General features: G+C 50.9%; 6 protein-coding genes and 2 long non-coding RNA genes across 26 annotated transcripts in view; 5 read left to right on the top strand and 3 right to left on the bottom strand.

The window, feature by feature from the left end:
• Positions 1-4,445, bottom strand: part of LOC119822327 — a 12,744-nt gene extending 8,299 nt beyond the window's left edge. Inside the window, exon 1 of the long non-coding RNA XR_005286770.1 lies at positions 4,350-4,445. This is a non-coding gene — a long non-coding RNA (uncharacterized LOC119822327). The remainder of the gene's footprint in view (positions 1-4,349) is intronic.
• Positions 1-17,334, top strand: part of LOC119822313 (H-2 class I histocompatibility antigen, L-D alpha chain-like) — a 144,862-nt gene extending 127,528 nt beyond the window's left edge. For 4 of the 16 annotated variants that reach the window (XM_038341395.1, XM_038341399.1, XM_038341396.1 and 1 more), the window contains exons 6-8: positions 15,920-15,952; positions 16,097-16,144; positions 16,285-17,334. In XM_038341395.1, the coding sequence (XP_038197323.1) occupies positions 15,920-15,952; positions 16,097-16,144; positions 16,285-16,289 (86 nt within the window). In that variant the 3' untranslated portion in view covers positions 16,290-17,334. Of the gene's footprint in view, positions 1-1,829; positions 1,941-2,428; positions 2,511-2,669; positions 2,940-3,172; positions 3,449-3,973; positions 4,250-4,376; positions 4,494-4,674; positions 4,924-5,036; positions 5,231-15,919; positions 15,953-16,096; positions 16,145-16,284 lie in introns of those variants that run through there. The other 12 variants (XR_005286766.1, XM_038341416.1, XM_038341419.1 and 9 more) reach the window with 8 other exon arrangements.
• LOC119822321 (H-2 class I histocompatibility antigen, D-37 alpha chain-like) lies at positions 12,851-15,260 on the top strand. 2 transcript variants are annotated; one of them, XM_038341439.1, is made up of 4 exons: positions 12,851-13,202; positions 13,510-13,752; positions 13,915-14,184; positions 14,418-15,260. In XM_038341439.1, exons 2-4 carry the CDS (start codon positions 13,689-13,691, stop codon positions 14,726-14,728), a joined length of 645 nt encoding a protein of 214 aa, XP_038197367.1. In that variant the 5' UTR covers positions 12,851-13,202; positions 13,510-13,688; the 3' UTR covers positions 14,729-15,260. The 2 variants fall into 2 exon arrangements, with proteins under 2 accessions (XP_038197367.1, XP_041911580.1); XM_042055646.1 differs by lacking the exon at positions 12,851-13,202 and having other exon boundaries at positions 13,524-13,718.
• A 957-nt stretch (positions 17,335-18,291) lies between the features above and the next one.
• Positions 18,292-18,790, top strand: LOC119822323 (ubiquitin-40S ribosomal protein S27a-like). The gene has a single exon (XM_038341443.1). It carries the CDS (start codon positions 18,292-18,294, stop codon positions 18,757-18,759), a length of 468 nt encoding a protein of 155 aa, XP_038197371.1. The 3' UTR covers positions 18,760-18,790.
• A 5,527-nt stretch (positions 18,791-24,317) lies between these two features.
• LOC119822324 lies at positions 24,318-46,736 on the bottom strand. The gene is made up of 2 exons (XR_005286767.1): positions 46,667-46,736; positions 24,318-24,989 (listed from the first exon to the last, which is right to left on the bottom strand). It is a non-coding gene; the product is annotated as an uncharacterized LOC119822324 (long non-coding RNA).
• On the top strand, positions 32,478-39,251 carry LOC119822319 (class I histocompatibility antigen, Non-RT1.A alpha-1 chain-like). The gene is made up of 7 exons (XM_038341437.1): positions 32,478-32,551; positions 32,707-32,782; positions 35,866-36,141; positions 36,918-37,196; positions 37,390-37,665; positions 37,769-37,866; positions 38,829-39,251. Exons 2-7 carry the CDS (start codon positions 32,731-32,733, stop codon positions 38,880-38,882), a joined length of 1,035 nt encoding a protein of 344 aa, XP_038197365.1. The 5' UTR covers positions 32,478-32,551; positions 32,707-32,730; the 3' UTR covers positions 38,883-39,251.
• Positions 46,737-52,386: 5,650 nt separating the features above from the next.
• Positions 52,387-60,132, bottom strand: Gnl1 (G protein nucleolar 1 (putative)). Its single transcript, XM_038341382.2, has 12 exons — positions 59,955-60,132; positions 59,432-59,597; positions 59,003-59,139; positions 58,545-58,696; positions 58,366-58,437; positions 56,947-57,154; positions 56,706-56,801; positions 56,202-56,396; positions 53,429-53,607; positions 53,193-53,355; positions 52,857-52,997; positions 52,387-52,715 (listed from the first exon to the last, which is right to left on the bottom strand). The coding sequence occupies exons 1-12, from the start codon at positions 60,025-60,027 to the stop codon at positions 52,486-52,488; spliced, it is 1,812 nt and encodes a 603-aa protein (XP_038197310.1). The 5' UTR covers positions 60,028-60,132; the 3' UTR covers positions 52,387-52,485.
• A 658-nt stretch (positions 60,133-60,790) lies between these two features.
• Positions 60,791-66,058, top strand: Prr3 (proline rich 3). Of its 3 annotated transcripts, XM_038342318.2 has the most exons (5): positions 60,791-61,097; positions 61,442-61,519; positions 61,772-61,834; positions 64,212-64,502; positions 64,986-66,058. In XM_038342318.2, the coding sequence occupies exons 3-5, from the start codon at positions 61,801-61,803 to the stop codon at positions 65,090-65,092; spliced, it is 432 nt and encodes a 143-aa protein (XP_038198246.1). In that variant the 5' UTR covers positions 60,791-61,097; positions 61,442-61,519; positions 61,772-61,800; the 3' UTR covers positions 65,093-66,058. The 3 variants fall into 3 exon arrangements, with proteins under 3 accessions (XP_038198246.1, XP_038198244.2, XP_038198245.1); XM_038342316.2 differs by lacking the exon at positions 61,442-61,519; XM_038342317.2 differs by having other exon boundaries at positions 61,442-61,834.
• The last annotated feature ends 1,690 nt before the right edge of the window (positions 66,059-67,748 follow it).

Here is a 67,748-nt window from a genome sequence, read left to right as displayed (position 1 = left end):
AATTTTCAAAGAACTTGAAAGAATGGTACTCAGCTTCATATGGAAAAGCAAAAAACCCAGGATAGCCAAAACAATCCTGGACAATAAAAGAACTTCTGGAGGCATCACAATCCCTAACTTCAAACTCTACTACAGAGCTACGGGACTGAAAACAGCCTGGTATTGGTATAACAACAGACAGGAGGACCAATGGAACTGAATAGAAGTTCCGGATATTAATCCACACATCTTCAAACACCTGATCTTTGATAAAGAAAAAAAGATATCAAATGGAAGAAAAAAAGTGTATTTAACAAGTGGTGCTGGCATAACTGGATATCAACATGTAGAAGAATGAAAATAGACCCATATCTATCACCATGCACAAAACTCAAGTCCAAATGGATCAAGACCTCAACATAAAGCCAGCCACACTGAACCTCATAGAAGAGAAAGTGGGAAGTACATTTGAACTCATTGGCACAGGAGACCACTTCCTAAATATAACCCCAGCAGCACAGACACTGAGAGAAACAATTAATAAATGGGACCTCCTGAAACTGAAAAGCTTCAGTAAAGCAAAGGACACAGTCAACAAGACAAAACGACAGCCTACAGAATGGGAAAAGATCTTCACCAACCCCACATCAGACAGAGGTCTGATCTCCAAAATATACAAAGAACTCAAGAAACTGGACACCAAAAGAACATCCAATAAAAATAATGGAGTACAGACCTAAACAGAGAGCTCTCAACAGAAGAATCTAAAATGGATGAAAGACACTTAAGGAAATGCTCAACATCCTTAATCATCAGAGAAATGCAAATCAAAACAACTCTGCGATTCTATCTGACACCTGTAAGAATGGCCAAGATCAAAAACACTGATGACAACTTATGCTGGAGAGGTTGTGGGGAAAAGGGAACACTGCATTGCTGGTGGGAGTGCAAACTGGTACAACCCCTTTGGATATCAGTGTGGCAATTTCTCAGAAAATTAGGAAACAACCTTCCTCAAGACCCAGTAATACCACTTTTGGGTATATATCCAAAGGATGCTCAATTGTGCCACAAGGACATGTGCTCAACTATGTTCATAGCAGCTTTGTTTGCCATAGACAGAACCTGGAAACAACCTAAATGCCCCTCGACCGAAGAATGGATAAGGAAAATATGGTACATTTACACATTGGAGTACTACACAGCAGAAAAAAATTAATAACATCTTGAATTTTGCAGGCAAATGGATGGAGCTAGAAAACATTATTTTGAGTGAGGTAATCCAGATCCAGAAAGACAATTATCACATGTACTCACTCATAGGTGGTTTTAAAACATAAAGAAAAAAACCAGCCTACTAGAAAACAATGAGGACCCTAAGAGAGACTTACATAGATCTAATCTACATGGGGGGGGAAGAGAGAGAGAGAGAGAGAGAGAGAGAGAGAGAGAGAGAGAGAGGAGAGAGAGAGATGAGAGAGAGGAGAGAAAGAGGAGAGAGTGGAGAGAGAGAGGAGAGAGAGAGTGGAGAGAGAGGAGAGAAAGAGTGGAGAGAGAGAGGAGAGAGAGAGGGGGGAGAGAGAGAGAGGGTGGGGGGAGGGAGAGTCAGGGCAAAGCTCCAAGTCCTCAGAAATGGCTTTCAGTTTCTGAGAACATAAAGGTGTGGTTTGGATTGGAAGTATAAACTGCTGCTGGTTTCAGTCTTGCTCTCACTTGACTGGAGAGGAGTGTTGGGATCTCATTGCACTCTGCTTCCCTACTTTGCCACCACTAAATCCCACCGTCCTGCCTCCTCTAGCCCTTATCATTACTGTGGGCTACGTGGACAACAGGCAGTTCATGCGGTATGAAGGGTAAAGCGAGCAGAAGGAGCTGGAGCACTGGGGACCGACAGGAGCACAGACAGAATTTCCAAACCTGCCTTCAGAACCTGCTCCACCTCTACAACCAGAGTCAGGGCGGTGAGTGACATCCGGGTCAGGGTTCAAGACGCCTCACGGCCCCCCCCCCCCAAAAGGTCCCTAATTCCCTGATCCCAATGTTCGAGATTCCGCAGGGGGCTGTGGGTATCTGAGTTTTGCTTTGGGTTTGGGGACTGTTCCTGCGGGTGGGCGGTATCGGGTTGGCCGGGCTGGGTACGGGGTCAGGTGCCCACACTATCCGGGACATTCACAGCTGCCCACGAGTGAAGAGGACACGGGTCAGGTTAAAGTCCTAGGTCATGCAGTGACTTTTGACAGCATTTTCTGTATTAAAGACGGCAGAACAATGCCCAGCACTGTTTTCCGTACACACAGTTCCACTTTCAACTTCAATAGAGTTCCTCTCTCCGGACATAAATGATGAGCTCACAGCTCTCATTGAACACCGAGTTTCTAGAGAAACCAATCCGTGGCACATAGGTTCCAAGCACAACAGATTACAGGAATCGCTTCTACACCCTTCACAGGCTCCTGTGCTGACGAAAATGTCTTCTGCTTCCCGGTTCAAACTGTTAGTTAGCGCCATACTTCTGGTCCAGACACAGGCTAGTGAGTAAGGGGTGGGGAGACTGCGGGACGGATCAGGGAGCCGGGTGGGGGCAGTACCCCGTAAACTCATTTTACTGCCCCATCCATTGTTTCCCCTGCTTTCACCTGGCACCCTGGTCCCTGGAGCAGGGTCGGGGTCTCACCGCGCGCCTCCCCCAGGATTGCACTCCCTGCGGTATTTCTTCACCGCCGTGTCCCGGCCCGGCCTCGGGGAGCCCCGGTTCATCGCGGTCGGCTACGTGGACGACACGCAGTTCGTGCGCTACGACAGCGACGCGGAGACTCCGAGGATGGAGCCGCGGGCGCCGTGGGTGGAGCGGGAGAGGCAGAAATATTGGGAGACGGAGACATGGAAAGCCAGGAACACAGGAAAGCACTTCAAACTGAATCTCCAGACCCTGCGTGGCTACTACAATCAGAGTGACGACGGTGAGTGACCGCGGCCCCGATCGCAGACACCACCCCTCCACCTCCCCTGAGACAGGCTTGGGTCATCTTCACCCGCTGAGTCCAAACACCTGCCCAACCCTCTAACAGGAAGGACCCCGCAGAGTTTGGCTCAGGTTTAGGTTACACATTTGATTCTGAAAGATCGGGTTGTGGATGCACTGACAGGGGGCAGGGTGGCCGCAAGGTGGCGCTAACCACTGTGTCCCCACCAGAACCTCACACTCTGCAGTGGATGTATGGCTGTGACATGGGTCCAGATGGGAGTCTGCTCCGCGGGTACTGTCAGGAGGCCTACGATGGCCGGGATTATATCTCTCTGAACGAGGACCTGAAATCCTGGACCGCAACTGACACGGCCTCTCAGATCTCTAAACTCAAGTCAGAGAACGTGAACGAGGCCGACCACCAGAGGGCATACCTGCAGGGCACCTGCATAGACTGGCTCCATAGATACCTGCAGTTGGGGAAGGCCACCCTGCTGCGCTCAGGTACCTGGAGACCCAACCTCGCTTTTCCTCTGTCGTGTGGGGGAAAGGCTTGGGCATCCTCAGAGGACGAACACTGTCCAGCAGACACCGGGCTGAGGAATAAGGACTCCAGGCTGCTTTTCCCGTTGGGAGACTAACCCTTTTACAGCAGGTCAGCCTTGACGATGGCCCTGGACCACAGGAGCTTTTCCTCTCAGGCCTCCTTCTGTGCCCCACCCTCGGTGTCTCTGGAGTTTGACTCCAGCTTTTCTGAGTCTCCTGGCCCTCACTCAGCTCAGGACCAGAATCCCTTCCCCTCCATCAGTCTGCAGAGCCCTGAAGCCTCCCACCCCAAACTGCCACTCACATCTTAGAGCATCCCGAAGAGCACATGACCCCGGGGCCTGAGCTTTAGCTGGGGTCTACTAATATCAGGACACCCTAATCCTGTCCAGTTCTCCTGTCCATTCCCAGAATGGCCACATGAACACTGCTGAGTCCCCAGAAAAAAGCAAGATGTCTCATCTTCACAACTCTTTCCCTCAGACCCCCCAAAGGCACATGTGACCCACCATCTTGAACCTAAAGGTGACGTCACCCTGAGGTGCTGGGCCCTGGGCTTCTACCCTGCTGACATCACCCTGACCTGGCAGAGGGAGGAGGAGGAACAGACTCAGGACATGGAGCTGGTGGAGACCAGACCTTCTGGCGATGGAACCTTCCAGAAGTGGGCATCTCTGGTGGTGCCTTCTGGGGAGGAGCACAAATACACATGCCATGTGTACCATGAGGGGCTGCCTGAGCCCCTCACCCTGAGATGGGGTAAGGAGGGAGTGGGTGCAGAGCTGGGGTCAGGGAAAGCTGGAGCCTTCTGCAGACCCTGAGCAGGGTCAGGACTGAGAGCTGGGGTCATGACCCTCACCTTCCCTTCCTGTCCTTCCCTTCCCAGAGCCTCCTCAGTCCACGGTCCCCATCATGGCTGTCATTGCTGGTCTGGTTCTCCTTGGAGCTGTGATCATCATTGGAGCTGTGGTGGCTGTTGTGAGGAAGAGGAGGAGAAACACAGGTAGGAAAGGACAGGGTCTGAGTTCTCTCTCAGCTCCTTTTAGACGTGTGCTCTGCCTCATTAATGGGAAACACATCCACACCCCTCATTGCTGCTGTCTCTACTCTGGGTCTGCTGTCAGTTCTGGAAACTTCCTAGGGTCAGGGTCTTCTCTGGTCTTTCATAGCTTTTCTCCTCACAGGTATAAAAGGAGACTATGCTTATGTTGTAGGTAAGTGTGTGGGAAGCAGAATTGTCCCTGTTGCCCTTGGGGTGGAGCTGGAGCTGGTGGGGAGCCCAGCCAGCCCCTAATTCCTCCTCCAGCCACAGCCTCTCAGTCTCCTGAATGTATCTTGTTATTTCTTCTTCTGCAGACAGGGACAGTGCCCAGAGCTGTCTTGTCTCTGAATGTTTAAAAACGTAACACCCTGGGAGCTGGGATTGGGACTGAGATACAGAGGACAGGACTGGGTCCCAAGGTTTCTCAGATTTAGAGATTTTGATGAGTCATGGTGGGACTCTGAGAAGTCTTTATACTGACAATTCACGACTCTGGTCCTATAGCTCCTGAAATCTTCCTCGAGGGACCAAGTAAGAAGTGCTGACTCAGGAAACACCAGATCTCTGGGGATCATGAAGATCTGCAGAAGCCACCCCTCCCTACCAGTACACTGACCCTAAGTTCCTTTCCAGGACCAAGCTTCCTGTTCCCAGAAAAACAGAAGAGACTGTGAATTAATAAATAAAGCTTGCTTGAAGATCAAAGCAAAGCAGCCACGTTTGTCAGCCATACAGGCCAGGCAGTGGTGGCACACACCTTTAATCCCAGCAGCCATAACACCAGTTAGCCATAGAGGCCAGGTGGGGGTGGTACATGCTTTTAATCTCAGCACTAGAGAGGAAATAAAACAGGAGGAGACAGGTCTCAGCTCAGTCTCAGTCTGAATCTGAGGATTCCTGGAGGCAGGATCACCCGTTTTTGGTCTGAGGTAGAGGTAAGAGCCAGTGACTGGCTGCTTTGCTTTTCTGATCTTCATCTTGAATGCCAGTATCTGTCTCTGGGTTTTTTATTATTCATGCAACAGGGGACAAGCTCCATCTTGCCACCTCCCTGCTACCTGAATCACAGGTCCTGACTTCCCTACTGAAAATAAGATTCTGATTCTTAGCCGGGCGTTTCCCTTTGTTACTGTTTCCGGCAAATGGAAACAGTTTCAGCAATGTAAAGCAGCAGTGTTCTGCAGCGACAGTGACCACTGCACAGATGTGTGTGCTCCGTATGTGACATACTTTCATTCCTGCAGGTAGACCACGCTATGAGCCCACCCTCCCTCTTATGTCAATTTAGGTTGTTTTTAAAAGGGGAAGAGGGGCTGAAGAGACGGCATGGACAGTCCCGGGACTTTACCTGTGTCTATTTATTACTAGTCATCTAGTTTCCTTACTGCCCACGTGAGGCCACTAAAGGACTGGGGTGCAGGGTGGCTGGAGAGACGGCTCAGTGGTTGAGCGTTCGCTGCTCCTCCAGGAGACCCGAGTTCAACTCCAGCTCTCCTGAAACCCCAGCTCCAGGGGATCTGATACTCTCTTCTGGGCTTCATGGACACTTGCACTCACACGTGCATACACACATTTGGAGAGGGGCAGAAATACGCATGCCATGTGTACCATGAGGGCTGCCTGAACCCCTCACCCTGAGATGGGGTTAGGAGAGTTTGGGTGCAGAGCTGGGGTCAAGAACACCTGGAGCCTTCTGCAGACCCTGGGCAGAGTCAGGCTTGAGAGCTGAAACCATGACCCTCATCTTCCTTCCTTTGTCTTCTCTCCCAGAGCCTCCCCAGTCCACCATCACCATCATGGCCATTGTTGGTGCTGTGCTTGGAACAGTGAATTTAGTTTTTATCATGGGAGTTGTGGTGTGGATGAGGAAGAACAGAGGCATGGAAGGGGCACAGTTGGTTTTTTTTTCTGTTTTTTCATTCAGCACCATCAATAAGCGTGCACAGTGAATGGGAAGGCACACGCACACTCACACACACATGCACATACACACGACACACACGCAAACCATGCCCATCTCTGGTATCACCATCACCTTACTGTAAAACACAGGGACTGAAGGACAGACTCATAAGCCTGATGTAACAGATACATAAGCATCATGTAACTGATGGGGACCTTGTCCTCAGAGGTCAGAGGAGAAGGTCCCTGCTGAGGACTCACAGACTAGAAATTGGTTCACTCCCTGTACCTTCTTCCTCATGTCTCCTGACCCTCCCCTGTTCTGCTGTCCATTCTGGAAACTTCCTGGGGTTCAGAGCTTCCCTGATGTCATAGCTTCATTTATCACAGGTGGATTCACTGGGCACCATGATCAGACTCCAGGGAAGATTGGGGAAGGTTTGTCCCTGAGGACTTTGGGTGGAGCAGGAGCTGGTGGGGGGCTCAGCCAGACCATAATTCCTCCTTCAGACAAATTCTCTTGAGGCTCTGAGTGTGCACTGTTAATTTTTTACCATAGGCAAGAACAGCGTAGAGCTGTGATGTGTCCCTCACAGACTGTAAAAATGAGACGTTGAAGATGAAGCGGGGGTGGGTCAAAGGGGACATGAACGGCTCACAGGGACTCTGAGAATTTGCACCTCTGAGTGAGGGGTGGGTGTCGTCTTCGCAGTGACTCTTGTTCTGTAGTGCGGAGACAGCTGCCTGGTGTGCACTGAGAGACAGAAGACTTGGTCAGGCCTCTGCTGTGATGTCTGTAGGCAGCAGTGTGTGATGTTCCCCGTGATCTCAACGTGAAGACCTGAGGAGCCCGGCCCAGCCGTGCACACCAGGATCCTGTCACTACACCCTCCTGTGTTCCCTTCCCCAGCCAACCTTCCTTATCAGCAAACTGCAGGGGACATCGCCATCCTGTCAGCCCCATGCTGCCCTGAGCTGCAGCTCATGGCTTCACTGAAAATAAGAATCTCAATGTGAACTCGATGGTTCAGATTTTTCACCTGAGGTTTCATTGGTCGGTAAATTGAAGGGGTGATTTAGAAAATAAATGGCATCAGGGAGAACCTTCTGGAAACTGTGTTCACTATGCTGTGTCCCTGGTGGGATGAGATGAGGTTAAGAGCACTGGCTGCTCTTCCAGAGATCCTGAGTTCAGTTCAGGGTAGCTCATAACAATCTATAATGAGATCTGGTGCCCTCTTCTGGTATGTGTGCAGGCATGCAGGCTAAATAAATAAATTTTTAAAAAGTGTGTGTGGGGGGGGCCACCATTACCTCCCCCTGAACGACGACCTGACGACCTGGACGGAGTCGGAAACGGCGGCGCAGATCACCCAGCGCAAGTGGGAGCAGGATGGGTTTGCATAGAAACAGAGGGCCTACCTGGAGGGCGCGTGTGTGAAGTGGCTGCGCAGGCACCTGGAGAACGGGAAGGACGCACTGCTGCGCACAGGTGCCGGGCCCTAAGTTATCTCCTCACGTTGCCATCTGGTTGGGCTCAGTCCTGAGGAAGAAAAAAATCCTCAGCTGGGTTCATGACCCTTTTTTTCTTGTTTTTAATATTTTAAACTTTATTACACTGAAATTAACCAGAACAAAGGCTATACATCTCAGTGAATTTCTATACAGTTACAGTAGCCACTATGAACTTGTGGAGATTTACGTTGGATTTTACACATTCGTTATCAAATATGATTCATGCACTTATCCAGCACCTATACGCAAAAAGAAAAGAAGGGAGGGAGGGAGGGTGGGAGCGAGGGAGGGGAAATTCTGTTTCATAACTCAAACAGTATTCCATTTTATTTGTATACCAAATTTTCATTATCTATTCATCTGTTGACGGACAACTGGGTTAAATCCAATTCTTTGCTCTACTGAATAAAGCAGCAATAACCATGGGGTGTAAATATCCTACCGGTAGGGTGTGGACTTCTGCCCAGAGTAAAATAGCTGGGTCATATGGTAGTTCTATTTTTAATTTTTTTGAGAAATGTCAAAAATGTCCAATGATACACAAAGACTGTATTAATTTGCAGCCATTCAACAGTGAATGTTTCCCCTCTCTCTACACCTCTCAAACATTTGCTGTCAGATTTGGTGGTGACAGACATTCTGACTGGGTGAAGTGCTATCACATAGCAGGTTTATGTTTTTCTGGTTTGGTTTGGTTTTTCAAGACAGGATTTCTCTGTGTAGCTTTGGTGCCTGTCCTGGAGCTAGCTCTTGTAGACCATGCTAGCCTGGAAATCACAGAGATCCGCCTGCCTCTGCCTCCCAAGTGCAGGGATTAAAAGTGTGCGCCACCACCACCTGACTAGCAGTTTTAATTTTCATCTTTATTTCATTTTTTTCATGTGGATGAGGGTTTTATCTGCATGTGTGCATGTGCACCACGAGTGTGCCTGGTGTCTGGGGTCAGAAGAGGGTGTCAGGTCCCTGGGGCTGGAGTTACAGACAGTGCATCTAACCCAGGTCCTCTGCAGAGCATCAAGTGCCTTCACCTCTGAGCCAACTCTCCAGCCCCTCCAAGTTTAATCTGCATTTCATGAGGGCTAGGCATACTAAATACACTAATAATAGTGACCAAAGGTGGTTTTTCTTTTATTAAGATAACTTGTCTATTCCGTTCTCTTGCCCATTGGTTGATTGGCAATGTTAGCTCCTGCATATTTAGTTTTTGCAGTTCTTCCTAAGTTGAGAGCTCTAGTCCCTTGTCTGCAGTGGAGCTGGTACAGGTTTCTCCTATTGTGGCTTCTGTTCTCTCTGCTGATTGTGCCCTATGCTGTGGAGAGACTTTGTTTTCATGCTGATGTGTGGCCTCATTAGCTCCTGTGGTATTGCTGTTCTATCCTAAGTTCTTGCCTACCCCAGTATCTGGAAGGGCCTCCTCTAGACTGTCTTCTTGAAGTTTCAGTGTTTCAAGATTTGAACATGGGGCTGGAGGGATGGCTCAGAGGTTAAGAGCACTGCCTGCTCTTCCAAAGGTCCTGAGTTCAATTCCCAGCAACCACATGGTGGCTCACAACCATCTGTAATGAGATATGGTGCCCTCTTCTGGTCTGCAGGACATATGCAGGCAGAATGTTGTATACATAATAAATATTTAAATAAAAAAAAGATTTGAACATAACAAGGTCGTTGCTCTCTTTTAAGTTTACTTTTGTACAAACCTAAATTCATCTTCTCGGGCAGGAAAACAGTGTTGCAGTGTCGTGCGTAGAATGGGCTTTTATCCGATGTGTTTTGCACTCTTTGTCTAAAATTAAGTCTGCATAGCTTTTTATGTCGTTTTATGTCCAGGATCTCTATCCTAGGCCTTTGATTTTCCTGCCTGTTTTATGCCAGTTCCAGGCTGTCTTTGTCACTATAGCTCTGCAGGATAATGTGAGGTTGGAAGTGTAAAACATCTTGAGATTGTTCGGTGTTCATAGCCTTTTTTTCATTCCATGCTAGTTCTCCTCTTTTTTTTTTTTTTTTTTTTTTTTTTTCTCTAAAGCTATGAACTATCTGAGCGTTGGAAAGACTCGCATTAAATCTGTAGATTAGTGTTGGTCGTATGGGCACTTTCACAATGTTAACTCTGCTGGCTCAGGAGCAGGATTGTCCTCTGTGATTTCCTGTGTCTGTGTCCTGAAGTTTTCATTGTAGACTCCTTTCCTTTCGTTGGTTAGATATATCTCTAGACACTCATTTCTTCTAGTTACTTTGATTGCTGTACATTTCCTAGTGTCTTTTTCTGGAAGCCTACTCTTTTCTATTGATTTTGTATCTGCAAACCATGAGTGTGTATTATTAGGTCCCAGAGTTTTCCTGTGGACTCAACAGAATCTTCTAAGTAAAGAATGGTGTTGTCTGGAAATAGAGGTAGTGTGACTTCTTCCTTTCCTCTTTTGGTCCTTTTGTGCCTGTCTTCCGTCGAATTCTGATAGCTTATATAAATCATCACTGTATCAGACAGGATGGTGGAGATTGGACTCCCTTGTCTACTTCCTGGCGTTAGAGGAAACTCAGGCTGTCTCTCCTTCTGACATATCCACCTGTCCCGTCTCTCACTTATGGGAGGTGATAAGTTCCATTGACTCTCTGGACCATTTATCAGGACTGACAGTGAGCTCACACGGGGCTCACCCTTCTCTGGGGACAAAACAGATTGTGTCTCAGCAGGGAAGGAGAGAAGATCCTGAAATGACCAAGGCAGTTGACCTTCAGTCTGCAGTCCTGTGTGGGCCAGAGTCTTGCTTAGGCCCAGTTCTCTGCTCACACCCAAGGTCTCTGTAGTCTTTGGTGATGCTGAATCCCTCAGTCCCACCCGGTCAGGACAGAAGTCCCTTTTCCTTATGTGACACCTAGAGCTCTCTGGTCCTGGGCTCTTTCACCCCTATCTAGAATTTCCCAAAGATAAGATTATCTAGACCCTTATGTCTAAGCTCCAGGAGGTTGTCACTCCTCCCTCACCCCCTTTCTGACCCTTCCCAGGAAGGTCTCATGGACCCTGTTGGAGTCTCCAGAAAGAATGAAAAATGCCTGATCGTTCCAACTCTTTTTCTCACATTCTTATTTATATGGATATGCTATTCTAACAAATAAAACAAAGATTAAATGTTTTTCTTTTTTTAAAAAAAAAAAGATAACCTTGTATTAAGGTGAAAAAGAAAGACTGAGCAAAGGAAACACCTTTTTTTGAAAATGCAAGGTCTTAACTTAAAAACAACATCCAGATTGAGTGAGCTGCTGGCCTACTGGGAACTTTATGAGCTCTCTTTTTTAAAAATGTAGATATAATTATTGTATTTAATGTTATTTTCTTTTTTTAAATATTTATTTATTTATTTATGTATACAATATTCTGTCTGTGTGTATGCCTCCAGGCCAGAAGACGGCACCAGACCCCATTACAGATGGTTGTGAGCCACCATGTGGTTGCTGGGAATTGAACTCAGGACCTCTGGAAGAGCAGGCAGTGCTCTTAACCTCTGAGCCATCTCTCCAGCCCCTAATGTTATTTTCTTGAAAACTGAAATCATCAAATTTCTTAATGCTGCATTAAACAATGTCACTTCAAATTATAGAAAATGTGCGTCAACAGCAGCTGATGACAGAATTAAGGACAATCGTCTAATTTATGTCGTTATCATGGAGAGCTGAGCCTTTGTTTTCCCGACCTCAGATAGCATGTAACGATGGACACAGAACACTACTAGAATTATCTGTAATCTTGTGTGCTGAGTGAAATCCTGAAAGATAGCAGAGAACTCCTCCGCCATAAAATTATTCAGCTTGGGGCTGGAGAGATGGCTCAGAGGTTAAGAGCACTGCCTGCTCTTCCAAAGGTCCTGAATTCAATTCCCAGCAACTACATGGTGGCTCACAACCATGTGTAATGAGATCTGGTGCCCTCTTCTGGCCTGCAGACATACAGACAGAATATTGTATACATAATAAATAAATATTTTTAAAAAATTATTCAGCTTGCAATGCTAGCATGAGAGATACTTGTCTGATATATTCCACTTGATATAACTCCTCTGCAGCAAACATCTTACACCTGTAAGAATGGCCAAGCTCAAAAACACTGATGACAACTTATGCTGGAGAGGTTGTGGGGAAAAGGGAGCACTCTGCATTGCTGGTGGGAATGCAAACTGGTACAGCCCCTTTGGATATCAGTGTGGCGATTTCTCAGAAAATTAGGAAACAACCTTCCTCAAGACCCAATAATACCACTTTGGGGTATATATCTAAAGGATGCTCAATCGTGCCACAAGGACATGTGCTCAACTATGTTCACAGCAGCTTTGTTTGTCATAGCCAGAACCTGGAAACAACCTAAATGCCCCTCGACCGAAGAATGGATAAGGAAAATGTGGTACATTTACACAATGTAGTACTCCATAGCAGAAAAAAATAACAACAGGTTGAATTTTGCAGGAAAATGGATGGATCTAGAAAACATTATTTTGAGTGAGGTAACCCAGACACAGAAAGACAATTTTCATATGTTCTCACTCATAGGTGGTTTTTAAACATAAAGCAAAGAAAATCAGCCTGCAAATCAGAATCCCAGAGAACCTAGACAACAATGAGGACCCTAAGAGAGACATACATAGATCTAATCTACTTGGGAAGTAAAAAAGACAAGATCTCTTGAGTAAATTGGGAGCAAGGGGACCTTGGGAGAGGGTTGAAGTGGAGGGGAGAGGCAGGGAGGGGATCAGAGAAAAATGTAGAGCTCAATAAAAATCAATGAGAGAGAGAGAGAGAGAGAGAGAGAGAGAGAGAGAGAGAGAGAGAGAGAGAGAGAGGAGAGAGAGAGAGAGAGAGCGCTTTATGGAATCAGGACAAAGTCCCAACTCCTCAGAAGTGGCTTTCACGCTCTGAGAGCATTAAGGTGTGGTTTGGTTTGGGAAGTATAAACTGCTGGTGATTTCAGTCTTGCTCTCTCTTGCTTCCAGGTTTGTCCTGAGAGGATGGTCCGGATCTCACTGCGCGCTACTCCGAGGCTCTGCTTCCCTATTTTGCCACAGCTGTGGCCCACCATCCTGCCCCCTCCAGCCACGTTCAATGCGGTGGACTACGGGGACAACAGGCAGTTCAGGCGCTTTGAGCCGAAAGTATGAAGGGTAAAGCGAGCAGAAGGAGCTGGAGCACTGGGGACCCACAGGAGCACTGACAATTTCCAAACCTGCCTTCGGAACCTGCTCCACCTCTACAGCCTGAGTCAGGGCGGTGAGTGACTTCCGGGTCGGGGGCCACGACCCCTCACGCCCTGCGGACGGTCCGGAATCTCCCCTGATCCCAGTTCGAGATTCCGCAGGAGACTGTGGGTGTCTGAGTTTTGCTTTAGGTTTGGGGACTGTTCCTGCGGGTGGGCGGTATCGGGTTGGCCGGGCTGGGTACGGGGCCAGGTGCATTCACAGCTGCCCCAGAGTGAAGACGTGGGTCCGGTTAAAGTCCTAGGTTTGCAGTGACTTTTGACAGCATTTTCTGTATTAAAGACGGCAGAACAATGACGATGTCCGGCACTGTTTTCCAGATACACAAGTTTCACTTTCAAGTCCGATCCGTTTCCTCTTTCACACACAAATGATGCACTCTCGTTTCTATTGGACACCGAGTTTCTACAGAAACCAGTCAGTGACACAGAGGTTATACAAGTAAAACACATTACAGGAATCGCATCTACACCCTTCACAGGCCCCAGTACTGAGGACGATGTCTTCTGCTTCCCTGTTCAAGCTGTTGGTGAGCGCCGTAGTCCTGTTCCAGACGCAGGCTAGTGAGTAAGGGGTGGGGAGAATCTGCGGGAAGGAGCCGGGAGCCGGGTGGGGGCAGTAGCCCCATAAATGCATCTTACTCTCCTAGTCCGTGTCTCCCCTGCCTTCTCCTAGGACCCTGGTCCCGGGAGCAGGGTCGATGTCTCACTGCTGGCCTCCCCCAGGCTCGCACTCCCTGCGGTATTTCTACACCGCCGTGTCCCGGCCCGACCTCGGGGAGCCCCGGTTCATCGCTGTCGGCTACGTGGACGACACGCAGTTCGTGCGCTTCGACAGCGACGCGGAGACTCCAAGGATGGAGCCGCGGGCGCAGTGGATGGAGCAGGAGGGGCTGGAGTATTGGGAGGAGGAGACACGGAAAGCCAGGAACACAGGAAAGCACTTCAAACTGAATCTCCAGACCCTGCGTGGCTACTACAATCAGAGTGACGACGGTGAGTGACCGCGGCCCCGATCGCAGACACCACCCCTCCATCTCCCCTGAGACAGGCTTCGGTCATCTTCACCCGCTGAGTCCAAACACCTGCCCAACTCTCTAACAGGAAGGACCCCGCAGAGTTTGGCTCAGGTTTAGGTTGCACTTTTGTTTCTGAAAGGTCGGGTTAAGGATGCACTGACAGGGGGCAGGGTGGCCGCAAGGTGGCGCTAACCACTGTGTCCCCACCAGAACCTCACACTCTGCAGTGGATGTATGGCTGTGACATGGGTCCAGAGGGACTCCTGCTCCGCGGGTACTGTCAGGAGGCCTACGATGGCCGGGATTATATCTCTCTGAACGAGGACCTGAAATCCTGGACCGCAACTGACGCAGCCTCTCAGATCTCTAAGCACAAGTCAGAGAACGTGGACGAGGCCGACCACCAGAGGGCATACCTGCAGGGCGCCTGCATAGACTGGCTCCATAGATACCTGCAGCTGGGGAACGCGACCCTACTGCGCTCAGGTACTGGGAGACCCACCCTCGCTTTTCCTCGGTAGTGTGGGGGAAAGACTCTGGGCATCGTCAGAGGAAGAACACTGTCCAGCAAACACCGGGCTGAGGAATAAGGACTCCAGGCTGCTTTTCCCGTTGGGAGACTAACCCTTTTACAGCAGGTCAGCCTTGACGATGGCCCTGGACCACAGGAGCTTTTCCTCTCAGGCCTCCTTCTGTGCCCCACCCTCGGTGTCTCTGGAATCTGACTCCAGCTCTCCTGAGTCTCCTGGCCCTCACTCAGCTCAGGACCAGAATCCCTTCCCCTCCATCAGTCTGCAGAGCCCTGAAGCCTCCCACCCCAAACTGCCACTCACATCTTAGAGCATCCTGAAGAGCACATGACCCCGGGGCCTGAGCTCTAGCTGGGGTCTACTAATATCAGGACACCCTAATCCCACCCCAGTTCCCCTGTCCATTCCCAGAATGGCCACATGAACACTGCTGAGTCCCCAGAATAAAGCAAGATGTCTCATCTTTCCAACTCTTTCCCTCAGAACCCCCAAAGGCACATGTGACCCATCATCCTGGGTCTAATGGTGACCTTACCCTGAGGTGCTGGGCCCTGGGCTTCTACCCTGCTGACATCACCCTGACCTGGCAGAGGGAGGAGGAGGAACAGACTCAGGACATGGAGCTGGTGGAGACCAGACCTTCTGGGGATGGAACCTTCCAGAAGTGGGCATCTCTGGTGGTGCCTTCTGGGGAGGAGCACAAATACACATGCCATGTGTACCATGAGGGGCTGCCTGAGCCCCTCACCCTGAGATGGGGTAAGGAGGGAGTGGGTGCAGAGCTGGGGTCAGGGAAAGTTGGAGCCTTCAGTCTACCCTGAGCAGGGTCAGGGGTGAGAGCTTGGGTCATGACCCTCACCTTCCCTTCCTGTCCTTCCCTTCCCAGAGCCTCCTCAGTCCATGGTCCCCATCATGGCAGTCATTGCTGGTCTGGTTCTCCTTGGAGCTGTGATCATCATTGGAGCTGTGTTGGCTGCTGTGAGGAAGAATAGGAGAAACACAGGTAGGAAAGAGCAGGGTCTGAGTTCTCTCTCAGCCCCTTTAGAAGAGTCTCTGCCTCATTAATGGGAAACACATCCACACCCCTCATTGCTCCTGTCTCTACCCTGGGTCTGCTGTCAGTTCTGGAAACTTCCTAGGGTCAGGGTCTTCCCTGGTCTCTCACAGCTTTTCTTCTCACAGGTGGAAAAGGAGGGAACTATGCTCCAGCTCCAGGTAAGAGTGAGGAACAGGATTGTCCCTGAAGCCTTTGGGTTGAAACTGAATTATTTGGGGAGCTCTGACAATCCATAATAGCTCCACCAAAATATTCTGGGGCCCCTGTTTTTACCTTTCCATTAATACATAATCTTACCCTAGGCAAGCACAGTTTCCAGAACTCCTATGTGTCTTTCCCAGACTGTAAAGGTGACACTATGGGACCTGACTTGGGGAGGGGCAGGGTGGACATGATTGGGTTTCAGGGACTCCCAGAATCACCTCTGAGTGAGTGGTGGGTTGTTGGGATGTTGTCTTCACAGTGATTGTTCATGACTCTTGTTCTGTAGCGTGAAGACAGCTGCCTGGTGTGGATGGAGTGACAGACGATGTGTTCAGGTCCCTCCTGTGACATCCAGAGCCCCTCAGTTCACTCTCAGCAATAGTGTCTGATGGTCCCTATGATCCTATGGGCTCAACGTGAAGAACTGGGGAGCCCAGCCCACCCTGCACACTAAGACGCTGTCCCTGCACTGCCCTGTTCCCTTCCACAGCCAACCTTCCTGTTCCTGCAGACAGGAGGAGACATCTCCATCCTGTCTCCTCCAAGCTGCCCTGAGCTGCAGCCTCTGACTTCCCCACTGAACATAAGAATCTGCTGTGGGACAATGGTCTGTACCCTGTCACTTGTGTTGTTTTTAATAATATACTGATCGGCCAGTAGTCAGAAAGGAAGTATAGGCAGGGCGACCAGGCAGGAAATAGAAGTGTGTCAACGAGAACAGAATTCTCGGAAGGGGAAAGGCTGAGTTTGGAGTTACAAAGGAAGCAAGATGAGAATACCTCTGTCAACAAGAATCTGAATGTAAACTTGATTGTCCATGTCCTTGATCTCAAAGGTTGATTGGCAGGTAAAATAAATAATTGAGATATGTAGAGTTTGAAGAGGAAATAAATGGCAGCATGGACAACCTCCCAGAATCTGTGTTCTATGCTGTGTGCATCTGGTGAGACAGGATGAGGCTGTGGGAGCTGTGGGAGGCTGTGTCCCAGTGGAGCTCAGTTTATGGACATGGAGAATTTTAAGAAACTTTGCTTGATCGATACCCAGTTTTGTGGACTAGACGGAAGCAGACGTAGCTGCTTGGGGGAAAGCCAGGGGGGCATGCACAGAAGCAGAAGCAGATACTTAAAGGAGGAAGAGGATATACAGAAGAAGTCCCTACCCTGTACTCAGCAAAACCAACCCCCTTGACCCTGAGTAAACCTGGCTTGCAGTTTTTGCCTATATATGTTGACCCCAAATGAGGAGGGGGAGCTCTCCCCACTTGGTGGCTTTCAGCTCCCAGCTAGCTGGACTATGTCTGTACACTAAATAAACCTTGCTTTTGAATTCTGGACTTGACTGGGTTCTGGTGGTGTCTCTCTGGGGGTCTCAACTTGGGCACAACAACATGTTCACTTGTCAACTCTGTCACCCCTGGTTCTGTTCTCTTCATCACTTAGAACCATATGCTGAGATGAGAGTCTGTGATCACAGGGATATGGGGATGACCAGAGCCTTGTCCTGTCCCCAGGATTATGAGCTGCTAGGGCTTCTGTTACAGGTCACCAGGGCTGCTGTCCTGGCTATGGCTCTTTCCCCTGTCTTCTGAGTTTATTTCTTGTCTTTTTAGTTAGTATGGAGGACTAGGCCTGTTCTTGCTCCTGTGAGTGGTGTCTGCCTCATTACCCTGTGGGGTCCTGAGTGACAGCAGTAGGAGGTGTTTTCCATCCTTGTCCCCTCAAGGTCCACTAGACCCCTGCACTCAGGAGACTGTGGGATGAGAACATGAGCTTCAGTCTCCTGAGCTCCTGCTTCCATTCAGGTCCCTCCCTGGTGGTTCTCTCCTTCTTTCCCATCTTTCAGAATCTAACCCGGGTTGTAGGATGGGCAGAGAGGAGGAAGGATCCACAGGGTCTCATCTCAGATCTGTCCTGTGTTCTGTCCAAGGTCCCATCTCCCTCTCTGTCTCTGGGAATCCTGGTGCTGCCTCCAGTGGAGACTCAAGGATTTATAGGCTAAGTCTACTTAAGATTTATGTTTATTAAAAAAAACATGATCCAGGGACTGAAGAGATGGCTAAGGGCTTGAGAGCACTTGCAGAGGACCCAGGATCAGATCCCAGCACCCACCTGATGGCTCATAACCACCATAACTCCTGTTCCAGGGCATTCAATGTCCCTGTGGAAACCAGACAGGCATATGGTACAAATACAAACAAGCAAGAAGAACACACACAGACATTAATTAATAAATCTTTCAAGAAATAGATTGTACTTTCCGATCCGCCATCTGTGGTGGCAGTGCCGCCAGGATGCAGATTTTCATGAAGACCCTTACGGGGAAAACCATCACGCTCAAGGTTGAACCCTCAGACGGTATGGAAAATGTCAAGGCCAAGATCCAGGATAAGGAAGGAATCCCTCCTGATCAGCAGAGGCTGATCTTCGCTGGCAAGCAGCTGGAAGATGGCCGTACTTTGTCTGACTACAACATCCAAAAGGAGTCCACCCTTCATCTGGTGTTGAGACTTCATGGTGGTGCTAAGAAGAGGAAGAAGTCTTACACCACTCCCAAGAAGAACAAGCACAAGAGAAAGAAGGTGAAGCTGGCTGTACTCAAGTACTATAAGGTGGATGAAAATGGCAAAATTAGTCGTCTTCGTCGAGAGTGTCCTTCTGATGAATGTGGTGCCGGAGTTTTCATGGCTAGCCACTTTGACAGACATTACTGTGGCAAGTGCTGTCTGACTTACTGCTTCAACAAGCCAGAAGACAAGTAATTATGTATGAATAAATAAAAACAGGAATTGATATTTAAAAAATAGATTGTAAGAATGCCAGAAATGTAAATTCCTCCATTTCCTGCCCCAGGTTCCATCCCCCCACAGTTTTTTCTTCTAGCTTTGTCACTTCCAGTCAGGAGCTCCAGGAGCCTTAGCAGAGATGTCTGATGACCAAGAAGGTGATCATCTCTGTCATGATGCTGTCATTTTTGTCTTGTGAGGGATGCTGACTTCCAATCCCTGGGACCCAGCAAGCATTCATAGCCAATAAATGTTTAATGAATAAATAAACATAAAGAGGATCATGCACCCCAGAGTGAAGGGCAGGTGGGGAGAGGGAGGGAATGCTTTGCTGAGAGAGAAGGTCAGGTGACTGTGACCTCAGTGTGAGGGGACCTGGGGCTGCAGGTGACACCGCAGCACTTGGCCTGAGGTTGTGTTAACAAAGGGAGCTTCTGTAGAAGAGGGAAGTGACTGTGTGACTTTTCCTCTGGACTGAAACATCCCTGCTGGAGCCAGGAGGAGCTGATGAGGCTCAGGAAACACAAGAAGCTACAGGTTCACCGAGCTGACACAATGTAGCGCTTCCCTCTCAGGGTTAAACCAGCTGCAGTTCCTGAGGGAGAAGAAACTGTGGAGTGGAGCTGCTGGGAGCTGTGCAGGGGACTGCAGTGGTGCAGCTGTGAGCGGACATGCGCACTGGGATGGGGCTGTCAGTGGTTACACCCGACTCACCCAGGCTCCTGTGAGGGTCCAGTGAGCTCAGGGCTCACCGAGCTGACTGTGGATGGATGTTTTCCTTGGTTTGCTGTCACTGTCTCCATCTGGGTAGAGGAAATCCACTCCTCAAGCAGGGGACATAGCTGTGTTCATTTTGCCTGTTGCACAAAGTCCGTTCCAGATGTGAGATCTAAGTCCTGTTTCTGAGACACACTAGGAAGGAATACAGTGTTTCTGGTTCTTAGAGCAAACTCTGGTGGGAAGCTGCCTGTGATACAGTGTAAGGGAATAAACAAGGACAGGCTGTCTCAGGAGGTGGGGGGCAGAAGGGAAGGTGTCCAGAGTGCAGGTGAGAAGAACAAGGTAGAGAGCTATTGTTTTAAGATGTATTATATTTTTTAGTGTGGCATGCTGGCACATTCCTTTATTCCTAGCCCTCTAAAGGAAGAGGCAGGTGAATCTCTGTGAGTTCATAGCCATCCTGTTCTACATATTGACACGTTTCAAAAATATGTTTTAATCGTGTGTGTGTGTGTTAATCACTTTTCTGTTGCTGGGATAATCACCATGGCCAAAGCAACACTGAGAAGAGTTTGTTTGGGCCATAGCTCCAATGGATAGGAGTGCACCATGACAGGCAAGCAGTGCAGAGCCGCAGGCATGGTGGCTGGAGCAGGAAGCTGAGAGCTCACAATCCTCAGTGGCAAACAGGAAGGAGAGCGCAAAATGGAGGCAGATGGGACTTTTACTCTCACAGCCTCCCCTAATATACTTCTTCCAGCAAGACCATGCCTCTTAAACCTCAACCTCCCAAATAGCACCACCAAGTAGGGAATACAGTTCAACCAAGACCATGAGGACATTTCTCACGGAATCCACCACAGTGGATGTGTGGCATCCCTGTGAGTGTGGTCAGGTGAGTGCAGTAGTCCTGGGGGTCAGAGAGCCCCTGGGTGTGGGTGCTGGGAACTGAAGGTGGCTCTCCCCAGGAGCAGAAGGGGCTATGAGTGCCTCAGCCATCCCTCCAGCCCTAGGAATGCTATTTAAATAGGTGTCCAGTGTGGTGTTATCCAGAGGATAACATATGGGGAATGTCTGAACAGCCTAAGAAATCATCTATTGACTTCCTACTTTCCAGTTTGTGTCCCCTTGATCTCCTTTGCTGTCTTATTTCTCTAGCTACAACTCCACTCCAATACTGAACAGCTATGGAGAGTGGACAGCCTTGTATTGTTCCTGACTTTAGTGGAACTGCTTTGAGTTTCTCTGCATTTAATTAGATGTTGGCTGTAGGTTTACTGTATATGCCTTTATTATGCTTAGGTATGCCTGTATTCATGATCTCTCCAAGACTTTTATCATGAAGGAATGTTGATTTTATCAAAGGCTTTTTTTGGCATCTAATGAGATGATCATGTGTTTTTTTTTCTCTCGGTTTGTTTATATGATGGATAATACTGACATATATATATATTGAGCCATCCCTGAATCTCTGGGATGGAGCTTACTTGATCATGGTGGATGCTCTTTTTGATATGATCTTAGATTTGGTTTGCAAGTATTTTGTTGAATATTTAAAAGTGTCTATGTTCATAAGGGAAATTGGTTCATAATTCACTCTTTTTGGATCTTTGTGTAGTTTGAGTGTCAGGGTGACTGTGCTCTCACAAAATGAATTTGGCAGTGTTCCTTGTGTTTCTGTTTTGTGGAGTACCGGAATTAGCTCTTCTTTGAAAGTCTGTCCTAAACTGTTTATCCCTAGGGTTTTTGGTTGGGAGACTTTAGTGACTGCTATTTCCTTAGCGGTTATAGGTCTATTTAAGCTGTTTGTGTGATCTTGATTATACTTTGGCAAGTGGTATCTATCAGGAAAATTGTTCATTTCTTTTGTACTTTCCAATTTTATGGAATACAGGTGTTGTTTATATCTATCATTCTATTTACCCATAAAGACTTAGGAGTCAGACGTTGGGATGAAAACCTGCTAGCTTCGAGAGATTTAGACACTATTAACTGATGTTTCCTCTTCACTGGTGTCTCACAAAGAGCATGCTTTAGCTCCACCAAGCCAAAAGAGACCACCACATTCCAAGTCCCTCCCAGCTACTTCCTGTGCATGAGCCCACCCTCCCTAAAGGGGAAGAGGGGCTGAAGAGACGGCATGGACAGTCCCGGGACTTTATCTGTGTCTTATTTATCACTAGTCATCTAGTTTCCTTACTGCCCACGCGAGGCCACTAAAGGACTGGGGTGCAGGGTGGCTGGAGAGACGGCTCAGTGGTTGCGCGTTCGCTGCTCTTCCAGAAGACCCGAGTTCAACTCCAGCTCTCCTGAAACCCCAGCTCCAGGGGACCTGATACTCTCTTCTGGGCTTTGTGGACACTTGCCCTCACACGTGCACACATGCACATAATGTAGACCAGGCTAGCCTACAACTCAAGAGATCCACCTGTCTCTGCCTCCCAGGTGCTAGGATTAAAGGTGTGTACCACCACCTGGCCCACCCAGGATATTTTTACATGGCCTTGGGCTTTTGGTGTATAAAACAGGTATTCAAATCAAATACTACTAATAAAATATTAATAATTTATTTAAAATCCATTATTTGGTATATGTATACAATTTTACCACTTATTATAGATTCAAAAAAATTTGTCTATGGATATGCTTATTTCAAAGAATCATGCTTCGTCAGGTGTGGTGGTCCGTGCTGGTAATCCTAGTAATTGAGAAGTAGAGACACAAGGACCAGGAGAGTTCAAGGCCACCCTGGACTAGAGAGCTATGTGAAAACCCCTCTCAGAATACACACAGGGAAGCTAGGCGGTGGTGGCGCACGCCTTTAATGCCAACACTCGGGAGGCAGAGGCAGGCGGATCTCTGTGAGTTCGAGGCCAGCCTGGTCTACAAGAGCTAGTTCCAGGACAGACTCCAAAACTACAGAGAAACCCTGTCTTGAAAAACCAAACACACACACACACACACAGGGTGGGGTGTTTAAGTCTCAGCCAAGTGTTTGACCCTGAAGAACGCAGAGCATCTTCAGCGTTTTTCATAGATACTGAGAGTTTGATGTTATCGTCATCTACACTGAAGATATCCGTAAACCACACGTGAGAGGGCATCAGATCCCTGGAACTGGAATTAGAGACAGTTGTGAGCCGGCATGAGGTGCTGGGAACTGAATCCGGGTCCTCCACAAGAGCAGCCGGTGCTCTCGGCTGCTGAGCCATCTCTTCAGCCTTTCCAATATGAACTTTAAAATCAAACATTCTAATATAACGCAATACAATTAGACGTGAGGAAATGCTGTCTGTACCTTCTGTAATTAAACCATGTCATGTAAGGGCACAAAACACCATGTCCAATCAAACACCTCGATTCCTAACATAGGGCAGCGTCAGACCCGAGCTGGGAAATTCCAAGCCTGTTCCCTGGTGTGCAGAGTGGCGTGAGCACAGAGTGCTCAGCACGGAGGCTGCAGTGACGTCCCGTGACAAAGGCAAGCCTGCACTGCCAGCAGCGTTAACTGCACTACACCTTTTGAACCCGAGTTAAGTCTGGTCGTTGTGCACAGACCTCTTACTATGCCCACGACCCACCGCACTGGTCACACAGTGCAGAGCCAAGAGTCTCCATGCTGGGCTCCGTCACACTAGCAGTGTGTCCTAGTATCCCTTCTGACGCCATGACAAAACACTTTAGCCAGAAGCAACGTAGGGCCTGGAAGGTTTACTGGGCTTACAGTTCCAGGGCACAGCCCATCACTAAGGGAGTCACTGTGGCAGCAGCTTGAATCAGGGGCACATATCACATCCACAAGTCAAGGCAGAGGGGAACATGCACCCAAGTTGCCTGCATGCTGTTCCACACCTTCCAGCCAGAGAGCCTGGCAGGGACCATGGAAGATGTCCCCTGGCAGGCACGGCTTACTGTGCTCAGCTAGCTTTCTTATACAGCCTGGACTTCCCTCCTAGGGAACGGTGCTTCCCACAATGGGCTGAGCCCTGCTGCATCAATTGGCAATCAAAAAAATCCCCCACGGACGTAGGTAATTCCTCAGTTGACATTAACATTAACTGTTTGGGACACATTACCCTCCTCTGCAGCACTGCGGCTCACACCACACCCTCCCAACGCTGCAGACACCACTGGGTTTCCCATAAGCTGCATTCAAGTTTCCCCATAATCTTTTTTTTCCCCTTGGCCTTTCAAGACAGGGTTTTTCTGTGTAGTTGCGGCTGTTCTCCTGGAACTCACTCTGTAGACCAGGCTAGCCTTGAATTCCTTTCTCCTGCAGGCTGCTTCTTGTCAGGATATTTTATTAAAAACAAAAAACCAAGTACCCAACACCTAGTAGGGCGTTGTCAGCACACACAGCAGATACACAACACCTAGTAGGGCGTTGTCAGCACACACAGCAGATACACAACACCTAGTAGGGCGTTGTCAGCACACACAGCAGATACACAACACCTAGTAGGGCGTTGTCAGCACACACAGCAGATACCCGGTGTCACATGGCTTTCCTGGGGAAGGGAGTTCTCTACCTCCAAATTTGGACACCACCAAACGCTCAAAGAATGACTTTTCTAAGTTCAGCCATGACTAATTTTAACTCAAGACAGTATACAGATTACTGGACACAACCTAGGCAGTTGCACCACCCAAGTCCCACCCCTGGTCAGCGGTTTTCTTTTATATGCACTTACAGAACCTTTGCTATCTGTCTATGACAGCAAGCGGGGTGGGGGGGGTGGGCTAATGAATTCTAGGAGGGCAGTTTTCTGGTTTTCTTCCATGTTCCCAAGAGAAAAATATCAACAGACTCAGTATCAATTATCCCCTCAATTTTATTTAAGTTCTGCTATGTCCCAGTCACAAGCTGGGGTCTCTGCTCAGTCACCATGGTAACTCATGTCCCAGGATGGTGATGGTCAGGCTAAGCTCGGAGGACCAGCTCTCCCAAATCCACCTTTAAGAATTTCTTTAAAGTTTATGTGCATGGGTATTTTGTCTGCATGTATGTCTGTGAACCGCTTGTGTGCCTGGCATCCTCGGAGACCAAAAGAGGTCATTACATCCCCTGGAACTGGAGTTAAGAGATGGTTGTGAGTCTCCATGAAGGTGCTGGGAATCGTGGAAGAGCAGCCAGTGCTCTTAACCACTGAGTCATCTCTCCAGCCCCACTCACCCACCTCTTGATATTACTGCACAATGGTTTCATTTCCTCCATTCCCTGCTAGTGTGATCAGACAGCCTTGGCTTTGGGGACTCACTTGGGAAACTAGCGTACAAAGGTTTGGGGAGCCGGCCAGTCCGTGTGGTCACCCCTACGTAGCACCAAAGGGGAAGGCTTTGGGGGCAGTGGGGATTTCTTGGGGAACTCAGATGTAAAGTGAAGTGCAGGTTGGATCCGGATAGGAGAAAACAAACGTGAGTCTTGGCGTCTCCTTGGTCACCTCACCGAGTAAGCTCATGCGTTCCTCCTCCTGTCTCTGGCGGACCTGTGTGCAAACACGTGACAAACACACATGTCAGCCCTTGCCTGTCCCTTCCCCTCCAAAAACCAGCACCCAGAAAATTCATCCGTCTCTCTCTCTCTCACACACACACACACACACACACACACACACACACACACACACACACACACACGGGGCAAAGAAGGAAGAAAGAAGGGGAGGAGAAACCTTGGCTTGGGAATTCATTAGCCTGCAAGGACTGAAGACAAACTCCACAGGGACGGGGGGGAATGTTAACAGGAAAAGGCTTTGAGACAGAGCTCCCTGCTGTGCCAGAACAGCAAAGCTTCCCGGGAGAGCTGACCCCTCCAGCCTCCTCCACTTTCACTCTTGGTTAAGTTTCTTTTTCCCCACAGGCTGTCAGGAAATGATCTGCTTTCCAAATCAGATCTCTCTAGAACTCTAGATACACCAGTTCAAGCTGCTTCCTGAGATTACTCATGCTGCAAAATATGCGTGCAGCTAAACCGGGGGAAAGCCCAAGTCTGAGGGTGAGGGGTGGGAGGAGTAAGTCAGAAAAAGGAGGGTAAGCCACTCCATCCGCATGTTTAAACCCTTCTTCATTGTGTGTGTGTGGGGGGGGGGTATACGCACGGGTGGTTGTGAGCTGTGGGGTATGCGCACGGGTGGTTGTGAGCTGTGGGGTATGCACACGGGTGGTTGTGAGCTACCTAGTTTTAAAGTTTTAAAGTTAGGGCACAATCATGATGTGAAGGGCTTCATGGTGACATTCCCACCTAAACACACCGCGTCCATGGCCACTGCCCCTTCCGTCCCCGCTTCCCTGTCTCCTTCCTTTCCCCAAATGGCCCCATTTCTACTTTCATGCACAAGGGTTTTAGCTGTTTTCTGACTTGTTTTGTGTGTGTGTTTGTGTGGAGCACTTGGTCCTTAGGAATCACAGTCAGCATCAGGCTCGGGGGCAGCTGCTTCACCACGGAGTCATCTGGCCAGCTCAAGGGGTTTTTCCTGGGGGGAGGGTATTTATTTATTTTATTTTTTGAGTCATAGTCTTGCTATGTACACCAGGCTGGCCTCGAACTCACAGACATCCCTTTTCCTCTACCTGTTAAGTTCTGGGATTAAAGGCAGGCACCATCACACCTGTTTTTTTTTAAAGCATTTATTTTGTATGTATATTATGTAGATGCATGCATGATATAGAATATATGTAGAGATCAAAGGATAAGTTTAGGGAGCTGGTTCTCTCCTTCAACATGTGGTTCTGGGAATCAAACTGAGGTTGAGGTCGTCAGGTTTGGCGGCAAAAGTTCCTCCCCACCTGACTGCCTCAGAACCATCTCAGGCCCTCCTGTACACGCTTTAGATGTCTTCCTTCCCACCCCAAACTTAGCCCCTTAACAGGACTGGGAAACATCACCAGTCACAGATTTAAAGGGTTAAGTGACATTACCCCCTTAGTTCCTGTTCACATCATTCAATATTCTTCTGGAATACCAGTTAGACCCAGCAGTGGCCAACAGCCAAACCGCACGTTCCAGAGTGGGAAAGTTCAGGTCCTCAGAGCATGTGGGCCGCAGGAAGTGTCCAGAATTGGTCTCCACAGCCTGGGAGCTGAGACTGCACAGGTGAAAGCAGCCTGACCCCACCAGGGGCCTGAGAGACAGTTCTGTGGGTAAAAGTGCTGGCTTTGAAGCCCAGCGATGACCTGAGTTCCCCTCCCCTGCCAAACAAACTGAAGGCTGCTCCAGGCCACCGAACTCCTGCATCCAAAGGTGACTGGGGGGTCAGATGGAGGCTGTGACAGTTCCTGGTCTCTTCTCTCTGGCAAGAAAGGCAGAACCAGGGCCAAGAGCCCTCTTCAAACTCCTCTTTGAGGACCTGGAATTTCACCAAGTAAAGGTGGAAGGAGAGAACCAACTATACAGATGAGCCCTGACCTCCACACACACCACTGCACACATGCAACACACACGCACATGCCACAGCACACGCACATGCCACAGCACAGTGCCACACACACACACACGCCACAGCACACGTGCAACACAGCCCCATCAGCAATTCAACAGCAACAATTCAAAACAAAACCATTAAAAGCCTAGCCAGTTCTCGCTCTGCAGCTGGGTAAGAGACCAACCTAATCTAAGTTACAAGGAACAGGACAGCGAGGACCATTTATCACAACAGTCTTTCAATCAAACCCAAAGCCCACTAATAGGGCAGGCCAGCGTGGTCTGGGGAAGCCCACCTCCAACGGCTGGAGTTTGGGATCACGAGCAGGCCGACACACCCACCCAGCTCCAGTGTCCATGCTGGCACGGCAAACACTTTAATACTGAGCCATCTCCCTAGCCCCTCAATTTTTTTTAAAGATTTATTTATTTATTATGTATACAACATTTTGCCTCCATGTATGCCCACACACCAGAGGAGGGCGCCAGATCTCATTACAGATGGTTGTGAGCCACCATGTGGTTGCTGGGAATTGAACTCAGACCCTCTGGAAGAGCAGCCAGTGCTCTTAACCTTTGAGCCATCTCTCCAGCCCCTGATGGTGAATCTTGAGAGCTCTTCCTATGCTTGTCTTGTTTTACAAAAGCCTGTTCAGATCCTTTGATCATTTTTCTTTATTGTGAAATTTTATTTTATTTTTGTTAAAGAAATATTTTTACTGTTTGTAAGCATGTGTTTCCACATGTGACTCTGTGCATCTCTGTCCCTGTGGGTGACCAGAATCCAATGAGTGGACATCAGGAGCGGAACTACAGGTGGTCACGAACTGCTGAACATGGCTTCTGGGAGCCAAACTCCAGTCCTCTGCAAGAGCAGCATACACTCCTAGCAGCTGCACCTCTCCAGTCCCGTCACCCCTTTCACTGATGCAAGGTCTCATCTGTACCCTACCCTGCTCTGGAACTCACTATGTAGCCCAGGCTGGCCTGGAACTCACAGCAAACCTCTTGCCTCAGCCTCCTGAATGTGGTCAGTCCCTAGTTGCACAGGCCTCGGTGTCTGGGCACCACGCACCACGTAAGGAACCTACGGAGACATGCAGGGACAAGCAGGGGAGGAACACGGTAGATTGGACGAGGGACTTCCTGCCATGGATGCAGGGCAGATCTGGCCTGGCTTTGACATGCCCAGGTGCGATGAACACGAGGATCCGTTACACAACGGTACCTGCTGTGTGAATGCAAGGCAAGGGTCAGCAGATCAGCAGATCAGCAGACAGGTGAAGATGCTCTGCCTTCTCCAGATGAAACAACGCCTGCGCAGCACGGAGCCAGGCCATGCGCTGCCCAGAGAGCAGGAAAAGACCCCTCTTCAATGTTCTTGATTTTAACTTTGTGATTAAAATGTAAAGCAAATTTTACTCTTGTGTGTGCGCGTGCACACATGCGTGCACACTGTGTGAGGTTATGTGCACCACATATGAGCAGGTGACTGGGGAGGCTGGAACGAGACCACCAGGGAGCTGGTTTCCGATGCAAACACACCAAGGCCTTTATTGTCAAGCTCGACCTCGGTCTGCAGCCACACTGACACAGCTGATGGGGGAATGTGACCCCGGACTCAGGGAAACAGCAAGTTTTTAAAGGAAAACACCGCAAGCAGGGAGTTTATGCCTTGGTGGTTCGGGATTGGGTAGGGGTATGGGACAAGGCGATCTTTAAAATCATTGGTCAGGCTGTTGGGGCAAAACCACAAACTGCAGACAGGGTACAGCAAGAACATCCAGATCTTGCTAAGTTCAGTGCTCTGCCTTCTGACTGGCTGTGTCTAAGGTGTCTGCTCAGGTTTTTGCTGCCTAAGCACATTCATGGTTTTTTGTTTGTTTGTTTGTTTGTTTGTTTATTTTCTGGAACTGAGTTCACACACACACACACACCCATCACCAGACTTAGCCTTAAGATGGAGGCCCATTTTCAAGACAGAGGCTGCGAGACTAAGCAGGTTTTCCCCTCTGACTGGTCCCTAGAAGTTCCAATCATGGAACCCTTTCAAGTTCTATAACTTCTTGGTGGAGGGGCCGATAGTGAGTTCGCAACACCATCATTTGGATGGCTCCCAGTCTGTTTCATAAACTGCACTAACTTGTCTTAAGTACAAGGTCCAATGTGAGTAACATAAGCAGGACGAGGAGCGGCCCCAGCAGGGGGATTAAGCGCTTGGCCAGTCCTCTAACTTTAGCCATGGAGTCTGATTACCCCCAATGGTCAATACAGAAACAACATTCTTCACCGGCGCTGCACACAGTCCCACTTGCTGGTGAAAGATAAGGTCTAGGCCCCATCTATTCTGCATCACAATTTGTTAGAGATGTCAAACACTCTTGGAGGTGGAGTTTCTAACCTCTCTACATCTAAATCGGGGGCTTCACGCAGATGGGAGCAATGCTGATTCTGGGTGCTCAGGGAGGCAGCCCCTGCCCTGCCCGTTAACCTAGCTCAGGGTCAGGGCTGTCACAGGCTCTCTCTTAACCTTGGGGGAGGTCCCTTCCAATTTGCTACAAGTCCTGCACGTGATAAACTAATCTTGGGACCCCGCACCATCACACAGAAGCCCATGGATGGGCACAGGGTGTTGGGCCTGTGGGGAATCAGGTATTCCTGGGAGCTGGGGAGCATTAGGGTGCAATTAGAGGGGCTGCCATTCTTACGCTGCTCTTTCTAACTTCCTTACCCTCTACTTGTCCCTTCCACTGTACCCATCCCCAGCCGCCACCTCCACATCCAGTCTCCTGACATCTGGAGCTGACTGATAAGTCACTGCAGCGGGTCATGGAGTGTGGCACCTTCTGAAGGCTCCTGGAGGCTTTCATCTGCTCCCTGCCTCACATCACATAGCCAGCTGTGTTGTGGTCCCATGCAGGACGGGTCAATGAGAGCCTGGATTTAACTGTGCCATTTTCATGCGAATTTACCATCATATTTGGCTTTTTTACCCCATCCCTCCACCCCATCCTCCCTGACCTGTGTGGCATGACAGCATGAGGACTATGGGTGCTCTTGAAGGCCAGACGAGGATGTTCGGTTCCTGTTCTAGCGTTTGCCACTTTCCCGAGACACGGGGCTCTGGCTGAATCTGGAGCTAGGCTGGTAGCTAGCAAGACCCCGTGATTCCCCTCTCTCCACCGCCCACAGCACTGAGCTCATGGCACTGATGCGGCCAGACATGGTTAATTACATGGGTGCTTGAGATTTGCATTCAGATCCTCACGTTTGCACAGGGCACACATTGCTCTTCCAGAGGACCAGAGCTCAGTCCCCAGCGTCCACATCAGACAGCTAACAATCACCTGTGCCTCCGCGCTCTCTCTCTCTCTCTCTCTCTCTCTCTCTCTCTCTCTCTCTCTCTCTCTCTCACACACACACACACACACATTAAAAATATTAAAAATAATATTTTTTTCTAAGAGGAAAAATAAAATCTTTTTGAAACAAAATAGTGCCCAGCATAGTGGTGCACCCCTTTAATCCCAGCACTTGGAAGACAAGAGACAGGTGAATCTCATTGAGTTTGAGGCCAGCCTGGTCTACAAAGTGAGTCCTAGGACAGTCGGGGCTACACTGAGAAACCCAGTCTCAAAAAACAAACAAACAAACAAAAATGGAATATACTTGGAGAGAAGGAAAAGCAGCTGACATATAAAGTCTGAAGGTGGGCGCCGGGGCGCTACAGCGATGAGGTCACTCTCCTAACAGAGAAATGGCAGGAGAGGCCGTCTAAGGCCAGGCACCCCCAGTTCCCTCTGCTGCAGACTGTTGGAAGCAATGGGGCACAGCCTCCCTACGCGCTGACATTAAATTTAAAATTCCACAGATTTTTGTTCCTTAACCATTTGCAATTGACATTGTGAGTTCCATCCTTACTTAGCCCTGGAGACCAGGATGAGCACACGTGGTCTGCTTTGCACAGCCATCTTGCACGCAGTTCCGTGTCTCTGTCTTCCCTCTTTTGTGCGGAGTCTGAGGAACAGCTTCCTGACTGCCTTCAGCCTCCCACGCAGCACACCCATTTCATTCCAGAAGCTCAGCTCCACGGAGGCCCCGTGGTTCAGTCCCTTACGCTGTCCTACTGCTCTGGAGACTGAACTGTCTTCTTCCCATTCAGTAAGATGTTGATCACGAGTTTTCTCACATGCTCTTTACTGTGCTAGGGCACACATTTCCTCTCTATGTAATTCCCTTTTTTGAGCCAGGGTCTCACTGTGTAGCCTCAGCTGGTCTGGAACTCACAGAGACCCACTTCTGCCTTCTAAGTACTGGAATTAAAGGCATATAGCACCAAGTCTAACTTCATATGTAATGGTTTTAAAGATTATTGTTTTGCTTTTTTATTTATGTATATGTGGGTGTCTGTGTGTGTGCATATGGAACCCTCAGAGATGGGGAGCATATCCCCAGAACGTAGTTACAGACAGCTGTGAGTCACCTGCCATGGGGTTAGGAAACCAACTCAGGTTCTTAGGTGCTCTTAACCACTGAGCCACCTCTCAGATCAGATTTTGTAGGACCCTCACCCCTTATTCTCAAAGGGCGAGAAAAAATTTCCTAGCAGAATGTTTTCGCAGGAAGATAGTGGCCTTCCCCTCTCCCACCCGGGAGGTTCCGAGCACAAGGTCACTTAGCTCAGCCCAGCCAGCCACCTGGTACAGGCTGATAAAGACGGCCTAACTCAGGAGCAGTGGCCTTGCTCTAAGAACAAGGAGAAAGCTGATTTAGCAGGATGGGAGGGAGCAAAAGTCCTTGCAAACATGCCAAAGCAGCTTCAAAAAGCCTCTTTGTAGTTATGCCTTTAAAAGCTTACCCCACAGAGGAGACACAACTCCTCTCTCTACCTCACTATAACAGGGTCATTTGGAGACAGGGGTTCCAAACATGCTTGCATTATGCTGATTAAACCTTGCTTATTACAGTCTGGGCCTCTCTGGTGGTCTCTCTTTGGGGGTCATAATCTGAACACAACAATTTATGCCTTCGTTTTATGTGTATGTTTGCCTTCTCTACAAATGTACTCCACATAAATGCAGTAACCATGGAGGCCAGAAGGGAGCACCAGATCCCCTGGAGTTACAAAGGGTTGTGTGCCATCAGGCAGGTGCTAGGACCTGAACCTGGGTCCTCCATAAGAATAGGAACTGGGCCAGGAGATGCTTTTGGGAGGGAGAGGCAGAGGCAGGTGGATCTCTGTGAGTTCCAGGCAGCCTGGTCTATAGAGTGAGTTCCAGGACAGCCAGGGCTATTTACAGAAATTCTATCTCGAAAAAGAAAGGAGGAGAAGGGAGGGAGAGGGAGAGAGAGGAAGGGAGGAGAGAGGGAGGGAGGGAGGGAAACAGAGACAAAGAGAAAGAGAAAGAGAACAACTGTTAACTACCCAAGAAGTAGACCGCTGAAGAGCTGTGCCACCCAGCCTATCTGCTCTGAAAGCAGCAGGGGACCAGAGCTGAGGAGGAGGCGGGGTCAAAGCAGCTCAAAAGTAAACAAGCTGGAGATGCTGGCAAGAGTGAGGGCTCAAACTGACCAAAGGACCGACTGCAGCAGCCACTAGCCTGCTAGCCTGCGGTGCTCAGAGCCGGGGTGGGTGTGGGGGGCACATCTCCAGGCAAGAAGGCCCTCATCCCGGTGGGAAGCCCTGCGAGGACCCCTGAAAATAGACACACCCTTAAAGCCCGCCCCTTTTCAGTTGCCAACACCCTCCCACCTTCCTGGTTAAACCTCCGTTCTTCCCGCAGAGACGGTGGACTGCGCCTGACACCATGTGGGCTCTAATCCTCTGGTTCCTGAGTCGCCCGCCGGACAGCGGAGCCCGTGAGTTCTGTGGGGAAGGGAGTTTGTGCCGATTCACTGGGCAAATTCAAGGCAGGAATGACCCCAACCCCGACCTCCTCGGACTATTTTGCAGAAGGGCTGCACTTGGGAAATGGAGGTGGGGAGATCTGGAGTTCAAGGCCATCAGATACTTGGCAAATTAGAGGCCACACTGAGTCCTAAATTGAGGCTCAGGCCGGGCAGTGGTGGCACACACTTGTAATACCAGCACTTGGGAGGCAGAACCAGGAGATCTGTGATTTACAGAGCGAGTTCTGGGACAGACAGCCAAAGCCATACAGAGTTAAACCAAAACCAGAGCCGAGGAGGGGGAGGGAGGGAGAGAGAGAGAGAGAGAGAGAGAGAGAGAGAGAGAGAGAGACAGAGAGAGAGGGAGAGAGAGAGAGAGAAACTGGGAGAGCAGCGCGTGCCCTGAATAGCTGAACCACCATGCGTTTCTGAACTTCATGTTTACTTATAAAGTACACATTGCCCACACTACAGTCAACATTTGTGCAGATGTGGAGGTCAGAGGACAGCCTGTTTGGTCAGTTCTCTCCTTCCACCACCTGGGTGCCAGCCAGTGATGACAGGGTAGAAAGTGGCCAAGTGGGTACGTGTGGCAGACCCTGCCAAGGTATACCGCCAAGAGAACACGCCACACACAGCAGGTTTATAAGGGGAGAACATCCGCAAGTTGGGGCACGAGAGAGGCAGGAAGTCAGGCAGACAGAGAGGACTATGCCGGATGCTTTAGTGGGGCGTTCACAAAAGGACATGTGCAGCTCCAACAGGGAACTACGCAGTAGCTGAAGTAGGTGAAGAGGTGAGGGTCCTAAGAGAGGAGAGAACGGAGGCTGAAAATGTAGCTCAGCTGGAAGAGTGTCTGCCCAGGTCCTGTGGTCGATCCCTCCCACAAGAGTTAGAAACAGAAAGGTTGGGACAAAAAAGGGCTCCTGGGTGTGGCTCCCAGGGTGAGCCTTTCTCTCTAGAATGTTAGAGTTGGGGCAGCCTGGCTTCCCATCAGCTTTCTTCTATACAGAGAGAAGCTGAATGGAGCCGAGAGCAATGTCTCCCCCGTGACCCTGTGACCCATGACCCCGTAATCCCAGCATCGGGAGGCTGAGGTGGGACTGCTCTGAGCTCTAGGCTACCCGGGGCTGCAGGATAAGACCCTGCCCACCCCCAACACACACACACACACACACACACAAAACAACAACTATGGTATGTACCTCAGGGTGTGGGTGGCCAGGAAACTGTTGGGGGGAGGTTGCCTGTTCGCTTCCTGGCCGCCCAAACTCATAAAATAATCACACAGAAACTATATTATTTACAATAGTGTTTGGCCAATAGCTTACACATATTTTTAGCTAGCTTTTATATCCTAAGCTAACCCATCTCCGTTACTCTGTGTATCACCACATGGCTGTGGCTTACCGGGTGAAGTTCCATCTGGTGCCTGTCTCTGGCACTGACTCCACCTTCTTTCTCCCAGCATTCACTTTAGTGGTGTCCGTGCCCCCCCATCACAGGCCAAAGCAGCTTCTTTATTCATTAACCAACACATATACACAAGGGAATCCCACATCAGGAAACCACCACAGTGCATCACCAGATGACTGAATGAAGAAAATGCCGTTCAAATGCCCAGACTTTGATACCATACAACGAATCTTAGTCATCCAGTGGAATCTCATGCCATCTTTAAGCAAGATGAAATTACGGCATTGTGGGGAAGCAGATATAACTGGAATCAGGACACTAAGACAAGCCCCAGAAAGATAAATACTATATATTTTCTCATATCTGGAAATCCAGTTTAAAAAGAAATGTTGTGTGTGCTGAACATGACAGTGCATACCTCTCATCCCAGCATCTGGGGGGGGGAGGTGGAGGCAGAAGGCCAGCCTCACACAGGGACTACATGAGACTTTGTCTCGATAATAAATAAGAAAAAAATAAACATGAGATTATATACACCTGTGTGCAAGTGCCTTTCTATGAGGGGATTGCAAAACTGGACAGCTGGGGATTGTGACAGGGAAGGAAGGAGTCAAGAAGGCAGGTGAGGCAGATCACAGGGATAAAACAAGCAGCAGAAACTGACTTAACTAGGAGGCTGGAGAAGGAGCAGACACGCGGGGCAGAGCAACGAGGGAGAAGCCTAGCAGCAGCGCTGCAGAAGGAGCACACTGGCGGCAGCAGAGGGGGCTCACTGGTGAAGAGCACACACTGCTCTTGCAAAGGACAGGAGCTCAGTCCCCAGCACCCACATGGGGCAGCTCACAACCACCTGCAACTCCACTTCCAGGGGATCCGACACCCTCTTCTGGCCTCGGTGGTGCCTGTGCATCACCTACGTGAAGTACCTGCACCGGCCAGAAGAGGGCATCAGATCGCCCGGAACTAGAGTTCCAGCCATGTGGGTGCTGGGAACTACACTTGGGTCCTCTGCAAAAGCAACAGGTGCCATCTCTCAGTCCCTAAAATAATCTTTTTTTTTCGTTTCTTTTTTTTTCTTTTTTTTTTTCCTAAAATAATCCTTACAAAAAGAAAAGGTGTTTTGGGATGAAGATCAGTGAGAGAGCATCTCTCAAGTGCGTAGGAATCCGGAGTTCAGTCCCCAGCACTTAGCAAACAAAATGAAGCCTGTACCCAAGCATAATGGCCCATATGCACAGATACTAGGATGAAACCCATTACTCTGTAGTCTAAGTTTTTAATTTAAAACAAACATCTCTAATATGGGAAGAACCAACGGGGGATGGGGGAATCCTGCATTTCCTGACACACACCACGTGCAGACAGCGCCCTGGGAGGCTAGAGGACGTCAGAACTCCTGGAGCTGGAGGTACAGGGAGTTTGGGGGGCCATGTGGTGCTGGGAACGGAGCTCAGGTCCTCTCTAAGAGTGACCAATGCTCTTAACCACTCAGCCATCTCTCTGGCCCCTTACATTTCTTCGTCAATTCTCAGAATTATCCTAGTGTACTGTGTGGAATTTGGCTCACTTGGCTGGTGGGGCACACTCACCCCTGACCCTCAGTCACTAACTCACACCAAACCCTGATTCCACCTCAGGACCACACTCCCTGCTGTACGCGTACTCTGCTGTGAGTAACCCGGGTCCAGGAGTCCCTGCATTTTTTGCCACTGGCTTCGTAGATGGCCAGCCCTTCATCCACTATGACAGCATCCGCATGAAGGCAGAGCCCTGTGCTGACTGGCTGAGGGAAAATCCAAGTTACTTTGCTGATGAGACTCAGGTCTTCACCAACCGGATGAAGATTTTCCAGCTGAGCCTGAGAAACATAGAGCAGTACTACAACAGCTCGGGGGCCCAGAGCGGGCGAGCAGGTGTGTGCCTGGGGGGAATCTATCCGGGAGGCCCTCAGTGTCCTGACAGACTGCCGCAATCTGTCTGACAGTCATGTGTCCGGAGTCACAGATCTACAAGCTCACATGCAGTACTGAGCGTTTGTCCTTAAAGTGCTTGCTTGCAGCATCTCTGGGAAAGCACTCATGGGGGGAGGGGAAGGGGGGCTTGTGACTCCAAGCCAGGCCGTCTCAGTGACAGCTGACTTTGAAATTCATTAGAGAATTCTGCAGCATAAAAGCTTGTTTTCTTGCTGGTCAGTGGTTGGTTTGGTTCAGTTTGTTTTTGTTGTTTGTTTTTTTATTTGTTTGGTTGGGTTTTTTGTTTTGTTGAGACAGGGACTCATGGAGTCCAAGCTGGCCTCTAATTCCCTAGCTGAGGATGACCTGCCAGCACCTCCCGCTTGCAGGACTCCAAGTGTGTACCCCTACCCCACCCCCCAGTCAGTGCTCGTTCTCTAGAACCTCACGGAGAAGCACTGAGCACTGTGTGTCCTTCACCCGTCCCCGGGAGGTGACACCTGGACTCGGGGCTGCTGGCACAGGAGTCCTGTGGGCTGCGCTCTGGGTCCTCCTGGCCTGGCCCCCGACAGCGCTGGCAGCACTGACGGGATCGGTGGTCAGAAGACATGATCTAGAACACGAACGCCCTCTAAGGAGAACCCAAGGAATCCCATGGCAGTGCTAGGGCAACAGGGGCCATAATGGAGAGAGCGGCCTGGGCAAGTCCTCCCTGGCCACTGACGTGCTTGCTCTAGGCCCTCACACCCTCCAGTTCACGTACGGCTGTGAGATGCGGGACGGGGACGGCAGTTCCACAGGACACTGGCAGTACGGCTACGACGGCAGCGACTACCTGACCTTGGATCTAGACTCCACGCAATACAGAGCAGCCACATTCATTGCTGACTACACCATGCGCAAGTGGGAAAACAATGAGTACTGGCTGGAGAGAGAAAAGAGCTACTTGGAGAAGGAATGCCTCCTGTGGCTGAAGAAATACTTGACCCTGGGAGGAGAGAACTTCAACCGAACTGGTAAACAACCCCCCCCCCCCCAAGCCCAGCCCTCCTCCATGTGGCCAGTGGGGTGAATCTCACTCTGCGGCTGTTGGAGAGCTCCCATGGCCCCTCCGGCACAGGGATGGAGGGAGGCATCTGGACCCCACAGCCTTTCCCACTGGAGACATGAAACTGTGCCCACCACCGTCTACCTATCTGTTTACTGCAGACCCTCCCCAGATAAAAGTAACGCGCCATCCCAAACCTGAAGGAGACGTCACCCTGAGGTGCTGGGCCCTGGGCTTCTACCCAGCTGAGATCTCCCTGACCTGGCAGCTGGATGGGGAGGAACTGATCCAGGAAATGGAGTTTGTGGAGACCAGACCTGCAGGGGACGGAACCTTCCAGAAGTGGGCAGCTGTGGTAGTGCCTTTTGGGGAGGAGCAGAAATACACATGCCATGTGCTACATGAGGGGCTGCCTGAGCCCCTGATCCAGAGATGGGGTAAGGAGGGAGTGGGGGCACAGAGCCTATTACCAGGGAAAGCAAAAGCCCTCTGGAGAGGCTGAGCAGGGCAAGGCCCTTCATCTTTCTTTTCCCTTTCCAGAGCCTCTTCAGCACACCACCAGAGTGCCCTGGAGCGCCCCCATGTTTGTCTTTGTTTTCCTGATACTTGTCATCTGCTGCACCTGCTGCATACTGAAGGTAGGAAAAGGAGGTGCGGGTGCCAAGAGTCAAGTTGTAACTCCTGCCGTGGGGCCAATGTGCTGACACTATGCTGTAGCAAAGGCTGGGCGGGTCCTGGCTGGAGGCTGATAGCTGAGACTGTAACCATGACACTGGGAAGGTGCCAGCACCAAGGACAGCTGCTGGCACGGCTGCCTCGGGACTCCAGAACCAGCAGCACCTGTGGGATGTGAGCCTCCTTCTCCCGGGATGAAATGTATCAGGCTCTCCCCTCAAATGTCTGCATTTCTTAGAGGAGGTTACGCAGAAAGCAGCCAGGCCCCCAAGTAAATAAGTGAATCTGAGAGAAGCACGGGATGGAAACATTTTGTGTGTGTGCTCACACACATGTGCACATGCATACATATATGCACAAGTATGTATGAGTGGCTGTGCAACTATATGAGAATTACGGCCTTTACTATGTATATGTGCATTTGTTTACATAAGCATGTATATGCATCTGCTTACATAAGCATGTATATGTGCATCTGCTTACATAAGCATGTATGTGCATCTGTTTACACAAGCATGTATGTGCATCTTTCTACCTAAGCATGTATATGCACATACATTTTGCTCTCGGATATCCTCACAGTTAACTTCATGCTGGCTGTTCCTAGAGGTCAGAAGCAAGGGTTTGTCTGCTATTTTCCTTCCTTAGGAAGAGAGGCACTTGGGATGGAGGCTGAAGGGAACTAGTCCTCACCATGCCACAAGCTGAGACTTGGCCCACCATTTATAGGACTCTCCCTTAAATGCATACTTTGCCACATGTACAGCTTAATTTCTGTGGTACTTTGAGTTAAAATGGCATCATACGCTCAAAGGGCCTGGCATTATTGGGAGGTGTGACCTTGTTGGATTAAGTGTGGCTTTGTTGGAGGCAGAGGCAACCACTCTCTTGAATTCCTTCTTCCCAAATCTCTTTCTCAAAACAGTTTTTGAAGATCTACAGTTGCCCCTTGCGGTGCAAAACAGAAGAACCTTACTGAGACTTTCCCTTAGAGAGGTGAAGCAACAACTTTTCTCCGGAGCTGGAGAAGATGGCTACATTTCTGCAAAAAGTAACATTTTGGGCCACAAAGGCAGATAGCTCTGCTAGGACTTTCCCTTAGGGGAACAGAGCAGAGCTCAGCTGCAGGGGCACTGGAGAGGAGCAGGACAGCTGTATCCTGTGGGGATACCACCCCATCGCACCCCAGCTTCAGGTAGCCTGGCTTCCCAGCAAGTCAGGACACCTTTCCCTCCAGGGCTGAGTTGCTAGAGAGAGGACCTGCTTGTTCGTCCTGGCCACCCGGCTAGCTTAGCCCCAAAATAACCACACAGAAATTGTATTAATTAAATCACTGCTTGGCTCATTATTTCTAGCCTCTTATTGGCTAACTTTCACATCTTGATTTAACACATTTCTATTAATCTGTATATCGCCACGTGGCAGTGGCTTATTGGGAAAGATTCGGCATGTCTGTCTCTGGCGGCTCCATGGCATCTCCCTCCTCCTCCTCCTCCTCTGCCTTTCTTTCTCCCAGCATTCAGTTCTGTCTTCCCCACCTACCTAAGTTCCACCTTATCAAGCAGGCCAAGGCAGTTTCTTTATTCATTAACCAGGGAAAGCAACACCCAGACAGAAGGATCCCACACCGGCTGAGCTGTCCTGCTGAGGCTCTAGGTTCAGGCATCTTTGCAGCCCTGGAGCTGTAACACTCACACTCCCTTACAAGAGCTCTCAGCTTGAGCTGGAGAGATGGCTCAGAGATTAAGAGCACTGACTGCTCTTCCAAAGGTCCTGAGTTCAGTACCCAGCAACCACACGGTGGCTCACTGTAGGCCCCTATTTCTATATGGTGTGGCAGCCAGGCTCTAAAGCCATAGTCAGTATCTGAGGATGGTCATGTAGCCTACCAGACAGGTTGTTGCAACCTAACAAAAGGTCAGGATATGGTTTTGCTCCTTTCTTTGTAATTTGGAGGATGCCTGATAGAAATGCTGATTCAAACCTGTGTGACAGCCAGCAGACAGGCAGATGCGGACGTGACAAAACGCCACTCACCTGGTTACCTAGGAAACAGAATGCTAATGTATTTTCCCCTCGGTTAAGTTTTGGTATAAAGACTGTTTGGAGAATAAACGAGAAGATTCTTCAGGACGTGAACTCAGGATTTCATGAGGAACCACTGAGAATCTCCCTCCTGATAAAACCACGTGAGTTGTGTCTTTATTTCTGCGTCTCCAAGCCGATCCAGAGAGAGAGTTTATGTTGGGGTCTGGTCGAGAGAAAACAATTTAGTGTCCAGGCTAGCACCAGACCCTGACAGCTCACAACCATCTGTAATGAGACCTGGGGCCCCCTTCTTGCATACAGGTATACAGGCATACAAGCAGACAAAACATTGCATAATAAATAAATAAATTCTCAGCTCCTTCCCCAGCATCATGTCTGTCTGCACACAGCCATGTTTCTTGTCGTTGTGGGGTATTATACATTAACTGTGTAAACGTGTCAAATACATTTGCTTATGCTGCACTTGTTTAACAGTGCACAGATGTGTGTCACAGTGCACAGATGTGTGTCTATGTGAAGATGGGGTGCACTTGTTTAACAGTGCACAGATGTGTGTCTAACTATGTGAAGATGGGGTGCACTTGTTTAGCAGTGCACAGATGTGTGTCACAGTGCACAGATGTGTGTCACAGTGCACAGATGTGTGTCTGACTATGTGAAGATGGGGTGCACTTGTTTAGCAGTGCACAGATGTGTGTCACAGTGCACAGATGTGTGTCTAACTATGTGAAGATGGGGTGCACTTGTTTAACAGTGCACAGATGTGTGTCTAACTATGTGAAGATGGGGTGCACTTGTTTAGCAGTGCACAGATGTGTGTCTAACTATGTGAAGATGGGTGCACTTGTTTAGCAGTGCACAGATGTGTGTCACAGTGCACAGATGTGTGTCACAGTGCACAGATGTGTGTCTAACTATGTGAAGATGGGTGCACTTGTTTAGCAGTGCACAGATGTGTGTCTAACTATGTGAAGATGGGGTGCACTTGTTTAGCAGTGCACAGATGTGTGTCACAGTGCACAGATGTGTGTCTAACTATGTGAAGATGGGTGCACTTGTTTAGCAGTGCACAGATGTGTGTCACAGTGCACAGATGTGTGTCTAACTATGTGAAGATGGGGTGCACTTGTTTAGCAGTGCACAGATATGTGTCACAGTGCACAGATGTGTGTCACAGTGCACAGATGTGTGTCTAACTATGTGAAGATGGGGTGCATTTGTTTCCCCTCATCTGCCTAAGGCACCCGATTGGGCCAATAAAAAGCTGAACAGCCAATAGCTAGACAGGGGAAGGGATAGGAGGGCTGGCGGGCAGAGAGAATAAATAGGAAGAGGAATCTAGGCTCCAGAAAAAGAGAGGACAGCAAGGGAGATGCTGCCCGGGCAAAAAGCCAGACAGCCACCAGCCGGGCAGACATAAGAAGCAGTGAGATACATGGAAGGAAAAACGTGAAAGGCGCAGTCCACCATACACATCTGAGAACACTGCATTTAAATAAGAACTAAGACAGACTCTTAGGACCCTGGCAGTGAGTGAACTACCTTGTAAAAGCAAGAAGAGAAAATATACCAAGAGCCCAAAATATGTCTGTGCATCCTGTAAGAGATGTAAAGGCCCTGAAGAACTGGGGAAACAGCCAGCAGCTCCTTTTTCACAGAGGCCCAAGGGAAGGAGAAAGAGTGTGTGCCTGGAAGTGACAGCTGGTCAGGAGCATCTACTTATACGTTCTCAGCTCACATACAACGTAAGACTGAACCTTAAACCACATATTGGCTCATGATAATTACACTTGGGAATTCTAGAAGCAAATAAAGTTTTTAGGCACAAAAGAAGATACACACAGCCAGGTGGTGGTGGCATGTGCCATTAACCCCAGAACTCAGGAGGCAGAGACAGGCAGACCTCTGTGAGTTTGGGGCCTGGTCTACAGAGCTTCAGGACAACCAGGGCTACACACAGAGAAAACACACACACACACACATGAAGGCATTTTTACATACTAACAAGGTAGAAAATATACAGCTTTTGACCACTGAGCCATCTTTTCAAGCCCTAAAATTGTACTTTTTCTTTAAAGGGCCCCATATCATAGAGTACAAAAGTGACTGTAAGAGCAGGGGAGAACAAAGAGATGAGGACATCGGGGGCCCAGCCACCCAGCTACACAGCAAGCCACGGAGAAAGAAGTAAAGAAAGGTATACAGAAATAGAGAAAGATAAAAGCCCAGAGGCAAAAGGTAGTCAGGATAATTTAAGATAAGACAAGCTGGCAAGAAACAAGCCAGGCTAAGGCTGGGGCATTCATAACTACGAATAAACCTCTGTGTGATTTATTTGGGAGTTGGATGGTGAGCCCCTCAAAATGCCAAAAGAGTAAAACATTCCACAAGGCACCATGAACTCTGGATCTCATCACATGTCCTGGCAGCCAAAAGAAACATCCTGGGACTGACTCTCCTGAAAGTCACTGAGCTAGTGGCTCCAACAGTCCTTGGCTCAAGACCCTGCCCTCTACCAGAGCCAACAGCTTAGCGTGCTCTCTCCCACACTCAGGCCTGCATGCCTTTTCCGGGACACCTCTAGTCACTGGTCCTTGTTGGTTGGCCCAGGACACCCGCCCCCTTCACACCCACAATTCCATCTGCAAATCCCAGTTGCCGTGAAAAGTAATATGTGCTGAATCATTTTATGTTAACTTGACACAGGCTGGAGTCATCTGGGTACCACATTCTGCCTATGAAACAGCGTCGGGGGACTTTGCTGCTACCTCTGAATCTCCTAGTCACAGCCGGGGAATGACTAACGGCCTTTGTGGTGAGGATGGGCTTATCACACTGGTGCACACTTGTGAAGAACTGACGTAGCAATAAACTATTGCCGGGCCCTTCAAAGAGAGGTTTCAGGAAGAAACCGACTCTGAGCAAGGCCCTGCAGTGTGGAATTCCCCATGCTAGAGGTCATGGAAGTAGGAAGTCGTGGAAAGTGAGCCTTGACAAAGAGAGGATGTGAGACAAGCTCTTCATGTGGTACACGGTTCTCTCCTCCTACCAGACTGGAGGCAGAGCCCTGACTCCACAAACCACTTCGGCAGCCCCTCTAACTGTGACTCAAAGGCCCCGTCACAGGCCCACTTCACATCAAAGGACACAAACTGACTGTGAGGTCGTGGGATTATGTTCCACAGAACAGAGGTGGCCGTGTTAATATCAGAGCAAGGAAACTTAGAAGGCCGCTGTGGTCACACAATGGCTAGAGAACGGCTCAGTGGGGTTAAGAGCTTGCCTTGCTCTTGCAGAGGCCCCAGTGCAGTTCCCAGCACCTGAACAGAGCGTACACACAGACACACACACACACACACAAATACACTCAGACACATGCACCTGTGGGGGGGAGCACGCACACACAGACACACATAACAGTACACTCATACATACATGACTGCTCAGACCAGCCAGCAGTCTGCAAAGCCAGAGATTTTCACATGAAAGATAGAGCTGAACCCTGACACTGTTTTTATTTCTTCTGGTTTTTAACCAGGGTCTCTTGTAGCCCTGGCTGTGCTGGAGCTCACTGTGTAGACCAGACTGCCATTGAACTCATAAGAGTGTAATCTGCATCTGCCTCCTGAGTGCTGGGACTAAAGACAAGGGCCACAATGCTTGACTATGCTGTATTTTTACAAACTAATTCAAAATGGATCAAAGTCCTAGAAAAGTAAAACTATAAAGCCGTAGCGGATCTCTGTGAGTTCAAGGCCGACCTGGCCTACATAGTGAGTTCCAAGACAGCCAGGATTGTCACACAGAAGAACCCTCAGAAGATGCAGCCCACCGCAGCAGGGAAGGCAAAGCAGTGGTCACATTACAGCACTGTCAATCAGGAAGCAGAGAGTGACCCAAGCCCAAGGGAGCCAGCTAACCCAGCAAGCCTAGCTGGCCCGGACGCCCCCCGCAGCCTCAAGCCTCTGCCACCCCAGCACTGGGATTACATGCGGCCACCATGCCATGTTTTTCACATGGGATCTGGGAACCTGAAATCAGATCCTGATTACAGAAAAAGCATTTTTACCAACTGAACTATCTGCTTGGCCCCAAATTTGCTCATTTATGTGATGAAAAAACTGCAGGGGACGGGGCTGGAGAGTTGGCTCAGAGGTTAAGAGCACCGGCTGCTCTTCCAGAGGTCCTGAGTTCAATTCCCAGCAACCACATGGTGGCTCACAGCCATCTGTACTGAGATCTGGCGCCCTCTTCTGGCCTGCAGGTGTACATGCAGGGAGAACACTGTGTAACAAGTAAATAAATCTTAAAGAAAAAACGAAACTGCAGAGACTGAACATGATCTGCAAAGAGACAATATAGACAAAGAATCCCCCCAGCACAGAGAAGAGCAAAGTGGGGTGATACAGCCAAGGTTCTGAGCGTTTGCTGCCGGGTAGGTGTGGGGGTGCATCCCTATAAACACAGCTCCCCCGAGGGCTGGGGCGACCCTCGGTTACATGGTGAATGAGTGGCAACCATTTAAGACGGGAAGTGAGACAGAATCAAAGCTGTGAAAGACTGGTTGCTCCTCGCCAGAGTTCTGGCCAGACGCATCCTTCACCCCCAGAAGGCTGGAACTGAAACGTGACAGAGTCTGCCGCGCCTTCCTCTGCCTCTGCCGCCCAGGCTGACACTCAATCTCCTGTCGGAGGCTGCCCTCTAGTGGACATTTTGCTAATTCACTATCTTCTTGCACTTTTTCCTTTTTCTTTTTTGGTGTTTAAGACAGGTTTCTCTGCGCAGCCTTGGCAGTCCTGGAAGTCACTCTGTAGGCCAGGCTGGCCTCAAACTCAGAGACCCACCGCTGAGTGCTGGAATTTCAAACCTTACAGTCTCGACCTTTACAAGTCCCTTGACCACCCTGGCACCGTGGCAGGGCATTGCCTGCACCCCCAGACTCACTGTGACCCCACCTCCCGGGGTCCCAATGTCAAGAACAGTGTACAGCGACCGACCGCTGCTAGGCTAGGCGGCACCAAACTGCCTGGATTTGTTAACCTGCACCACAGGCTGGACTTGCTGGCACCCCCCAGTGGTACAAAATTAGTGGGGTGCCATCACTCAACCCCATCAGTGCCCAGCAGCTTCAGTGGCAAAACCAACACCATAAACCATAGGAAAACAACATAGGACGGTGTGGACCCCACTCTCTCCCAGCTCTCGGGAAGCCAGGTGGGAAGTGTCACGAGGAACGACCAAGATGTTCGACAGGATGACCGTTTTATCAGGGCATCCAACCGGAAAACACTCTGAGCTGCTGTAACTATACACCCGTTCATGCCAGGGCCTGGGTCCTTAAAAGTGGATGGCATCACCTAGAGGTGACAGACGTGGTGGGAGAACACAGGGCATGCGGGACAGGGAAGGGGTGGGGAACGGTGAGCAAACTCCTGCCACTCTTTACTGTGGCCGTCTCCTTCCAAGGCTCATTATCAGCCTAGCAGCAAAAGGAAGTGTGGGGGATGGGCCTGGCACTGTTAACCCCTGTAAACACCTGTAAAGCAAGATGTTCCCTGAAAGGGGAGGGAGCAGCAGGCCGGGTGTCTCCATCGGCCTCCTTAGCAGATCTGCACAAGGCACTGCAACACCAGCACTGCTAGGTAAGAACCCAGGTCTAGCTCGTGGCTGTGTCTGCCCAGTGGCCATAAAAGGTGAAGGGAGCCTGGTGGTGCAGCACGCACACCTTTAACCCCAGCCCTTTGGAGGCAGAGGAGGTGGATTTCTGTGAGCTTGAGGCCAGCCTGGTCCACAGAGCCAGTTCCAGGACAGCCAAGGCTACAAACAGAAACCGAGCCTCAAAAAACAAAAAAAAAAAAAAGTAAAAACAAACTTCTTCACATTGCATTTTAAAAATGCCCCTCCATTTCCTATTTTTACACAGTTAAATAGGTTGAATTATGACCTTTTCACAATGCATAGAATGTATTTTGTTCATATACCAACCCGCCATGCCCCCCACTCCTACTGATCACCTCTCTCTTCTCATTTTTTTTTCCTTTCTTCTTTTTTATTTTTTTTCTCTTGAGACAGGGTTTCTCTGTGTGACAGCCCTGGCTGTCCTGAAACAACTCACTCTGTAGACCAGGTTGGCCTCGAACTCACAGAGATCCACCTGCTCTGCCTCCCAAGTGCTGCGATTAAAATAGCTGGGTTTTGTTGTTGTTGTTGTTGTTGTTTGAGACAGGGTCTTACTACGTAGCCCTGGCTGGTCAGGAACTCGTAGACCAGGCTAGCCTCCATCTCCGCTCGGAGGAAGTTTCTCACTGTCCAAGGCGGCTAGGTGGGCCGGCCGAGCGGTCCCGGCAGTCGGCCCGCCCCTTCCTCTCAGCTGGGTTTTCAAACACAAGCCACCGCACTCCGCTATCTCACGTGATTTCTACGCTCGGCTTCCCAAGCTCCGGGCTTCGAGGCAAGCCCTTCACCGACCGAGCAGCCCCCGCCCGAGACAGCGTACTCTAAAACGCCAGGTTACGTACTTCAAAGACGAGCAAGTCTGACAACTAGACCTAAACACGGGAAGCTGGGGAAAATGAAAACCTGGGCCGGGAGGACAAAATCAAAAGTTCTAGGGAAAGCGCTCCAAGTTGGAAAGCTTTGAGGTCTGTACTCCTTTCTTGTTTAGATGACCAAAGATCCTGACAAGAACCGATTTTAAAGCTTGTTTGGGCTTACCGTTTAAGACGGGACGCGCGGAGCTCGCCACGGCCACCCTCGCAGACCTAAGCTGGCCTCACCCCACCCCACCCTCCAGCGGACTACTTCCGTCGGCGCGGCCCCACCTACCTCCTACAGGTTCCGCTAGACGGCGACCCGCGAGGCTCAAAGTTCTAAAGACGTGAACCTCGTGGGGACCATGTCACTCGAAAGATATAGACTGATGGTATTAGACATTAACTCTAGCCGGGCGGTGGTGGCGCACGCCTTCAACCCCTGCACTCGGGAGGCAGAGGCAGGCGGATCTCTGAGTCCCACGCCAGCCTGGTCTATGTACATGCATGTAGGTCTCTATGGGGTATATGTGAGTGCCATGTACATGTGGTTCCATCTGTGTCCCCTGGAGACGGAACCACAGACAGATATAAACAAACATGGGTGCAAGGACCAAACCCAACTCCAGTTCTCTGGAATTGCTGAGGCATCTCTCCAGCCACTACATAGCCTTGGCTGGCCTGGAATTCACTCCGTAGACCTGACTAGCCTCAAACGCCCAGAGATCTAACTGCCCCCACTCTGTACCACCATACCTGGCTTTTTATTATTTTACCTGTATGTGTGTGTGTGTGTGTGTTTGTCTGTCTTTAAGTATACGCGTGTGAGAGCAGTTGCCCACAGAGTCCAGAAGGTAGTTGTGAGCTGTCTGACCTGGATGCTTGGAACCAAACCCAGGTCCTCTGCAAGAGCAGGTCCTTTTTTTGTTTGTTTGGGTTGGGTTGGGTTTTTTGTTTTGTTTTGTTTTCAATAGGTTTTGGCTTTTTATTTTTCCAGACAAGGTTTCTCTGTATAGCCCTGGCTGTCCTGAAACTCACTCTGTAGACCAGGCTGACTTCGAACTCACAGAGATCCACCTGCCTCTACCTCCCAAGTGCTGGGATTAAAAGTGTGTGCCACCACCACCCAGCTACAAGTAAGCCCACTCTTAACTGCTGAGCCATCTCTCTAGCCCTGTTCTTCAAAATTAAAAATTAAAACTAGAAACAGGCCATACCATGGTGGCCCAGGCTCCAAAGCTACAGAGAAACCCTGTCTCAAAAAACAAAAACAAACCAAAAGCTAGAAATAATTTCCACACTATCCTAATTTTTATACTACCACAAAAGAATTCTGGCTTTAGCTCATTAGTGTCATTTTTGCCCCTGAGAATCAAAAGGTTCTCACACTTCAAGAGGGATCTGAATTGGGGTTACAGTCATGAGCCACCTTGTACCGGGTGCTGGAAATCAAACCCAGGGTCTCTGGAAGAGCAGCCAGTACTCTTAACCACTGAGCCCTCTTTCTATCCCCAAGATAATTTTTTAAATTTTCCCAAACTTTGTTATGTTATCATTCAAGTTCAGCTTTAATATTTAATCAAGTCATTGAAACCTGCTACGAATACAAGGATGAAGCTAAATGTTTAAAAGCAGTAGCAACCCAAGACCTGAAGATAATTTTCATTTGTTTTATTAGATAAGGTCTTGTTATTTAGCTCAGAATAGCCAGCCTATAGATTCACAGCAGTCCTCTCATCTCGTCTGGAGTGCTGGGTTTAAAGGCAAACACCACAGCCCTGCTCAGACAAACTCGATTTTAGTGTTTCCTCTGCACTGCCATGACGCATCTTCACCAGTAGGTGGCACTGCAAAGTCGCAGGTGCGGCGGGAAGACCAGGCTACTGTTGCAGACTCGTCACTACTTACTGATACATAGGTATTTCAACACATGGCTGAGCTGTATGCACAAAGCCAGTTACTGTCGTATGTGGGTACTGGGAACCCTGGACTGCTGGCCTTCTCTCCGCCCCACAGTCAAATTTCTTGACAGTTACATCCCTATTCCAATGCCTGTACCTCCATCCACTGAATTATTACATAGTCTTCTGATATCTGGACCTCTGAGCCCAACATCTCCAATGGATCCATTGCACCACAGTGCTCAAAACCTCCCCCCATACCTGTGAAATCATCTTCAACATCTTTCTCTGGTCACTCTTCCCTCTCTGGGGCATTCCTGGTTTTCTCTATGGGAAGTAAAATGACTGTTTCTTTTCCACTTTCTTCCTGGCCAGGTTCTCGGTTCACACTGCACTCTAGTTGACCCTATTCCTCTCCTCCCACCTCTCTGTCGTTGGTACCAAATATCTCCAGCCATTGCCCAGGACACACGCCCCCCCACTGCCAAGTCAGAAGCACGATATACAGTCTTGACTTCCTCTCCCACCCTGCCACCAAACAGACACGCATACCGCAGAACAAGCTAACAACTTGCCCGTCCACCCCCTGAGCATGCTCACAATTAACTGCTTTCTTTCCACTGCTTCTGGTTCAGTTTCCTCCTAGGATGGCTACAAAACCTTCAGTGGGGCTCCCCTTTCAAATCAGTGTCTATGCTGCAATCACGGTGGTCTAAAGCCAATTAATTCTCTGCCTTTTAGTCAAAAGGTTACATTTTTAATTGTGTTATTTAATTTTGCGACAGATTCTCATTGTAAAGCTCTGGCTGGACTGGAACTCAGAGATCCTCTTTCCTCTGCCTTCTAAGTGACACAATTAGACAATCAAAGGCCTGTCCCATCACACCTAGATCCAGGGGCTAGAAAGCATCTTTTCTGTAGCTGGAGACCTCCGCCACCTTTCCCACCTCCCTTGCACTCACTGCCCCAGGAGGCTTCTAAAGTTGTCATAGGCCTTGCCCTTCAACACCGGGGCACACAGTGGCCTTTCCTCTCTCCCCGGCTCACTGCCCCCTGCCTTCTCTTCTGTAATTTCTCCATTTTCTTCACCTCCCGGCTTTGCTGTTCGCACCACACTGTATGGAGCCCTCTCCTCCCTCTCTGCTGTACCAATGGCTGCCCTCTTCAGTTCCATGTGGGAAGCCTGGCCGCTCCCTGGGGAGTTCCCACAGCCGTCCTTCCCGTGGACAGCTGGCTTTTCTCAGCCTGGTGTGAGTGCTCTAAGACCCAGCTTCCAGGGCACAGAGATGACCACACCCAGCTGTGGCAGGGTGCGGGTTAACCATAGCACTTCGGAGACTCCCTGGAGCTCAGTACCACCCACTTTAGCCAATCAATGAGCTCCAAGTCCAGGGAGAGCCAGTCGGGTGTCCCAACACTTCCTGATCAGGACCCCAGGGGCCTGCTCCTCCAGAGGTCCTGAGTTCAATTCCCAGCAACCACATGGTGGCTCACAACCATCTGTAATGAGATCTGGTGCCCTCTTCTGGCCTGCTGCTGTACATGCAGACAGAACACAATACATAAATGTTTTTTTAAATATTTATTTATTATGTATACAATGTTCTGTCTGTGTGCATGTCTGCAGGCCAGAAGAGGGCACCAGACCTCATTACAGATGGTTGTGAGCCACCATGTGGTTGCTGGGAATCGAACTCTGGACCTCTGGAAGAGCAGGCAATGCTCTTAACCTCTGAGCCATCTCTCCAGCCCCATAAATAATTTTTTTAAAGTGTTTTACTGCTTTCTTCACTCAATAAACCACAAACTCCACAAAGGGCTGTTTTTATCCTTCTCACCAACTAGCAGTGATTGGCGGGCACGAATTGCTCAAAAATGTTCATTGGTTAACCACCCCCTGGGGTTCGCAGTACTCGTCACCTGGCTGTGACAGTTCCGTGACACAGGTAACTGCATTTGCAGTGATGTCTTGTTGCTCTGTGTTCTGCTGGAGTTAAAACACTTATTCAAAATAGTTTTTCATCCCATAACTTCTGGCAAATAGTTTTCAACTTTTCTTGATTGCATGGTTGGTTCTGAGGCTGGATAACCGAACTCACCTGGGCCCCACACAGCTGCTTCGGAATGAGAGCCGTATAAACAAAGCTCTTGCATTAATGAGACTGGATTATTCTGCTAGCCTGGCTAGCAGCAAGCCAGAGCCCCAGGTTACTATGGCCCCACTTGGTGGACCCAAGTGAGGGAGCAAGGAAGGCTCCAGGCATCTGAGCACAGAGGGAAACTGAACAGCTGACCTAAGGCATGTCTTCCCTTCTCCCTATCTGGCCATCCCTAAGACAGCTCTTTGCCTGGTATGATTTTCCTATAAAAATGAGCAAGTCACTGATAGTGACCGAGGACACATGTTCCTTGTTTCTTTGGGACTGAGTTCCTTCTAGATCTATGTGAGTTCAAAGACAGCCTGGTCTACACAGCGAGCCCTGGAGTACATAGTGAGATCCAACCTTTAAGACAGTACTGGCAAAAAAAAAAAAAAAAAAAAAAAAAAAAAAGAAAAAAAAATCATCAAGAGCCGGGCAGTGGTGGCGCACGCCTTTAATCCCAGCACTCAGGAGGCAGAGGCAGGCGGATCTCTGTGAGTTCGAGGCCAGCCTGGTCTACAAGAGCTAGTTCCAGGACAGGCTCTAAAAAAGCTGCAGAGAAACCCTGTCTCGAAAAACCAAAAAAAAAAAAAAAAAAAGGAAAAAAAAAAGACAGTACTGGCTCCTGAGAGGTCTTCAGTTCAGTCCAGCCTAACTCACCCGAAATGCCCCTGGTGAATCTTAGACAGAAGACAGCGAGCAGGAGCGAGGGGAAAGGGACAAACAGAATTCTGATGTTTCGTTCTTTCATCTGTGAAACTGAAGAGTCCTAGATGGGAGACTGGGTTTTTTAGCTGGGCTTTTCCTCTTTTCTAGCACATTCTGAGCGACCTTCATGCCTGTTTACATGCTCTGGTTCTAACTCTGTATCCGCCGCCGGGACTCAGGCCCACGTTCAAGCCACTAAGCCAGGAAACGCGGAGGAAGGCGTGGCCCGAGGCCTCAGCCTCTTCTGGACGGAGGCTCCCTTCTCTTTGGTTGGCAGATCAGTGCTGACATTGGAGAAATGCTGCAGCCCCCAGGACCCGAATGGGAAGCCAGGCCTGCGGTCTGTGCACGCCATCACCCTACCTGGACAACAATGTGGCTACTCCCTCCCTTTTCACCAAGAATTCAGCCTAAGGCTCTCTCACCTTTGCAGGAATAGAGAACTAAAGATGGCCTCAGCCACCCACCAACTTCTAGCTGAGATGTTAAACAGTCTGAGCTCCATCCTCAAACCAGAGTAAAAGGAGCTCAGGAAATAGTTCTGTGCTGTCTAGTGATTCGCCCTCCCAGGCTTTTATGTGATTTTATGATTTGTTTTTAATGCACTGGTGTTTGCCTGCATGCATGTCTATGTGAGGGTGCCAGATTCCCTGAGGCAGGAGACACACGGTTGTGAGCTGCTGTGTGGGTGCTGGGAATTGAACCCACGTCCTCTGGAAGAGCAGCCAGTGCTCTTAATCATTGAGCCACCTCTCCAACCCAGCTCTCAGGCTCCTAATGAAACGACATTGTACTCAAAGGGCTGATCTGCTCAAACAGTGTGCACAGTTGCTCACTGGAAACTAAGTCTCCACCTGTACACACTCACTGACACTTTCACAAGTGTCACACTTAAGTCTATCAGTCAATTCCAGAATTGTACTCTGTGAGTCCCCGGGATTTGGAGAACCTGGCACACCCATCTTAATCCAAAAACCTGTGTTCCATGAGGTCTGGATCTCTCTCTTGGAGACACACCTGTGGTTCCCCCTCAAATCCCTGATATGACCAAGGTCAGGCAGCAGGGGGCGCTCAAAGGCAGGAAGACTAACCAGGGGAGCCCGTGTGCATGTTCTGCCTCCCACAACCGTCACTCAGGCCGCCTGGGGAAGGGCTACAAAGCAGACAATCTTTATTCACAATCAGAGTTGCAAACAGGGGCCTCCAGCTCAGTCCAAAAGCAAAGCTACGGAAGGGAACCCGGGCCGGACGGCTCAGCACTCGTCCTCATCCAGCAGGGCATACGGGTTGCGGGCAGCTAGGCCCGAGGTTGGGGGGTCCTCGTCCCCTTCTCCCTCTTCATCCGCATCTCGGTCCTCCTCTCCCTCCTCCTCACAGGAGCTGCTCAGCTCTTCCTCTTCCTCCTCCTCCTCATCACCTGCGGGCCCCACCCTGCCCTGCAGCACCACCAGCTCTGCCGTCTCCGCATGAGACTCCCAGGTGCCTGAGGAACACAAAGATGCGCGTGAGAGAGAGAGAGAGAGAGAGAGAGAGAGAGAGAGAGAGAGGGGGGAGAGAGGAGAGAGAAAGGGGCAGGTAGTCCCTCAAGTAAGTGCTGGCAGGCACCCCTCCCAGGCACACACACCTCTCTGTCCACTGTACCCAGGGGGGTGGAAACACAGGCTGAGGCGGCCGTCCACTGCCAGGCGCAGGAGGCTGTTGGCTGCCCTGTACACATCATTGCGAGCTGCCTTGGCCGTTTTATAACCTCGTTTCTCTGCCCAAGCTGAAGGGAGAAAACGTCAGTAAGGGATGCCCGTGAGCCAGGTTCCGGTCCTGTCAGCCCCACGTCCACGCAGCCCAGCATGAGGTCTTGACTGTGGCAGGGCAAAGCCATGGAGGGTAAGTAGCCAGTCCCTTCTGTGAGGGCAGAATCCGAGTAGCTTGGGCGGGGTAGACAGAGAGCGTGAAGGAAACCCACCTTCGCAGATGTCCCAGGCACACCAGGGGTGCTCAGCTGCAGGCTCCGCGGCCTCTGGGTGGCGCAGGTGCAGCAGAGCCTGCACAGGGATGCGGGAGGCCAGGTAGCCCACGGCCGTGTAGGGCTCCTGGGTCTGGGCGATGGGGCAGATGCCAGCCAGGACCTGTGGGGACAGCACTCGGTGCCTCCTCGGTCCCACCCTCACCTCCCCCACAGCCCCTTCCACCACAACAGACCTGCAGCTGCCTGGGCAGCAGAGAGGGGAAGATAAGGCCCGGACAGTCGCACAGCTTCACAGAGGGCGTGAGGAAGTAGGTCTGGAAGTACCGGGTGTGGCCTGGCGTCCTGGAGACACTCACCACCTTCCGCCCCACCAGCCCGTTGATCAGCGAGGACTTGCCCACGTTGGGGAAACCTAGGGAGACGGTGCGGGGCTGTGGAGGCCTGACTTGCGGCCAGAGGGGCTGTCAGCGGAGCACCAGCTCAGGTTACGGAAGCACCGCGGCCACCATACCAGACACAGCTGTACCTCAGAAGAGCCAGCCACTACGATGTGTCCAGGGAGATGCCTGCTGGCTCACCCACCTCGTGGCTACACCACCTTCCTTTTGCCTAAGTGCTGGACCTGCACAGACCTCTCAGCCCCACTCAGGCCTTCAATGCCTGACCCACGTTCACTCCTCCCTGTATGAGCTGCCCAAGGCTGGCTTGACAGGCACCCTTCAAGTTACTGCACCCCGACCCCAGCATGGCAGCACTGGTGGTTTGAATGAGCGACCCCATAAGCTCACGTGCTTGGTCCCTAGATGTTGGGGCCGTTCTGGGAAGGACTAGGACAATGGTTCTCAACCTTCCTAGCGCTGTGCCCCTCTAATACAGTTCCTCATGCTGTGGTGACCCCAACCATAAAGTTATTTCATTGCTACTTCATGGCTGTAATGCGGTGCGAGTACCTGGCATGCAGGGTAACTGACACGCAGCCTGCAAAGGCTCGAGATGCACAGAGGTTGAGACCCACTGACCAGGTCCAGTCTCTGTCTGTCTCTCCCTCCCTCTCCCTGCCCCAGCTTTTCACCATGCCTGCGGCTTGTGGATCATATGGAAGCGCTCGGCTACTCCTGCTGCTATGCTCCCCACCATGACGATCTGGACTCATCCTCTGAAACCTTACACTCCCAATTAAATGTCTTCTCTGATAGTCGCCTTAGTAACCACGACACTATGCAACACCCAGCATGCCCTACTTCTCTGTTCACCTCAGGGTTCAGGATCTGGCTCTCTGACAAGTCTGGACACTGACCTTAAACTCCTGGTCCTGGCTTTCCTGCACCTCAGTCACCTGACAAAAGCTTGGCCCTGTGGAACACCTGAGAAAAGATGCACAGCCTGGCTGGCTCCTCCTAAGGAGGGGCACAGAGGACACGGGCAGCAGCTCTCCGGACAAGCCCACCAACTGCGACACATACTGCAATCCCAGCACTCCAAAGACTGAGGCAGAAGGATTGCTGAGATTCTGAGGCCAGCCTACACTGCACGGGGAAACTGCTTCAAAAACAGCAAAACCCCCATGTAAAACAACAAACCCACGACCCCAGTGCAAAAGGCTCGAGGCTCATCTAGTTCTGTCAGCATCTGCTAAGTTATCCCCGTGACTGCACACTTTTTTGGGGGGGGGGGGGGGGGGACAGTTTCTCTGTGTAGCCCTGGCTGTCCTAGAACTTTATCTGTAGATCAGGCTGGCCTTGAACTCAAAGATCTGCCTGCCTCAGCCTCCTAGGTGCTGGGATTAAAGGTGTACGCCACCACTGCCTGGCATGACTGGACACTTTAAAACAAACAGAAATACACAGCAGTCTTGGAGAGCCCAGCGCTTGTTCTGATCTGGGGAGCTTTCACCCATGCTCCCTGGTTTCAGAACAAGACAGCACCATCGGTCAGCCTGTGCACTCCATCTCGCTGGAACTAGGCAGAGGATGCTGTTGTACCTCTTCTCTCGAGTGGCCCGCATGTGGTTCTCTTTCCTCCCTGCCTCTGAAAACCTGATCTTCCCATCACTCCAGGTAAGCAACTCTCCTCCCTCTCCTGGCCGCTGTCAGCCCTGCCCCACAGACGTGAGCACACTGTACTCTCCCGAGTCGGCCCTGCCCCACAGACGTGAGGAGCACACTGTACTCTCCCGAGTCGGCCCTGCCCCACAGACGTGAGCACACTGTACATTCACTTCTAGACTGCCCCTGGGTTTTCCACTCTCCTTTTCCTTTGCCAAAACTAAACACTGCTCTGCCTCAGTCTCCAGCTTTCTCTTCGCCTACCTTCTCCCATACCACGGCATTACATCCCCCAACTACTCCTCAGCGGCTCCTTAAGTTGAAATCCTCCCACATGCCAGTCTCCAGACCCCTCACCCACAGCCTGCTCCACTGCGGCAGTCCACGGCAACCCCTAGTTATCCTTCCACTTTCTAGCCCCCCAAACCTGCTCCTTTCCCGGTTTCCCTGGCTCAACAGTCCCAGCTGCTCAGGCTTTCTAAAACAAACAAGTAAAAAGCTTTCTTTATTCTTTGCTTTCTCTTGTGTGCCAAGTGAAGCCATCAGAATTTCCATTTTCTCCCCTGGACAAAGAGAAGCCTCTGCGCATCCTCTTCTCCTTTCTTATCCTTCTCCCTCATTCCCTCCAGTCAGTACAAACATCAAACCTCTAAACGAAACCAGATCTTGCCGTCCACCACTGGCTTCTCATGGAACTTAAGCTGAGGTCCAAACTGCCAGGGCTGGAGGGATGTCTCCAAGTTGAGGGAAGTCACTGCTCTTACAGGACCTGGGTTCTGTTCCCAGCAGCCACACAGCAGCTTACAAAACAACAGTCCACAACCCCAACTCTAGGGGAATCCAGTGCTCTTCAGCTTCCAGGACCAACAGCAGATGTCCTTGAGAACCCGCAGCCCACGGAGCCCACGGAGCCCCAGCTCCTCCTCCACAAACACCGGAACTGCGGCCGCTGAGTCCTTACCCACACAGCCGATGGTCACCACCCCATCCTTGTAGCGCTCCCTGGAGGGGCCCGTGGGCTCCATCGCAGAGTCTGTCTGCTGCTCTACCAGGACAGCCGGCCCGTCTTCCTCCTCTTCTTCCTCCCCAGAGCCAGTACCCCAGGAGGCTCCAGCCACATCCCTAGCAATCTTCTCACGCCAGCTGCTCAAGTCCACTGTTCGAAGAAGAGAAACATAAGGGGGTTTCCCTCACCCCCAGGCGGCCACTATGGACACTGCCCAGTTGATGTCACCAGCATCCTGAAACATCACGGCATGCCAATGTGCACTACAGCAGACCGGAAGTGCCCCGTGCTCACTGGACCCCACTCCCTGTCAAAGCATCTAAGAAGACTCAGGACAGCAAACCATGGAGGATTCTGTCCACCTCCTGCTGCTGTCCTTCCCACCAGCAGAGGTCGCTCCTTCTTCCACAACTTTCCCAAACGTGTAACAGAGATGGGGAGAAGTGAAGGGCCACACACCTTTCCCCGCAGTGATGGCTTCGCAGGCTCTCAGCAACTGCTCCGGCCCCAGCGCCCGAGTCCATCCTCTCCCCCGTCTTCGATTCTTCTTTAAGACTGAGGTGAGAGGGTGAAGATGCATCTCATCCCTTCTGCCACCCTTAACCCCAAAGCAGGTTCCTTTGCCAACAAGCTTCTCTGTTCACTGACCCGTGCCGCTCCCCTCACCCACAGCCCCCTCTCCAAGGCCCCCTCCGCTCACCACTGCCAGGCTCCTGTGGAGCTCTCGTGTCCCGAGGGAAGGAGGTGAACAGGACAATGTGCAGCTGGGGGTAGTGCTGGTGAAAATAATGCTTCCAGGCGACCACGAGAGCTGGCGGGGCCAGGTCCACCTTGTTCAGCACCAGCACCAGCGCCAGCCCCAGCTCTCCAGTTACGTACTCATACAGTGCTGGGGGGAAGTTCACGACCTGCGGCCAACGGTGAGAGCCAGAGTGACGGACTGCGCCGGCCCCAGCTCCCCGTCCCCAGGCAGCGCAGAAACGCAAGGCCCTGCCTGACGCAGACAGAGGAAGGGCGAAAACAGTAAACCAGCCACACCAAACAAGAAAGGCAAAGCAGGTGTTAGTGACAACCCAGGCAAGTCTCAGGGCGCTCCCTGCAGGTCACGATGGGGGGAGAGAAACAGGACAACACCTGGCACGCTGAGTTATCAACTGGATCAGGAACAGGAACGCGGACTGGATAAGAAGCAACACATGCTTCTCTGTGCACATAACTGTGTAAGTGTACAGTGCATAGCCACACGCATGTGATGGTTCACATGGATGCACACGTGCACGCCTGTAACTGTACACATGTGTGCGTTCATCGAGGTCTCCCACCTAAAGATCCCCACAGGCCTCCCCTTCTGCACTGGTAACAACAGTGAGGTGGGCCGCCGGGAAATCGGATTCGCAGGGCTGTCCGGCCGCGGCTGCAGCCCACCCACCACCCTAGCACTGCAGGTGGGATCTGTGGCGACGGTGCGCTGGGGAAAGGAGAGGGAGAAAGGCACTTCTGGGCTGAGCCTAAGAAGTTGTCGGCTGCCTTCGAACTCCCTGGAGCTTTGTACTGGGACTTTCTACTGGTCTAGCTCTGGTAAACTATGAAAACGGTATGCGTGCGTGTGTGTAAGCTGGCCGACAGGGGAATGGCAGACTATAAGAGACGAATATAACACTGAGTTCCTCCACCTGGAGGTGTAGCTCGGTGGTACAGCTCAGGCCTAGCACATGCAAGGCCCAGGGTTTCATCCTCGGCAGAGCAAAACAAAAGGAGAAGAAAAAGGCGCTTCTGACTGAAGACTTTAAAACAAAGCCTAAAAATCAAATGAGCAAGGAAGAAAGCTGCTGTAACCGCAGCACCGGGAAAGGAGACCAGGAGGATCCCCGGGGCTATCTGGTGAGCTCCAGGCCAGTAAGAGATCCCAGCCCACAAAACAAGGTGACACCACCGTCTCAGTCTGAGGACCACAGCCGAGGCTGACTCGGGCTTCACAGTTCCAAGCATACGTGCCACAAGTGGATGGCAAGACCTGGACACACTCACCAGGAAAATGAGCCACCGCCTCCGTCTCCCCACTCCTGCCTTTGAGCACCCCCCACTAGGATCTTCCTCACAGAGGTTCCCACGCACTCACCGGGTGTCGAATGTCAGTGATGAGCAGGACGATGTCAGACATCTCCAGCACCCGCCACAGCTGCCTCCACGTCTGCAAAGATCACAGGGAATTTGGCCTGGAGTCCTTCTCTTGCCTGAGCCCAGATGCTACCCAGGGCCACACACGGTGTGGCAACCCTGTCCCCATACCACCATCACCTCCAGATTGTGCTCAAAGTAGCTGAGTTTCTCCGAAGCGTAAGCGCCATGTATCTTCCCCAGGTATTCCTGGAAGCTCCGCTCCTCTTGGCTCATCAGCTGCTCCTTGGACATCTCATAGTTCCATGGAGGACGGCGGGGAAAGTCCAGGACTGGGAAACGAAAGTGCAGACAAACCTGAGGGCTCTTTCCTTTCTTCTCCTCTCTCCTCTCTGTCTCTCTCTCTCTCTCTGTTTTGTTTTTCAAGACAGGGTTTCTGTGTATCCTTGGCTGTTCTGGAACTCACTCCATAGTCCAGGCTGGCCTTGAATTCAGAGATCTGCCTGCCTCTGCTGGGACCAAAGGCTTGTGCCACCACCACATGGCTAGGTCTTTTATCAAAATCAATGGTGCATCTCGGACCCTAGCTCTCCTCTCTCTGGGCCAGCAAGCTCCCCAAGCTGAGGGCACTCACTCACCTGAGCCCGGCTGATAGACTTCCCGGATATCCAGCTCCAGCATTTCAGCACTGACAGGCTGCAACACTTGCTCTCTGGCTGCTCTCTTTCTCCTCTCCACCTCCTCGCGGCTGTCCCGTTCAAAGTGCAGCCGGTATCTGAGGGAAGAGGGACCACACACATCTAGTGGAGTCTCCGACCACAATCTCGTCGCCTCCTCGCCAGAACAGGCAACTTTGCAAAACCCTGGCTGTTCAGGTCTCTCGGTAACACCCCCCCCCCCGCCCCAATCTCCGAAAAGAAACTCTTGACAGCCCCTCTTGGAAAGCACGACTGTGGCTCATCCCAGGGAGAACCACAGTGGCTTCCGGCCTCACTAGCTCCACTTTCCGGCTTTCCTCAAGGCTCAGGACGGGGAAGCGCGGGCCGGCTCCCTTCTCCTTCGCTCACCGGTTGGGATCGTAGCCTCTGGGCCCCAGCCCCTGGGAAGGTTGCTGGTTGAGCCTGCGGATGTGATGGGTCACGGATTCCCCATCCGAGGTGTCGGTCTGTTCCTCCCGCCGCTCCCGGCTCCCGCTGCGGCTGTTGGAACTGGAGCGAAGCCCATCTTGAAGCCCTGAGGGGAGGGACCGGTGACGCCAGTGTAGACCGGTTCTCGGGACACCAAAGACCCCCGAGCCGGTAGGACAAGCCCTTCTTCAGCCGCTCCAACTTCTCCAGAGGCTCCTCCATCCTCCCGACCGCGCGCCCCAGTTCCCTCCCGGATGGGCCTGTAAGTCGTCACCGCGCCCGGTGGCAGCGGCAGGGCTTCCCCTCCCCAGCCCCCGCGCCGCTGCGGGAAACCCCCACCGTGGCAGCCCACGCGGGACCGCGAGAGCCCGCTCCCCCCCACCCCACCCCGCACGCCCGCGGTGCGGCGGCGGCGGCACACCCCTCCTCCCGAGCTGCGCAGCGGCCCCGCCCCCTCCCTGACCTCGCTTCCGCTCCCGCTTGTCCTGCAGCTGCTTCTTCTTCTGCTTCACGCTGAAGGGCTTCTTCCTCGGCATGGCCCCGGAGTCCCCGGCCCGCCCTCCGCCGAGCTCCCCGCCGCCGCAACTGACTCCCCCGGGCAGCCCCCGCCGGCGGCCCGGGGCCCTGGGGAGGCGGGGCCGCGGTGACGTCAGCGGCGGGCGGGCGGGCGGCGGGGAGCGGGGCGGCCGGGCTGCAAGCGGCACGTGAGAGCCCGCGGCGGCGGAGACTCCGGGATGCGCGGCGCGGAGCGGAGCGGAGCGGCGAGCTGGAGGCGCGCGTGGGAGGCCCGGGCCGTCTCCGTCACGGGCGCTACCAAGTGGCAGTCGCGGGAGGGGGGACGAGTGTCATCCCCGCCTGCCTGGAGCTCCCCCAGAGCTGCCACTCACCTGGCGGGGGGCGGGCGGGCGGGCGGGCGGGGACGAGCCGGACACGCCTCACCGCCCGGCAGCCACCGGGATGGCCTCTAGCTGCGGAGCCGAAGCGACGCGGCTGCCCCGGGGGGCTGGCCGCCCGCGGCGCACGGACTCGCGGCGGAGGATGCCGAGAGGCAGGCGGCCGACGGGCCACGCGTGCGGGCGAGGAGGAAACGCAAGCGGGGCAAGGACTTTGGAGAGGAGGTCAGAGAGCGCGGAGTTGTGACTGCAGCTGTTGCCATGGTAACCGGGGGACCGGATGTGGCGGCCTCAGTGTGCGACGGGCCGCTCGAGTACCGCCGGAGGCCCGAAGTCCGGGCAGTGCCTCCCGGTAACGCGGCGGAGGTCCTTTTCCACGTGCGCGAGCGAGCAGGGGCTACACGGGGGAAGCAAAGCCTCCCGCTGCGCGGCAGAGCGAGAGAGGCCCCGGGTAGGAGGATGCTGCCGCGGATCCACAACCCGCCGGAAGTGGCATGGCAAATGCCTCGGTCACCCGGCCCACCGCCCACCCGGAAGCGGAAACAAACCTAATGTGCCCCTTCCTCACTGCCCTCCAAATCCTGCTGCAGCCATTGCCGCAGCCACGATGCCTAAACGAAAGAAGCAGAATCAGCAGCAGCAGCAGCCGCCGCAGCATCCCGCACTGTCCGACCGGGACGAGCCCGGAGACGAAGAGGACGAGAGTCGCCTTGGTGAGGGGGAGGGCGTGCACACGCCTGTCAGCGGGCCAGGGGCTAGGCGAGGGTTGCAGTGCGGGGGAGGGGGCTCGAACGGAAGGAGGAAGGGCGCACGCGTGGAGGTGGGGCGGGGGGGGGGGGGCTAGGGGAGGGCTGCTGGTGGAACCTTAATTGAGGAGTTTGCTTGCTTGAACCCTCCACCTCAGTCTGGCTCCTGACCCTTTCCGGAGAGGGCAGGGGAGGTGGCGGCTAAAGATTTGGCTTGCGCAGCCGCAGGATGGCGGGGGAGAGGGGCGGCAGCGTTATTACAGATTGTGATGACCGGGAAGACAATTTGTGACCACACTTCCACTGGTTAGGTGAAAGTGCAGCCTTCTGTGAACTACTCCCCCGAGGGAAGGAGAGGAGAAAAAAACTATGATGGGCCAACAGTTAAGGTGAGGGATTGGGGTTTGTGGAATCACTGGGCATGTTGTGGATGCAGCTGTGATGGAATCGCCACTGTTTTGCTCAGTCTCGGACAACTCTGCAGAGGGACGGGCAGATGGACGGGGTGAGAGATTGCGGCACTGCTGAGTGGATATATCTGATTTTATTGGTTAAAAAAATGAGTATTAAAGACCACGTAAGAAAGAGATGATTAGTCCTTTGCACCATTCTGATGACCATGTTTTCACGTCTGCTCTTAGGACCACCCAGCCTTCTGGGCCCTCCCCCCATGGCTAATGGAAAGCCTGGTGACCCCAAGTCAGGTGAGGAGGAACGGGCCCTGATGTGTGTGTGTGTGTGATGAGGAAAAAGAAAACCCATCAGAGTCCTCAAAAACCCAAGGATGTGTACCTCCATGAGTGATTGTGTGTGTGTTTGGAAACATGGTGCTGTCAAATGTCGGTTTCCTTCCAAACCAACTCCTAGGTCTGAGGCTTTCATAGCCTGTCTATTCCGCTTGTGTAGGAATGAACCTCCATTATATGGAAACATAGACTCTAAATGGAAGGGCATAGGAAGATTTGGTGTAAAGCTATAGTAGCTATGACATCGTGGTTTTCATAGAATGATCGACATTCTTTGTAATTTGTAATACTTGAAAGTCAGAGGCAGGAGGATCAGAAGCTCCTGGCCAGCCTTTCCTACATTGCAAATTAAGACCAGCTAGCCTGGGATACATGAGACCCTGAGATAATGTGGGGGGGGGGGTGCTGTTAATATATGAACATTTACGTATAAAGATGTAACCAAAGAAGTGGTTCTGTCAGTAAGTGATGATGTTTCAGTTGGACATTTAGGGAAAACTATGAACTTTGACGTTGTAGAAATATCAAATAAAAAATCAAGTCTAAGTAAACTGTAAAATAAACAGGAATAAAATAAGAAAGTTTGTAAGCAACACCCAGACCAGGCAGGCATAGTGGCAGCAAAGGGGCTAGGAGTTGAGGATCCGCTTGATCTACATGAGACCCTGGGGAGGAGACGTACTAGGGAGGTGCCCAGTTAACAGAGTGCTTGCTTCACACACACAAGACCTGATGTCAGACTGTAACAGCTATGTGAGGAGGCAGAGGTGGGGGCTCCAGGGCTTGCCGGCTGGTGAGTGTGGCTGAAGAAGTGAGGGCCAGGTTCAGGGAAACCCTACCAGTCTCTGGCCTCTATTCATATACATGCTGTGCTAGTCATAAAGGAGCTGCATCAAGCAATACGAATTTCTGTTAACCAGATAACACTGTAAGCTAGCCCTGAGACCCTATAACTACTGTGTAAGCAATACAGAGATTTATTACAAAACTAGAAATAAGGGGCTGGAGAGATGGCTCAGAGGTTAAGAGCACTGGCTGCTCTTCCAGAGGCCCTGAGTTCAATTCCCAGCAACCACATGGTGGCTCACAACCATCTGTAATGAGATCTGGTGCCCTCTTCTAGCGTGCAGGCATACATGGAGACAGAATACTGTATACTTAATAAGTAATCTTTTTTTTTTTTCTTTTTTCTCTTTTTGGTTTTTCGAGACAGGGTTTCTCTGCAGCTTTTTTAGAGCCTGTCCTGGAACTAGCTCTTGTAGACCAGGCTGGCCTCGAACTCACAGAGATCCGCCTGCCTCTGCCTCCCGAGTGCTGGGATTAAAGGCGTGCGCCACCACTGCCCGGCCTTAATAAGTAATCTTTAAGAAAAGAAAAGAAAAGAAAAGAAAAGAAAAGAAAAGAAAAGACGTGGTAGAGAATGTCTACAACCTTGGAGGGTGAGGCAGGAGGACTGGCGGTTACGGGGCTAGCCTGAGCTACAGACCCTGTGTGAGGAAGCAGAAGGACAGAACTGCCACACAAGCCAACAGGTCCATTGTGGGATGTATATTTACAGGAATTGAAAGTGTGGTCTGTTGGGGTTGGATTTTTTTTTTTTGAGAGGGTTGGTATGTAGCCCAGGCTGTCATCAAAGCTAACAGTATGCATCTATGCAATGGGATATTGTTTCATCTTACAAAGCATGGGAGAACCTTGAGAACACAGCACGGAAAGATAAGTGCACGTGCTGTCTAAAGTCAGACTCATAGAAACAGCGGAATGGGGGCTGCTGGGTATATAAGGAAAGGGCTTGTTCAGAGGAACACATTCTGGTTCTGGGGTTCTGTGTCATGGCACATGAACTTACTTAGAGTATTGAACCATATACTTAAAAAGTAGCTGATGTAAGCCGGGTGTGGTGGTGCAAACCTTTAAGCCTTTAGTCCCAACAGTTGGGAGTCAGAGGCAGGAGGATCTCTTGAGTTCCAGGACAGCCAGAGCTACACAGAGAAACCCTGTCTCAGAGAGGAAAAAAGGTCAGGATAGTGGCTACCTTCTGTGAGATGAAAGGGCACACAGATGGGTGGCTCTTTGTGAGGCTGGGGATTTAGCTCAGTATTATAGTAATTGCCTAGCCTACACAGGGCCCTGGGTTCAATTCCCAGCATGGGGTTAAGAAGCACTAAGAAAACTAATTTCTTTGCCTGGGTGATGGAAGCCCAGGTACAGCTGTGATAGTTGGCTTGTGCACTTCAAGTGGTGTGTCAGAATGCTTTGCCCCTGTGGGTGGGGGAAGGGCTTTTGTCGTGGGTTAGCTGCTCAGCAATCACCCTCCCTGTCTTTCTCTCTCTAGCTCTTCACAGGGGTCCTCCAGGATCAAGGGGACCAATGATTCCACCACTGCTGAGTCTCCCACCTCCTCCACGGGGTAGAGGACCTATTCGAGGAGGCCTTGGTCCTAGAGCTAGCCCATATGGTCGTGGTTGGTGGGGTGTCAATACTGAGCCTCCTTTTCCTGGGCCAGGCCATGGGGGTCCCTCTAGGGAAAGCTTTTACAAAGAGCCAAGAAATCCACGAAGGCTCAAAAGCTGGTCTCTTGTCAAGAACACCTGCCCACCTCCGGACATTCCCCCGGTGATGGAAGGTAAGGCCCACCTTGTTATGCCTGTGCCTTGTCCTGCATGCCGGGATGCTTCAGTCTCTTCTCCTTTGGGCTGTCTCTGAGCAGCATTGAGAATTAATGCATGGCTTTTCCCGAGTTAAGGATTCCTCTGCCACTGAGCTGCCAGCTTGTAGCACTAAACATCTTTCTTCCCTCAGAAAGAATGCCTTTCCAAAATACTTGGTAGTCTGGGAGTGGTTGAGCAAGCTGCATAGCATCCCTGAGCTGCGCGCTCTACCCCCAGAACCAGAAAGGAGTGTGTGCGGTAGAGAACCGGGCTCTCTGCATCCTATTTCATTTTCTTCCTTAGGATTTTTGGGGGGTTAGGGAAGGAAAGCTGTTTCTGTTTTTTGGGGTAGTGGACAGGTTGCCCTCACGCTTGCGGCAGTCTTCCTGGCTCAGCCTCCTGAATGCTGGGGTTCTCACTCGTTCAGCTGTTAAGCTGTTGTTTTCCCTTGTTCACAGACAAATCTGACCGCCCTATCTGCCGACACTTTTCTAAAAAGGGCCACTGTCGATATGAAGACCATTGTGCCTTCTACCATCCAGGCGTCAATGGACCTCCTCTGTGAGACTGTGCCTTCCCACACAGGCTGACCTCTTCTATCACCTTCAGTCAGCAACATGTCCACCCCATTCATCACCTCCCCCGTTTGGGGTCCAGAGTTGTGGTTGTCACTGGTGTGTGGTGTGCCCTGTCTTCTGATCCAGGCTCCAGAGACCTTTGGGACCCCGTCTTGCTCCCTTCCACTGCCTCCTGGATCTTCCCCTCTGCCAAGTGACTGCTCAACAGGAAACCTTTGGTGCTGTTTCTTGTGCATCTGTCGGCCTGTCCCCCAGTATTGCCCGCAGTTCCCAAGGACCCTGGAGCATCCTGCAGTCCTTTGAGGGGAGCCCCAGTGTTTGCAGCTGCCCAGGAAGCACACCAGGTTGTCTGGCCTTGGTGTCAGGTTTGAGTGACTGGTCCAGGCTTGCTCCCCGAACAGCCTACCCCTGCTTTTGGACGTCCTAGCTTCTTGTCGGTAGCATGAGCCCCACCGCTAAGGCCTGTGGTCACTGTGCTTTGTGAAACTGTGCGCCGTCGCCCTCCTCAGTGTCTGTGACTTCCCAACACTAGATAAGTTTTTCTGCCAAATCGAGCGAGGCTCTTGGTGCCCTCCAGATTTCACCTACCTCCCAGCTTGGGAGGACGTGAGACTTCCTGTCGTGCCCTCTCCCCTGGTGATGTCCTGCAAAGCCTCAGGCGGGCCTCCCCACCCAGCTCCTGCCTGGCTCGTTTTAGTTGGGCCCTATCATTGTGGGACACCAGCCCTCTGGTTTGAACTCCGTGGCTCTCCTCCTGGACAGTGAGCACTGTCCCCTCTGACACTGGTTGTTTTCTGTGAAAACGGCAGTGAACGTGTTTGGTTTTGAGCTGGCCCCGAGGAAGTGGGTCAGGAGATGTGGGCAGGAGGGCGAGAGTTGTTGAAGAACTAAGCGTGACTTTTTTTCTTTTTAATGTTTTTTTATATTAGTAATAAACTCAGTGGAAACCGGTATTTTTCCCTTGTTTCTGTGTTCCGGTCACCAGGGTCCCCCCACCCCACTTAGTTCATCAGAGGTAGCAGCGTAGTTCACTCTGGAAACAGGGAGCAGATCAGGTAATGGCAAGGACTGCGGTCTGAAGGAGACACAGGTAGAGCAGGAATGGCCAAGGAGAGTGCAGAGTGACCTTAGACACACGGTGTAGGATTTGGGTGATGGTGTCAGGCTTTGTGAGACTTTGTTTCTCTGTGAAGAGATTGGATGCCTGTCCACTCAGGTCGGGGATCAGACTTGGAGATGGAGATTTAAAAAACGAGAATTTAAAATTTATTTTATGTGTATAGCTGTTTTGCCTGTGTGATTATGTGCCTGGTGCCCCTGTAAGTCAGAAGAAGGCATCAGATCCCCCTGGGACTGGGGTTACAGACAGTTGTGAGCCACCATGTGGTAGCTGGGATTTGAACCAGGGTCCTCTACAAGAGCAACAAGTGCTCTTAAACACTGAGCAATGTCTCCAGCCCCAGAAATGGATATTTGAGTTAGTAAAATGGTGGCACAGGCCTGAATAGTGGAGCTGGAGGAATTTCAGTGTGTGGAGCATTTGGGGCTGGAGGCACAGCTCTGCCATTTGCTCTTGAGAACCTGAGCTCCGTGCTCAGAACCACTCCTGGTAACTCCAGTTCCAGGGGATTTGGCACCCTCTTCTGGCCTGAGAGCATCAGGCATGCACTCAGTGCCCACATGCAGGCAAAACACACATAAAAGCATTTTTTTTTTAGACTATCAAAGATTGAGCTTGGAAGTACATTTCTACCCCAGCAGCAGAGGCGAGGCAGGGAGAGAGGAGGACCACTCCACTAAAAAAATGTCTCTGGAGAAATGGAGGGAAAGTGACCCACTATGTCACTAGGACAAAGCCAGCATTGGCTTCTTCTCATCTGTTGGTATTAGATTAGAAAGTTGATGGGGGCAGAGCATCATGGGGGTCTGGGGTGTGGCCCAGTTGGTCAAGTATTTGAATAGTATGCATGGAACCTTAGGTGCAATTCTTAGAACATATAAATTGGGGCTGGAGAGATGGCTCAGCAGTTAAGAGCACCAGCTGCTCTTCTAGAGGATCTGGGTTCAAGTCCCAACACCTACATGGCAACTCACCCGTCTGTTACTCCACTTCCAGAAGATGAGACGTACATACAAGCAAAACACCCCATGCACATAAAAAAGAATAAGACATTTTAAAGTTTTTGTTTTTTTTTTTTTTTTTTTTTAAATGTGATCTCAATACTCAGGAGGGAGGTGGAGACAAGAAAATGGGGCAATTCAATGTCCTCTTTGGCCACTTAATGGCCTTGAGGCAGCCTGGACTATATAAAGCATGCCAGAGTGGGCGCCGGCCCAGTGGGAGACATGCCCCCCTCGAGCTCCTGTCCTGCCATTAGAAGCTCAGCCAAGTCCTGATTGTGGTTTAAAAGGCAGAGGCAGGCGGATCTCTGAGTTCAAGACCAGCCTGTTGTACAGAGCCAGTTCCAGGACAGCCAAAGTCAAAACCCCTTTCCCCCCCTTAAAAAGTATATATTTCTCAAAACTTACCAAGTGTTCCTCGCTTGCCGTTTTATTGATGTGTAATCACAGTAGGCCAATTACAGCAAAACGATCTGATCACACATCCACACCCAAAATACTCCAGTGGCTTCTGGTTGTTGG

Source organism: Arvicola amphibius, chromosome 9 (assembly GCF_903992535.2).
Source record: "Arvicola amphibius chromosome 9, mArvAmp1.2, whole genome shotgun sequence".
NCBI lineage: Eukaryota > Metazoa > Chordata > Mammalia > Rodentia > Cricetidae > Arvicola > Arvicola amphibius.
Note: the sequence above shows the minus strand (reverse complement) of the source record. Positions and strands in the feature narration are given on the sequence as shown.

What these genes read in the sequence shown, in the direction of transcription:
- LOC119822321 (XM_038341439.1), top strand. Translation starts at nt 13,689, where the DNA reads ATGTCTTCTGCTTCCCTGTTCAAGCTGTTGGTGAGCGCCGTAGTCCTG. An exon ending in CCTGTTCCAGACGCAGGCTA is followed by an intron (nt 13,753 to 13,914) that starts GTGAGTAAGGGG and finishes GGCCTCCCCCAG; the next exon opens with GCTCGCACTCCCTGCGGTAT. An exon ending in CTACAATCAGAGTGACGACG is followed by an intron (nt 14,185 to 14,417) that starts GTGAGTGACCGC and finishes TGTCCCCACCAG; the next exon opens with AACCTCACACTCTGCAGTGG.
- LOC119822323 (XM_038341443.1), top strand. Translation starts at nt 18,292, where the DNA reads ATGCAGATTTTCATGAAGACCCTTACGGGGAAAACCATCACGCTCAAG.
- LOC119822319 (XM_038341437.1), top strand. Translation starts at nt 32,731, where the DNA reads ATGTGGGCTCTAATCCTCTGGTTCCTGAGTCGCCCGCCGGACAGCGGA. An exon ending in GGCCCAGAGCGGGCGAGCAG is followed by an intron (nt 36,142 to 36,917) that starts GTGTGTGCCTGG and finishes TGCTTGCTCTAG; the next exon opens with GCCCTCACACCCTCCAGTTC. An exon ending in AGAGAACTTCAACCGAACTG is followed by an intron (nt 37,197 to 37,389) that starts GTAAACAACCCC and finishes TGTTTACTGCAG; the next exon opens with ACCCTCCCCAGATAAAAGTA.
- Gnl1 (XM_038341382.2), bottom strand. Translation starts at nt 60,027, where the DNA reads ATGCCGAGGAAGAAGCCCTTCAGCGTGAAGCAGAAGAAGAAGCAGCTG. An exon ending in AGAGGCTACGATCCCAACCG is followed by an intron (nt 59,140 to 59,431) that starts GTGAGCGAAGGA and finishes CTCTTCCCTCAG; the next exon opens with ATACCGGCTGCACTTTGAAC. An exon ending in TGCTGCCCAGGCAGCTGCAG is followed by an intron (nt 53,356 to 53,428) that starts GTCTGTTGTGGT and finishes CTGTCCCCACAG; the next exon opens with GTCCTGGCTGGCATCTGCCC.
- Prr3 (XM_038342316.2), top strand. Translation starts at nt 60,992, where the DNA reads ATGCCTAAACGAAAGAAGCAGAATCAGCAGCAGCAGCAGCCGCCGCAG. An exon ending in AGAGGACGAGAGTCGCCTTG is followed by an intron (nt 61,098 to 61,771) that starts GTGAGGGGGAGG and finishes GTCTGCTCTTAG; the next exon opens with GACCACCCAGCCTTCTGGGC. An exon ending in GCCTGGTGACCCCAAGTCAG is followed by an intron (nt 61,835 to 64,211) that starts GTGAGGAGGAAC and finishes TTCTCTCTCTAG; the next exon opens with CTCTTCACAGGGGTCCTCCA.